This window comes from Zootoca vivipara, chromosome 6 (genome assembly GCF_965207765.1).
Source record: "Zootoca vivipara chromosome 6, rZooViv2.hap1.1, whole genome shotgun sequence".
In the NCBI taxonomy this organism is placed as follows: domain Eukaryota; kingdom Metazoa; phylum Chordata; class Lepidosauria; order Squamata; family Lacertidae; genus Zootoca; species Zootoca vivipara.
Window position 1 is genome coordinate 2,531,395 of NC_142589.1, and position 63,962 is coordinate 2,595,356.

Below are 63,962 nucleotides of genomic sequence, written 5' to 3' on the forward strand. Positions count from 1 at the left end.
ACACATTGTTGGAGTGTCAGAATGCATAGACAGAAGGCAAAAAAGCGTTCTATAGGTTTATTTCCCTTAGTTGCTTACTCTTGAGTAGAACAGCATGTTCACTCCAGAAATAAGCACCTTTGTGAAATGAGCCAAATTGAAGCAGAAAACATTGTTGGAGTGTCAGAATGCATAGATAGAAGGCAAATAAGCGTTCTATGGCTTTATTTCGCTTAGTTGCTTACTCTTGAGTAGAAATGCATGTTCACTCCAGGAATAAGCATCTCTGTAAAATGAGCCAAAATGAAGCAGAACAAATTGTTGAAGTGTCAGAATCTATAGATAGAAGGTAAATAAGCGTTCTATGGCTTTATTTCGCTTAGTTGCTTACTCTTGAATAGAACTGCATGTTCACTCCAGAAATAAGCATCTTTGTAAAATGAGCCAAATTGAAGCAGAACACATTGTTGGAGTGTCAGAATGCATAGATAGAAAGCAAAAAAGCGTTCTATGGCTTTATTTCGCTTAGTTGCTTACTCTTGAGTAGAACTGCATGTTCACCCCAGAAATAAGCATCTTTGTAAAATGAGCCAAATTGAAGCAGAACACATTGTTGGAGTTTCAGAATGCATAGACAGAAGGCAATAAAGCGTTCTATAGGTTTATTTCGCTTAGTTGCTTACTCTTGAGTCGAACTGCATGTTCACTCCAGGAATAAGCATCTTTGTAAAATGAGCCAAATTGAAGCAGAACAAATTGTTGGATTGTCAGAATGCATATGTAGAAGTCAAATAAGCGTTCTATGGCTTTATTTCGCTTTGTTGCTTACTCTTGAGTAGAACTGCATGTTCACTCCAGAAATAAGCATCTTTGTAAAATGAGCCAAATTGAAGTAGAACACATTGTTGGAGTGTCAGAATGCATAGATAGAAAGCAAAAAAGCGTTCTATGGCTTTATTTCGCTTAGTTGCTTACTCTTGAGTAGAAATGCATGTTCAATCCAGGAATAAGCACCTTTGTAAAATGAGCCAAATTGAAGCAGAACACATTGTTGGAGTCTCAGAATGCATAGACAGAAGGCAAAAAAGCGTTCTATGGCTTTATTTCGCTTAGTTGCTTACTCTTGAGTAGATCTGCATGTTCACTCCAGAAATAAGCATCTTTGTAAAATGAGCCAAACTGAAGCAGAACACATTGTTGGAGTGTCATAATGCATAGATAGAAAGCAAAAAAGCGTTCTATGGCTTTATTTCACTTAGTTGCTTACTCTTGAGTAGAACTGCATGTTCACCCCAGAAATAAGCATCTTTGTAAAATGAGCCAAACTGAAGCAGAACAAATTGTTGGAGTGTCAGAATGCATAGAAAGAAAGCAAAAAAGCGTTCTATGGCTTTATTTCGCTTAGTTGCTTACTCTTGAGTAGAACTGCATTTTCACCCCAGAAATAAGCATCTTCGTAAAATGAGCCAAATTGAAGCAGAACACATTGTTGGAGTGTCAGAAAGCATAGATAGAACGCAAAAAAGCGTTCTATGGCTTTATTTCGCTTAGTTGCTTACTCTTGAGTAGAACTGCATGTTCATTCCAGGAATAAGCACCTTTGTAAAATGAGCCAAATTGAAGCAGAACACATTGTTGGAGTGTCAGAATGCATAGACAGAAGGCAAAAAAGCGTTCTATAGGTTTATTTCCCTTAGTTGCTTACTCTTGAGTAGAACAGCATGTTCACTCCAGAAATAAGCATCTTTGTAAAATGAGCCAAATTGAAGCAGAACAAATTGTTGGAGTGTCAGAATGCATAGATAGAAAGCAAATAAGCGTTCTATGGCTTTATTTCGCTTAGTTGCTTACTCTTTAGTAGAACTGCATGTTCACTCCAGGAATAAGCACCTTTGTAAAATGAGCCAAATTGAAGCATAATACATTGTTGGAGTGTCAGAATGCATAGATAGAAAGCAAAAAAGCGTTCTATGGCTTTATTTCGCTTAGTTGCTTACTCTTGAGTAGAAATGCATGTTCAATCCAGGAATAAGCACCTTTGTAAAAATAAGCCAAATTGAAGCAGAACACATTTTTGGAGTGTCAGAATGCATAGATAGAAAGCAAAAAAACGTTCTATGGCTTTATTTCGCTTAGTTGCTTACTCTTGAGTAGAACTGCATGTTCACCCCAGAAATAAGCATCTTTGTAAAATGAGCCAAATTGAAGCAGAACACATTGTTGGAGTTTCAGAATGCATAGACAGAAGGCAAAAAAGCGTTCTATAGGTTTATTTCGCTTAGTTGCTTACTCTTGAGTAGAACTGCATGTTCACTCCAGAAATAAGCATCTTTGTAAAATGAGCCAAATTGAAGTAGAACACATTGTTGGAGTGTCAGAATGCATAGATAGAAAGCAAAAAAGCGTTCTATGGCTTTATTTCGCTTAGTTGCTTACTCTTGAGTAGAAATGCATGTTCAATCCAGGAATAAGCACCTTTGTAAAATGAGCCAAATTGAAGCAGAACACATTGTTGGAGTCTCAGAATGCATAGACAGCAGGCAAAAAAGCGTTCTATGGCTTTATTTCGCTTAGTTGCTTACTCTTGAGTAGATCTGCATGTGCACTCCAGAAATAAGCATCTTTGTAAAATGAGCCAAACTGAAGCAGAACACATTGTTGGAGTGTCATAATGCATAGATAGAAAGCAAAAAAGCGTTCTATGGCTTTATTTCGCTTAGTTGCTTACTCTTGAGTAGAACTGCATGGTCACCCCAGAAATAAGCATCTTTGTAAAATGAGCCAAATTGAAGCAGAACCATTGTTGGAGTGTCAGAATGCATACATAGAAAGCAAAAAAGCGTTCTATGGCTTTATTTCGCTTAGTTGATTACTCTTGAGTAGAACTGCATGTTCAGGAATAAGCATCTTTGTAAAATGAGCCAAATTGAAGCAGAACAAATTGTTGGAGTGTCAGAATGCATATGTAGAAGTCAAATAAGCGTTCTATGGCTTTATTTCGCTTTGTTGTTTACTCTTGAGTAGAACTGCATGTTCACTCCAGGAATAAGCACCTTTGTAAAATGAGCCAAATTGAAGCAGAATACATTGTTGGAGTGTCAGAATGCATAGATAGAAAGCAAAAAAGCGTTCTATGGCTTTATTTCGCTTAGTTGCTTACTCTTGAGTAGAAATGCATGTTCAATCCAGGAATAAGCACCTTTGTAAAATAAGCCAAACTGAAGCAGAATACATTGTTGGAGTGTCAGAATGCATAGATAGAATGCAAAAAAGCGTTCTATAGGTTTATTTCGCTTAGTTGCTTACTCTTGAGTAGATCGGCATGTTCACTCCAGAAATAAGCATCTTTGTAAAATGAGCCAAATTGAAGCAGAACACATTGTTGGAGTGTCAGAATGCATAGATAGAAAGCAAAAAAACGTTCTATGGCTTTATTTCGCTTAGTTGCTTACTCTTGAGTAGAACTGCATGTTCACCCCAGAAATAAGCATCTTTGTAAAATGAGCCAAATTGAAGCAGAACACATTGTTGGAGTTTCAGAATGCATAGACAGAAGGCAAAAAAGCGTTCTATAGGTTTATTTCGCTTAGTTGCTTACTCTTGAGTAGAACTGCATGTTCACTCCAGGAATAAGCATCTTTGTAAAATGAGCCAAATTGAAGCAGAACAAATTGTTGGAGTGTCAGAATGCATATGTAGAAGTCAAATAAGCGTTCTATGGCTTTATTTCGCTTTGTTGCTTACTCTTGAGTAGAACTGCATGTTCACTCCAGAAATAAGCATCTTTGTAAAATGAGCCAAATTGAAGTAGAACACATTGTTGGAGTGTCAGAATGCATAGATAGAAAGCAAAAAAGCGTTCTATGGCTTTATTTTGCTTAGTTGCTTACTCTTGAGTAGAAATGCATGTTCAATCCAGGAATAAGCACCTTTGTAAAATGAGCCAAATTGAAGCAGAACACATTGTAGGAGTCTCAGAATGCATAGACAGAAGGCAAAAAAGCGTTCTATGGCTTTATTTCGCTTAGTTGCTTACTCTTGAGTAGATCTGCATGTGCACTCCAGAAATAAGCATCTTTGTAAAATGAGCCAAACTGAAGCAGAACACATTGTTGGAGTGTCATAATGCATAGATAGAAAGCAAAAAAGCGTTCTATGGCTTTATTTCGCTTAGTTGCTTACTCTTGAGTAGAACTGCATGTTCACCCCAGAAATAAGCATCTTTGTAAAATGAGCCAAACTGAAGCAGAACACATTGTTGGAGTGTCATAATGCATAGATAGAAAGCAAAAAAGCGTTCTATGGCTTTATTTCGCTTAGTTGCTTACTCTTGAGTAGAACTGCATGTTCACTCCAGGAATAAGCATCTTTGTAAAATGAGCCAAATTGAAGCAGAACAAATTGTGGGAGTGTCAGAATGCATAGAAAGAAAGCAAAAAAGCGTTCTATGGCTTTATTTCGCTTAGTTGCTTACTCTTGAGTAGAACTGCATTTTCACCCCAGAAATAAGCATCTTCGTAAAATGAGCCAAATTGAAGCAGAACACATTGTTGGAGTGTCAGAAAGCATAGATAGAAAGCAAAAAAGCGTTCTATGGCTTTATTTCGCTTAGTTGCTTACTCTTGAGTAGAACTGCATGTTCACTCCAGGAATAAGCACCTTTGTAAAATGAGCCAAATTAAAGCACAACACATTGTTGGAGTGTCAGAATGCATAGACAGAAGGCAAAAAAGCGTTCTATAGGTTTATTTCCCTTAGTTGCTTACTCTTGAGTAGAACAGCATGTTCACTCCAGAAATAAGCATCTTTGTAAAATGAGCCAAATTGAAGCAGAACAAATTGTTGGAGTGTCAGAATGCATAGATAGAAAGCAAAAAAGCGTTCGATGGCTTTATTTCGCTTAGTTGCTTACTCTTGAGTAGAACTGCATGTTCACTCCAGGAATAAGCACCTTTGTAAAATGAGCCAAATTGAAGCAGAACAAATTGTTGGAGTGTCAGAATGCATAGATAGAAACCAAAAAAGTGTTCTTTGGCTTTATTTCGCTTAGTTGCTTACTCTTGAGTAGAACTGCATGTTCACTCCAGAAATAAGCATCTTTGTAAAATGAGCCAAATTGAAGCAGAACAAATTGTTGGAGTGTCAGAATGCATAGATAGAAGGCAAATAAGCGTTCTATGGCTTTATTTCACTTAGTTGCTTACTCTTGAGTAGAACTGCATGTTCACTCCAGGAATAAGCATCTCTGTAAAATGAGCTAAATTGAAGCAGAACAAATTGTTGGAGTGTCAGAATCTATAGATAGAAGGTAAAAAAGCGTTCTATGGCTTTATTTCGCTTAGTTGCTTACTCCTGAGTAGAACTGCATGTTCACTCCAGAAATAAGCATCTTTGTAAAATGAGCCAAATTGAAGCAGAACACATTGTTGGAGTGTAAGAATGCATAGATAGAAAGCAAAAAAGCGTTCTATGGCTTTATTTCGCTTAGTTGCTTACTCTTGAGTAGAACTGCATGTTCACTCCAGAAATAAGCATCTTTGTAAAATGAGCCAAATTGAAGCAGAACATATTGTTGGTATGTCAGAATGCATAGACAGAAGGCAAAAAAGCGTCCTATAGGTTTATTTCGCTTAGTTGCTTACTCTTGAGTAGAACTGCATGTTCACCCCAGAAATAAGCATCTTTGTAAAATGAGCCAAATTGAAGCAGAACACATTGTTGGAGTGTCAGAATGCATAGATAGAAAGCAAAAAAGCGTTCTATGGCCTCACCCTATAATTGGGGGGGGGGTGTCTCCTTTTATTGGATGTGCATCTTAGGCATTTTTTGTTCTGCATTGTTTTAAATTTTCTAGGTGTTAACTGCTTTTGTTATCTTTTTAAGCCACTTTGCGACTTTTTTGTATAAAGCATCTAGCAAATAATAATAATAATAATAATAATAATAATAATAATAATAATAATAATAAGGGACATGGGTGGTGCTGTAGTCTAAACCAGTGTTTCTCAACCGCTGTTCCGCGGCACAGTACTGTGCCGCCCGACGCTGGCTGGTGTGCCGCGACGCTTGGCGGCCGCCAATCTTTCACGGGGCATTCCTCCCTGCAGGGAAAGAAATAGAGTGTGAGTGGAGCCGGCTCTGGGCTGCGCTCCCTCCCCTTCTCCCTCTCTCCACCTCTCCTCCCCTCCCTCCGAATGCAATCTACCTTTGCATGCCTGCAAGTAAGTGCATTTAAACATCTGTGCATTTAAGCACTGTTGTCTCTCTTTTGGCTTCATTTACTGGTATTTAAAAAGCGGGGAGAGGAAGAGATACAGAATAAATTGCAGTCATAATTATATAGTCAATATAGGGCGGCACAGAGTTAAAATTGTTTAACTTTTTTAATGGTGGTGTGCCTCGTGATTTTTTTCATGGAACAAGTGTGCCGTGGCCCAAAAAAGGTTGAGAAACACTGGTCTAAACCACTGAGCCTAGGGCTTGCTGATCAGAAGGTCAGCGGTTCGAATCCCCGTGACGGGGTGAGTTCCTATTGCTCTGTCCCAGCTCCTGCCAACCCAGCAGTTCAAAAGCACATCAAAGTGCAAGTAGATAAATAGGGACCGCTCCGGCGGGAAAGTAAACAGTGTTTCCATGCGCTGCTCTGGTTCACCAGATGCAGCTCAGTCATGCTGGCCACATGACCCGAAAGCTGTACGCCGGCTCCCCTCGGCCAGTAAAGCGAGATGAGCGCTGCAATCCCAGAGTCATCTGTGACTGGACCTAATGGTCAGGGGTCCCTTTACCTTGAATAATAATAGACTACAACAGGTAGGTCTATGGATCGCTTCTTGACTTGTGTGCCTAACAATGAACATCATCCTTCGATCCATGAAGGATCGCAAAAGGTGGTGCGATGCACGTGGTTTCCCAGCATTCTCTCTTCCAGGCAGCTTCACCCAAGCTGCTGCATTGCACACCTTCAGACCATGTTCCTGGCAGTTTGGGCCACTTTTCAGGGCCAGTCCTACCATTAGGCAGAGTGCTGGGAGGCAGTGGTGCCCCTCAGTGCTTCCTCCTGAGCATAGCTGCCAAGTTATCCCTTTTTTAAAGGGATTTTCCCTTATGCTGAATAGGCTTCCTCGCGAGAAAAGGGAAAACTTGGCAGCTATGCTCCTGAGCTCCCTGGCCAGGCCCTTCTTTTGGGGAAGAGAGCTGTATGTCCTGCACCTTACCCTCCTGCTGATCTAGAACCATCCTGCTGATCTCCCTCAGGGGCAGCACTAGTGGTGAACCAGGATTTGCTGGGCGGAGGGGTGCCATTTTGTTATTGGCCTCAGGGAGCAAAATGTGTTGGGCTGGCCTTGCCAGTTTGGCAGAATCTAGTGGTTCTTGAAAAGCTGGACCCAGCCCTGCTGGGTCAAAGCTAAGGTTGCTCTAATCCAGCACTGTCTTTCCAACAGCCAGGTGCTTCTGGGAAGCCCACAGCCAGTTATTCTATCCAACCACCATTGATAGTTTTGTTCTCCGTAAATTTGCCCAGTCCTCTTCAAAGGCATCTGAGTTAGCAACTATGACAGGCTTCCTCAACCTTGGCCCTCCAAATGTTTTGGCCTACAACTCCCATGATCCCTAGCTGGCAGGACTAGTGGTCAGGGATTGCTGGGAATTGTAGTCTTAAAACATCTGGAGGGCCGAGGTTGAGGAAGCCTGAACTATGAATTCCTACTTTGGGTTTTCTTTGTACAGAAGAAACTTCGTACATTGCAACTTTACACCTGTTTTTCCAGATTGCGGTAATTTTCAAATACCCCTACTGGTTCTGGGGCCAAGATGGAATTTCTCACTCAAATCTATTTTGAGCAAAATTGGGGAAAATCCAGACAGAACAAAAATTACCCAAGTTGTCATATCCAGCTTACCTTCTCTCACTGGCACAGCTGCCTGCTACCCCAGCTTAGTGGGAAAGATTTTCCCCACGGCTGTCTGAGGATGTGTAACTGGGAAATTGGAAGGGGGGGTGAAAGACCACCACCTCCACCCTCCCGCCTTGCCTCTCCACACAAGGCAAAGCCAAAAGTCTCTGCTGCACATCACCTAACCATTCACGGACACACGGACCTCATAGAGGGATTTCCCTGCCTTTTACCCCTCAAACCAAATCCTCCAGGGTCAAGAGAAAACAGCAGCAGCGTATCTGCAAAGGCATTGCATCTGCAAGGGGAGCTCAACTCAGGATCCTGCAACTCCCTGCTGAGCCCCAGGCCTCCAACAAAGGAAAACAGGGAAAGTGTCAATACCAAATGTAGCAGACATTTTCAGTGATAAATGTACTGGCTCTATAGGGAAACTTTAGAAATTCATAAGAAATGATGTACCAATGGTACTTAACTCTGGTAAAATTGGGAAAAATTTATAAATCTAAATCAAATACAGTACCTGTTGGAGATGCAAGAAAGAAATAGGAACATTGTTCCAACTCTGGGGTTGTGGCACTCATCTGGCGAACCAGAGCAGCACACAGAAACACTGTTTACCTTCCCACTGTACCTATTTACCGTGTTTCCCCCTTTTTAAGACACCGTCTTATAACTTTTTTTCCTCAAAAAAACACAAGGTGTCTTATTTTCAGGGGATGTCTTAATTTTTTTATTAGGTTTTTATTTTATTTTATTACGGTACCTTCTGTTGCTCGTTGGTCTTATAAGGCAGACAGGAAAGGTGAAATTTGCAGAGACTGGCTCTCGGAATACAGGAAGGGAGGAAAGTATAGTCGGTACCTTATGACAGGCCGCTGGCTCGGGGCGCTGCTTGGCGCTGCAGCAGCCGCCGGTTCTGGGCGCCGAGGCCATGCGGCCCACAACATTCCGGCGGGGCAGAAGGGGGCCAGCAGCGCTCCCATCACCGTCCATTCGGTGCCGAAGCCGCGGCCTGAACCTGCGCACGCGGGAACCGGGCAGGTCCCTCGCCGGGGTAGCTTGGTGCTTGGGGCGCGCCGTGAGCGGGTGTGTGAAGCGATGGTGCGAGGCTCCCCCAGCTCCAGCCTAGGCAGGGATTTTGCTAAGGCGAAGCCTTCAAGGAGCCAGGCTTGGGCGGCTGGCTGGCGGGGGCTAGGTCGCACAGCGGCTGAGGAGGCAGGGCAGGAGTGGGGTGGAATCTGAAATGGCCCAGTCGTGGGTGGCAAGGCGGATTGGGAGCGGGGCGAGACGTTGCCGGCTAAGCTGCTGGGCTGCTCCGGCACAACATGGCTTTGAGGGAGGGGCGTGATGGATTCCGCGGGGGTCAGCGGGGCCCTCGGCAGCTGCGCTTCTCACGCTTCCTCTGTGTGGGAGGTGGTGCTGCAGAGCCCAAGGCGGGAGCTGGGAGAGCCTCTCCGAAGAACTGTTCTCCCGCGCTTAAACAGAAAGAGCCCAGGCGGACCAAACCAAAGGTGCCTCCAGTCCAGCGCCTTGTTTTTAAAAGCAGCTAGAAAAAAAGCCGTCCGTTGCCCCGGCGGCGTGAAAGGGCCCGCACGCCTCCCATTGCCGCTCAGCCTTGGGCCATGCAGCCCACGACGCTCCAGAGGCGCGGAAGGGGCAAGCAGCGCTCCCGCCGCCACCCATTGCCCCGGCGGCACGGAAGGGCCCGCAGGCCTCCCGTTGCCGCTCAGCCTTGGGCCATGCAGCCCACGACGCTCTAGAGGAGTGGAAGGGGCCAGCAGCGCTCCCGCCGCCGTCCGTTGCTCTGGCGGCATGGAAGGGCCAGCGGGCCTCCCGTCACCGCTCAGCCTTGGGCCATGCAGCCCACAATGCTCCAGAGGCGCGGAAGGGGCCAGCAGCGCTCCCGGCGCCGGGGGGTTTCCCTGTCCGGGCGCTCGGCCCGAGTGGAAAAAAGTCCTGGGAAGAGCGGGGAGGCTCCCAGCGCGGCTCGCCTGGCAACGCGCTCAATTCATGCACCCCCTCCCACATGGTCTCAAACCTCTCCAAGGTATGTCTTATTTTCGGGGTATGTCTTACGTTTCGCACATGCCTAGAAATCCTGCCATGGCTTACTTAATGACTACGTATTAAAAAAGGGGAAACACGGTATCTACTTGCACTTTGATGTGCTTTCAAACTGCTGGGTTGGCAGGACTTTATGGGGGTATATTGTATTTAATTATGGGATATCAGTCGGGGGGGCTAATCAGGATGGGATAGCAGGCTTGTTGGTTTTGAATGTCTGATGTAGAGGTTTTTTTCAACTTCGTTGTTCTGTATGTGACAATGACAATAAAGAAGAGTTTGGATTTGATATCCCACTTTATCACTACCCGAAGGAGTCTCAAAGCAGCTAACAATCTCCTTTCCCTTCCTCCCCCCACAACAAACACTCTGTGAGGTGAGTGGGGCTGAGAGTGGGGCTGAGAGAAGTGTGACTAGCCCAAGGTCACCTAGCAGCTGCATGTGGAGGAGCGGAGATGCAAACCCGGTTCCCCAGATTACGAGTCTACCACTCTTAACCACACCACCACACTGGCTCTATCTAATCTTATCTATGTATCTATCTATCTATGGGAGCCAAGGTTAGGCGCTTGTGGGGTGCTCCAAGGACTCTCTGTTGCAGGATACCCTTCTGCTGTGAGAAAGGAATTACTTTCACTTGCTTACAGAAGAGTAGTTGCACCAGACTGCTGTACAATTTTAAATAAAACTCTCTATATCAGGGCAATCAAACTTTCATAATTTTTTTTTAAAAAATAATTTTTTATTTCAACTTTCACAAGGTAATGATAGAGCAGTCTATCTGATCTTTGCAGACCTTAGTGGTCCACAACTATTTTAAGTTTGTGCTTGTGTCGGCTCTTGGGGAAAGGGAGAGGGAGAAAATGGCAGTCTGTCACTGGTTGACTGCCACTGCCACCATGTAGAATCATAGAATTGTAGAGTTGGAAGGGACCCCAAGGTTCAAACTCTGCAATGGAGAAATCTCATCTAGGTCCTACATGACAGGCGCCCATCCAACCTCTCACTTAGAAACCTCCAGTGAAGGAGCGTCCACCTCCCAAGGGAGTCCATTCCACCGTCAAACAGCTCTTACCATCAAAGATCTTCCCAGTGTCAGAATCTCCTTTCTTGTAACCTGAAGCCACTGGTTCTGGAGCAGGAGAAAACCAGCTTGCTTCATCTTCCATGTGACATGTGGATATTTGAAAGTGGCTCTCATAATTCCTCTGTCTCCTCTTATCCAGGCTAAACACACCCATCTGACAGGACCCATTGCAAATTAAGTACATAGGCTTGCATCTTCAGAGCGCTTGCAAGTATTTTTAAAATTCTGCCAATTTCTCTTAGCAGAGGACTGAATGGGCTTCCAGTTTTAATCTCAAAACACTCCCTTCTCCAGAAGTTGCTGCACCTCCAGGAGTTAGCAGACACCCCTTTCAAGAAGCTTTGTCAGTCACAAATGAGTCAGCCAATCATAGCCAGCACAACACAAAAAGCTCTCTTAGCTGCCCTGGCTGGAGGACACCTGCTGCAACTCTGTAAGAATTACCACTCAGGGCTTTCAATCAATCACCACTGTGGACCTTTAATTCTGATGCATAGGGCACAACTGGAACCTTCAGCTACTGTCAATGGGGAGAATGATCTGAAGTGGGAGGCTGGCTGTTCTTTTTCTAGGAGTCATCCTGAAAATGCTCCCCCCATTCAAAATCCAGAGAGGCAGAACCACAGCTGCAATTCACTCAAGACACACGAGGACAAAGACTTGTTTGCATTTACACACCCAGAATGTAAACCTTTTTACCGAGGGCCTTCTCGGTAGTGGCACCCGCCCTGTGGAATGCCCTCCCACCAGAGGTCAAAGAGAACAACAATTACCAGACCTTTAGAAGGCATCTCAAGGCAGCCCTGTTTAGGGAAGCTTTTAATGCTTGATTTAATGTTTTGTTGGAAGCCGCCCAGAGTGGCTGGGGGAACCCGGCCAGATGGGCGGGGTATAAATAATAAATTATTATTATTATTATTATTATTATTATTATTATTATTATTATTATTATTATTATTATATTATTATTATTATTATTTTGGATGACAGGTGAAAGGTGCCTTCAGTTTATTTATTTCCACGTTGGGCTGTGAGGAGAAAAATGTATTTAGGGAATAGTGTACCTGTCTCACATCAACACCCCCACCCCCACCCCATGATTTCCCATTCCTGGCGATGGAAATGGAAGGGTGGGGTAAGCCCCATTGAATGGATATAGGACAGCCTTTCTCTTTGGCAGGTGCTGCAGAACTAACCTGAGCGAGGAGACTAGAAGCACTTAGGGGATGAAAAGGAGTCTTGAAAGAGGAGACGTTTTACAGGTTGCAGCGCTGAGAGCTGCAACCAACCCTGGCATTCCCCAGAAAAGGGGGGGCACAGATGCACCCCAGAGCCTCTCTTCCCCCCTCAACTCCCAGGGCCCATGGTGCAGTGCACTTAACTGGACATGGATCCCATTGATTGGCCGGGATTCTTTTCTTCCCACGCCTGCAGAGAGGATTCTGTTCACGCACAGAGTGCTGCTTGCTGGCCAGTAAGCTCCCCTCCCCTCTGAGCAGGATCAGGGCACCTCTCTGCACAAAGGGAGCCACCCTCAGCCCCTCCCCCACAGCCAAGCTCAAACAGAGACCTTGAGGACTAGGCACTTGTGTTTATAATGTATGAAAGAATCAGAATGGAATTGCGCCCAGCACTACCACAGATATAAATCTATCTTTATAGGAGCTTTGTTCCCTAATGGTGGTGGTTGTTCTTTTGCGCACATTATTTGCATATCATACCAGATACAAATACATTTCAAAGTTCAAGGGTTTTGTGGGTGAGTGGGAGTGTTTGGTTCTTGTTTAAAAATGAAAATTACACGGTCCTGACAGTTGCATCCCTGCTGCTTTTCCAAGGAAGAGCCTTCAAAGACTGGCAGTCTCAAATACTGGCAATGCAGCGCAGCTGCGGATTGCAACTTGTGGTGTGCCTGGTCCAAAAACTCTGCAACCCCCGAGGGGTTCCGGGCTGGTGGCTACAGCTTGGTGTTCCGGTGGAAGGCTGACACATGGGGGGATGCGTAAGCTGGCTGGCTGTGCCACGTTGAAACTGGGTAGAGACGGTGGCGGAGCACACTGTCGTAAGAGGTGGGGTAGTGGGCCAGCGGCTGGCACAGGTCAGACGGCTGAACGGAAGCAGTTAATAACGGGGTGGGGAAGGCCGGGATAATGAATGGACTGATGGACAGGGAAGGAATCAGTGAGGCCGACTGCCCTTTTAAGTGCTCCCCCGGGGTGCTAAAGTTCACAGGGAGCCTCAACATCGTCCCTTTGTACATATCCTGAACCTGAGGCACGGGAGCAACTGGAAAACCTGAACTCGGCACAGCAACCTTGGGCTTTGCCACCGCCTGCTGGCTGCTTGGGGAACTGCCACGCTCCAGCCCATTGCTGGACTGCGCCTCCTTGACGAAAGGGGTGACGGCCTTCAGCCTCTTGCCATGCAGGAACACCTCCTCTTCCATGGCTCGTTTCCTCTGAGCCAAACTGCTGGCCTGTGCTTGAGAAACTGAATGGCCTCCATTCTTAAGGACTTGCGGGCTGACCTTGGCCAGGTTGGCCCCTGGGGGCACCCACGAGGGCTTGGCGTGGGGAAAGGGGGAGGAGCTTCTCTTGCCCCCGGGGCTGCTCACCTGGAAGGGGGAGGTTTGCTGCTGACCATCCCCTCTCCAGGAGGGCAGAGGCTGACTTGGCTTCCGGCGGAGATCTTCTGGCTGGTCCTCGGGGCCTTCCTGCTTTTTCTGAGGCAGGCGACTCAACGGCACGTCGCTGCCAGGCTGCTGATAGGCAGAAGCTGCTGCCACCTCCGGGAAATTCTTAAAGCCACCATAATACTCCACTGGTCCTCGAAGAGGATGGCAACTTATGGGTTTCATGACCTCACCTCGGGATGCATGGAAGTAGCCCCTGACGAGAGGTAGACCAGGCGATGCGTGGCCCCCACAGCAAGCATCATCTGCTTTCTGAGGCAGGTGGCCCTCCGTGAGGCTCGGGGATGCTTTCAACTCCCCTTCGCTGGCTTTCGAGGGCTGAGAGGAACCAGCTGAGCCAATGGACCTGTCCACCTCCCGCACTGGAGTTTGCCCCTCTTTTGGGTGGAGGTTGGTGGCCAGCGGGTTCTTGGGACCAGCCTCTGTGTCCAAGCCAGGGATCTTGTACACTGCCTTCTTGTACTCTGGGCAGTGGCTGAGGTGCTTCTGGTGACAATACAGGGACTCATCCTTGCTAACCTGAGCCAGGAGCTTCTTCTTGGCCAAGGGAGACATGATGCCATGGTTCCCTTTGAAGTAGAAGCTAGAGAAGAGCCGCTTGTAGGCCTCGGAGCAGCCATAGGCACAGCAGTTGCCACGGCAGGCATCAGGAGCCTGGCTCTCAGAGGCCTCGCAGCCTGGAAGAGAGAGGCACCCCTCGGGCTGCTCTTCCAGTGGGCTCTGCTCAGGGTCGCTGGCAGGCTTGGCGGCAGAGGCAGCATCCAGGGTCGGCTTCTCTGGCAAGATCTGCAACCAAAAGAGACATTTACGGTACAGGTGGAGATTGGGACCTGTCAGGAATGGGGAAGGCAACTTGGGCTACAGGAAATGTTTCCATCCATTGGTTGGCGAATGGAGCGCATAGTGGTGCAGCCCCAGGTGTACTGTTAATTGGTCGCTGCAGCTGTTTCGCTTCCAAGGAATCCTTGTCTGTTCCTTCCGCACTTGCCAGTTCAGAACTGCACTTCATGCCCTTAATAACATGGACTGTGGTCCATGGAAAGTTAAGCCAGTGAACTGAGTTCCCTCCGGCTGCCTTGGACTGCAACTTGCCTCAGCCCCAGCCAGCATGCCAACCCCCCCCCCACCCTGCTGATGTTTTCACCCCACAAGAGGGTGCAGAGCATATTCCTTACTACTACTCTCTTTACAGCTCAGAAACTCAGGGCTGTGTGTTCTCTGCACATGAAGCAAGAAAATGAACTAAATCAACCTATTGCAGCCTGAATTAAATGATGCAAATAAAAATGCTTTTGCACACTATTTTCTACATGGTGCCTCAAAACCCTGCCTTTTGGCAGATGGGAATTGTCACAGTGGCCGGAGCGGGATACTTCAGAGTAACGACTCTACACAGCTCTGCATTTTATTCTTTTATTGGTGCTGCGTATTTACAGTGCTGAAGTCATTGCTATATACACGGAGCTATGTGTTCAGTCGGGTTCAGAACCTCCGAATGGCTTTTGGCGCGTCTTTCTCCAACACAAAAGCTTTGGTAGACCCATCCTCTTTCCTCTCCTCTTTCTGCGCAATTCCGGAGTTGGGGGGATGGGTCTCCCCCCCCTTATTTGCCCCTTCCTGTTCCACCTGAGACCCTGGCTCCGCTACCTTGCCTGAGCCTCGGACACGACTTCCTGCTTCCCCACTGGAATCGGAACTCTCTCTGCTTTCCCCTGTGCTCGGGGATGGGCTTGAACTCAGGAGGGGAGGGACTTCGCGATATCCCCTGTCCCTCACAGGAATCTTCAGACTTCCAAGATTTCAGCAGGTTCCCCTCCGGGTTAAGAAAGGCTTGAAACTTACATTTTACAGACCATTACAGTGGTACCTCTGGATGCGAACGAGATCCGTTCCGGAGTGCCCGTACGCAACCAGAGCAGTACTCAACCTGAAGCGCTGAATCTACGCATGCTCGCTGCGCGATTCAGTGCTTCTGCGCATGACGTCATTCGGTGCGTCTGCGCATGTGCAAATTGCCAAACCGGAAGTAACCCGTTCTGTTACTTCTGGGTTCAGCGCGTTCGTCACCCGTGTTGTATGCAACCTGCAGCATTCGTATCCAGAAGTATGACTGTATTAGGAACCAGAGTTCTGATCCAATGCCAAACACTGCAGAATACACAGCAACCCAGATAAACCAGGTATGGGGAAACTTCAGCCCTCTGGATGGTGCTGAACCACAACTCCCATCATTCCTGACCACCACCACTCCTTGCAGGGGTTTATGGGAGCTGTAGTTCAGCAACATCGGGAGGCCACAAGGTTCCAGACAACTGTGCTACACGCTTCTAAGATTTACCAGTTTCCAAGCCAAAGGCCATTGCTGCCTGCCTGCCCTGCCAATCCTGCTCCTCCACCCCCACATTTGCGGATCTTCCTGCTCAGCCTCCTAGACCAGTGACAGCACCTCTGACCCACAAGGCCATTACCTCCAAACCACCCCTGAAGTCCTATGAGATATCAAGTGCTGGACAGGTACACACGCCAATTTACCCTAGCCTTTGACACCTGAGGAGAATTAACAGGCAAAGCAAATCAGATGAAGGTGTTGTTCCTGAGTGACCACTAGAGGGCAGTCAAGCTCCAAAAATATTCCAAGCCAAAGGGATTGGTGCTATTTATTAGCCCAGAAACAGACCAGGGAACGGGAGGCATAAGGTCCCCCAAAATTACACTGCCCCAGTGTTTTAGCACCTGAACTCCACAAGCTGTGAGAGAGCCCTGCTTTACCTGGTCCCTCAGCTTCTCCTTCTTGGCCCTCTTCTTCTCCACAGGTCCATTCCCTTTGGCCCCCTTTGGCTCTCTGGACACCTTGTACTGCTTTCGGGGCTTGGCAGGCGGCAGGGGTTTGTCGTCTTCGCCTTTCAGGTGCCGGACATACGGGAGGACCAGCCTGAGAAGCAGATGCAAGCTAATGAAAAGAACATCATGACATTGGGAGGGGCCATCGGCCAGCCAGCCACACCCCGCTATTGAAAATCCTCAGCCTCACAGCCAATCCACACATGCAGAATTTCCCACAGATTCTGCCAAACGCAGCAGATTTTTGAATCCGAAGAATCCCAGCTGTCATTTTAAAACTTTAAAGAAAGCGTCTAGTCTAGTCCTCATGGTTGTGTGTTTGAAATACACAGGCAGTATCTCCAGCCCAAAGTTGCCAGTGAAAGCTCAGTTTTAGAATAATTACCTGCCCTTTCTCCATTGAACTAAAAGGTAAAGGACCCCGGGCAGTTAAGTCCAGTTGCGAACGACTCTGGGATTGCAGCGCTCATCTCGCTCTACTGGCCGAGGGAGCCGACGTTTGTCCATAGTCAGTTTTTCCAGGTCATGTGACCAGCATGACTAAGCCGCTTCTGGCGAACCGGAGCAACGCACGGAAAAGCCATTCACCTTCCCGCCAGAGCAGTACCTATTTTTCTACTTGCACTTTGACGTGCTTTCGAACTGCTAGGTTGGCAGGAGCTGGGACAGAGCAACGGGAGCTCACCCCATCACGAGGATTCAAACCCCCGACCTTCCGATCGGCAAGCCCAAGAGGCTCAGTGGTTTAGACCACAGCTACTCCTTGCCAAAATTATACATGTTGTGTATTGAGTCAAAGGATTTTATATCTGTATTATTATTGTCTGTATTTGCATTAGGATAAAGTAACTGCCTTTTGGTTCCAGAGGGTACAGCTACTATTGGTTCATTTAAGCTGCTGTATTTGGATCCTCTGTCTTATTGGTTCCCTCCAAAAGGCAGCACGGTGATTGCCTGATATTGTTCCCTCCAAAATGTATCCCTTCCTAGCTAGTTCCCTGTCCCTATAAATGTAGCCTTCCTGCCCTCACAGTCAGTCTTGTTCACTTTAATAAAGAGCTGTTACTAGAGAACTGCCTCCAGCATATTATGTCAAGAGAGCTGAAATCACAAACCCCACGTCACAACAACTGGCGACGAGGATGGGATCCGGAATGCTGAGGAGCGGTTAAACACAGCCCTGCCTCAGAGTCCGGATTGCAGCGTAGAACAAGACTCACTGGCCAGCTGAGAAGACGACCCTGCCCGCTAGGACAATGGAGAGTCCAAGGGTATTGGAGTCCTTCCAGCCATCAGAGCCCCACACGTGGGAAGACTACGTTGAACGCTTTGAGTTCTTTGCAGTGGCTCAAGGGATCACCGATGCCAGCAAAAGAAGGGCCACATTCCTGAGCTACTGTGGGCCCGAGACCTTCAAGCTGGCCAAGGCATTGCTTGCTCCAGCGAAGCTGAGTGAGACATCTCTCAAAGATATTCTTGCCTGCCTAACAAGCCACTTGGCGCCTACTGAGACCAAGATGGCCCGGCGGATGGAGTTCCATAAGAGGCAGCAGCGTGCTGGGGAGTCTGTATCCGCATTTCTGGCTGAACTCCGGAAGCTCGCTCAGCACTGCGGCTTTCAAAATCTGGAAGAGACTCTCCTGGATCGGTTTATTGGTGGTCTGAGCAGCAAGAAAGCCAGAAGACGCATCGTGGCTAAAGAAGAGGTTACCCTTGCTTCAGCCTTGAAGGAGGCCACCGCCACGGAGAATTATGAAAGAGAGGAGCTTGATGCCAGTCGCAAGGCCACTAAGCCACAGATAGAAGTTGCGCATGCCATGGACGAGCTAGAGGCTACTCCGAGCCAGAGCCCAGTCCTTGGGGTCGAGTTGGTGCGTCAGGCCTGCACAGTGCACAAAGATCGCCGAGGCAGTTGCCCAGGTTGTGGCGGAAACCATGAGCGAAAGAGTTGTCGTTTCAGGGATGCTATGTGCCGGACGTGCGGAAAGACGGGTCACATCGCCAGGGTCTGTAGATCGGCGGTGTCGGGAGCGACAGGAGCACCTAGACTGGAGCATCGCAGACTGCCCACAGCACCTCATTTTCTAAAGGACTGCCACTACGTAACGGAGATCAACGGGAGGGCCGTGCAGTTTCCAGCGCAAGGCAAGGCACACGTCAAGGTGAAGATTGAGGGTCAGCAGTGCGACATGGAGGTGGACTCCGGATCTGCATTCACCATCATGTCGGACCAGACCGCGAAGACATTCTTCCCCAGGGGTAAGTTGCCCCCTCTGGAGCCCTTCCCGGCAACCTTGCAGTCGTACTCAGCAGGCCGCATCCATGTTATGGGAATGTGTGCCGTGAGAGTACAGTTCCGGGACAAACAGGCTGTACTCAAACTGGTGATTGCGAAGGGCAGTCGCCCCAGTCTCCTGAGCACTGACTGGTTCCCAGCCCTGGGACTGAGTATCTCAGGGCTAAATTCAATCCAAACCTGCCCTGAGATGAGCGAGGCATTATGCAAGGAATTTGCTGGTCTCTTTAATGGAAAACTGGGTTGTTATAAAGGGCCCCCAGTTGACTTCGAGTTGGATCCCGGGGTGGCCCCAATCCGACTCAAACCAAGGCGAGTGCCATTTGCACTGCAACCCAAGATCGAGGCAGAGCTGGATAAATTGGTCAAGCAGGGAGTTCTCTCACCCGTGGACTCTGCTAAGTGGGAGACTCCAATCGTCACGCCCCTTAAAGCAAATGGGGAAGTCAGGATATGTGCAGATTACAAATGTACTATCAATAAGGCACTCAGGGGAAACTCATACCCCATTCCAGTCATATCACATCTGTTGGCTAAACTGGCTGGGGGCAAGGTGTTCGCCAAAATTGACCTGGCACAAGCTTACCAACAGCTGCCAGTAACCCCACAATCAGCGGAAGCACAGACTATTGTCACACATAAAGGGGCGTTCAGAGTTAACAGATTACAGTTCGGAGTTTGTGTGGCCCCAGGGATTTTTCAAGGGCTCATGGAACGCCTGTTAAGAGGTCTGCCGGGGGTCTTGCCATTTTTTGATGACGTTTTGATTGCTGGAAAAGACCCACAGGAACTGGTTGCACGTGTCCGTGCAGTGTTGCTCAAGTTCAAGGAGGTGGGGTTGCAACTGAAAAAAGAAAAATGCAGTTTTGGGGTGCCAACTGTGGATTTCTTGGGGTTTAAAATTGATGCATCAGGCATCCACCCCACAGATGCTAAGATTAAGGCCATCATCGAGGCACCACGACCACAGAACAAGACGGAGTTGCAGTCATTCCTGGGACTTATTAACTTTTATCATTCGTTCTTACCCCAGAAAGCTTCGGTAGCTGAACCATTATATAGACTTTTGCAGAAAAAGAATGTGTGGCGCTGGGGGCGGGAGCAGCAGAAGGCTTTTGACTCCTTGCGAGAAATGCTGAGTAGCAGGAGCGTCCTTGCTCATTATGATGAGTCGAAGCCGCTGGTCCTGGCATGTGATGCCTCTCAATACGGCCTGGGGGCTGTGCTGAGTCATAGGGAACCGGATGGGTCGGAAAAGCCCATCTCTTTCTATTCCCGTACGTTGTCACCCACGGAGCGCAACTATGCTCAAATTGATAAAGAGGCACTAGCAATTGTGTCAGGAATCAAAAGGTTCTATGATTATTTGTACGGTCGCCATTTCTCCATTGAAACGGACCACAAACCACTGTTAGGGTTGTTCAACCCAAACAAACAAACGCCACAAATTCTCTCCCCCAGAATGTTGTGTTGGTCAATATTCCTGAATGGGTTCCAGTACACCTTGACCCATGTGCCGGGGAAACAGTTGTGCCACGCTGATGCGCTGAGTCGATTGCCCCTTCCTGGCGGGAGCAATGAGGATCCTGCTCCAGCGGAGCACATTATGATGCTAGAAACACTTCCGGGGGCTCCTGTAACAGCTACTGACATAGCTGAGAAAACGAGGAAAGATGCTGTTCTCTCCCGTGTGCTCACTTGGGTGGGGAGGGGGTGGCCAGGTGGTCCGCATGAAGAAAAATTCAGGCCTTATGCGACAAGGCAGCACGAATTGTCCATGCATAAGGGTTGTCTCCTATGGGGAGATAGGGTGATCATCCCAGCACCACTGAGAAACAGGGTTCTTGAGACGCTTCACATGGGACACCCGGGAATGGTCAGGATGAAGTCGCTAGCCCGATGTTATGTGTGGTGGCCTGGAATGGACCAGAACATAGAACAATGGGTACGAACATGCAAGGCATGCCAAGAGGTGCGGCCAGAAGTGGCCAGAGCACCAGTCCACTGGTGGGAGCAGTCCAGGACTCCCTGGAGCCGGCTGCACATAGATTTTGCGGGGCCATTCCAAGGGAAGGTCTTTTTGGTTATCGTTGATGCATATTCCAAATGGTTAGAAGTGGCGATGGTCCCTAGCATGGCATCAGCTGCCGTAATCAAGGTGTTGAGGCAGCTGTTTGCAACCCACGGGTTACCTGAGACCATTGTATCAGATAATGGGGCAGCTTTTGTATCCCAAGAATTCAGGGCATTCTTGGCTGATAACTTCATAAGAGGGGTCACATCCGCGCCCTTTCACCCATCCTCCAATGGGCAGGCTGAGCGCATGGTAAGAACAGCCAAAGAATCCATTGCGCGCTTAATGGAGGGTAACTGGTCGGCTCGCATTGCGCGAATGTTATTTTTGCAGCATGCGACGCCGTGTACTGCGACGGGCAAGTCGCCAGCCGAGCTGCTCTTAGGTAGAAGACTGGTAACGGTGCTGGATTATGTCCACCCAGATAAAATGCCAAACCGTAATTCAAGAGCAACCCCCCAGGCTGAGACTGACACAACAAGGTATCTCGCCCCTGAAGATCTGGTCTGGGTGAGGAACTATTCACGAGGTCCGCGGTGGGTGGCCGGTGTGATCACCCGGGCTAGTGGACCTGTGTCCTATTATGTGACCTTGGAAAATGGGCAAGTTTGGAAGAGACATATAGATCAGCTGAGGCGCCGGGCGCTCAGCAGGGAGGAGTCAGATAATTCATCCCTGGCTAATGACGCACAGCTGCAAGACCAGAGTGAAGATGGTCCAGAGGTGCAGTCACCAGGGGCTTCAGCAAATGAACCAGGGTCTGCTAGTCCTCAGGATGACGAGGTACAGGTAGGGGACCCTGAGATGTCTGGGACTCCATCTGTTCCTGACGAAACCCCTATAGCAGCCCCTCCACCACAGGTAACACCCAATCCAGAACCTGCAACACCCGTTGGCAGGAGATCAAGTAGAAGTTGTAGGACCCCACAGTACCTGAGGGATTACGTCTGCTGTGCTCACTAGGGGGGGAGGGGTGTTGTGTATTGAGTCAAAGGATTTTATATCTGTATTATTATTGTCTGTATTTGCATTAGGATAAAGTTACTGCCTTTTGGTTCCAGAGGGTACAGCTACTATTGGTTCATTTAAGCTGCTGTATTTGGATCCTCTGTCTTATTGGTTCCCTCCAAAAGGCAGCACAGTGATTGCCTGATATTGTTCCCTCCAAAATGTATCCCTTCCTAGCTAGTCCCCTGTCCCTATAAATGTAGCCTTCCTGCCCTCACAGTCAGTCTTGTTCACTTTAATAAAGAGCTGTTACTAGAGAACTGTCTCCAGCATGTTTTGTCAAGAGAGCTGAAATCACAAACCCCACGTCACAACAATACATATGGAGCAAAACATGCTAAAGCATTGATAAGCCCAAGTTATGAGCTTTGACTAGGTATACTTTACTGCAGAGCCATGAATGGCTTTAAACTCAGCAGATCATGATCACACACCCCACCCACCCACCCCAGGGAGGAAGTATGCACCCTCGCCAGGGGGCAGCGAGCGGAGGGCAAAGGAGCCCCCTGCGCCTGGACAGCCCCTGCCACCAAAGTGAGACACCGGTGCAGGGCTGGCTCGGGGAGGGCAGTGTGAACAGCACACACACACACACCCAATGTGCCCGGGGCGGTCGCCCCAGAAGCCCCCCCATGCTATTCCCCTGGTGAGTTACATTTAAATAAAAGCAAGCACATCACCATGAGGTGCCTTTTGAAGATACCGAAGGAAGTGCAAAATAGTTCTGTTTATTAAACCAGAGGTTTTTGATTCTTAGAAGGAACTGGCATAGATACTTAGAAAGGAAGAGAAAGTGACCTTTTCCTCCCCTATTACTGAAACACACCAGAAGCAAAATAGTCCAAAAAATTAAAAGAGCACGAAACTAAGGTTCAAAACAAAATAAAATAAATCCTTCCAGTAGCACCTTAGAGACCAACTAAGTTTGTTATTGGTATGAGCTTTCATGTGCATGCACACTTCCTCAGACTACGGCAGACCAACCCGGCTACCTACCTGTAACTGAAATTAAAGTTGTGGATGATTGATCTGTTGACTTACTAATGTATTTTACTAAAGGCTTTGCTTATTTGCTGTTCAAGTGGGTGCAGCATTTAGATCCACTGTCTTGCCCGGGGAGCTGAAGTGGGGTCCTCCAAATGTCATGGCTGGACTACAACTCCCATCAGACCCAGCCAGCACAGTCCAGCAACATCTGGAGGGGTCCAGGGTGGCAAAGGCGAAAAGAGAAAAGAGAAGCAGCAGCAGCAGCAGCAGCAGTCCCATACCTCTCGTAATGCCTCCGTGTGCAAGTAGCAGCGCTGGTGCTCCCTGGGCTGCCCCCCAATATGTCATACACGTTCTTCCAAAGACGCCTGCCTGTGACCTACAATGGGAAGCAATCGAGTGAAGCCCCGAGGTGCCAAGAGGGGGTGAAGGGCAAGTTGGTACAGTATTACGAACACACAAACATTCACAATTCACAAGAAAAGATAAACCATCCCTTTGCGGGATGGGGGTAAGAAGAATGCCAGTTGCTGGGGAACACCATTTTGAGAGTGCTCCTGCCCTCCAGTCCTGCCATTGTGACCACAGGCTACAGGATGCTGGACTAAATGAGCATTTGATCTGATCCAGCGGGCAGCTTCTTCTTAGCCTCTCTCAGCTTCAAGATTCAAAAGGTAGTTTGCAATAATGAGGTTGCCCTAAAGAAGTTGCCCTAAATTACAGCAACAATAACAGGAATGGCATCTCACTAGCGCCCTATCTGCACTATGCACTTAAAGCAGTAAAAGAGGACCCCTGACCATTAGGTCCAGTCGTGACCGACTCTGGGGTTGCAACGCTCATCTCACATTATTGGCCGAGGGAGCTGGCTTAGCTGCTTCTGGCGAACCAGAGCAGCACACGGAAACGCTGTTTACCTTCCCGCCAGAGCAGTACCTATTTATCTGCTTGCACTTTGATGTGCTTTTGAACTGCTAGGTTGGCAGGAGCTGGGACCGAGCAACGGGAGCTCACCCCGTTGCGGGGATTCGAACCACCGACCTTCTGATCGGCAAGCCCTAGGCTCAGTGGTTTAACCCACAGCGCCACCTGGTACTATACCACTTTAAACAGTCATGGCTTCCCAGGAAGTGCAGTTTGCTAAGGGTGCTGCAGGGAGACCACAATCCCCCTCTCAGAGATGCCGTTCCCAGAATGGTTGAACAATCCATCCCTCTTCCCAGGGAACTCTGGGAATCTTAGCACCCTTAGCAAGCGACATTTCCCATGATTCTTTGGGGGGATTCTATGACTCTTTGAAGTGGTATGATAGTGTGTTAAATGTGTGCTGCAGCTGTTGCCTTGCTTGAGGTAAGGGTTTGTTTCGCAAACAATGTTTTTATTTGTGTTTGCAGAACTCCTCTGATTCCCCCCACCTCACACCCAACTCCTATGCTGGGCTTAAGAGTCCCCTTTTGCCCACCAGAGCTGGCTGGCCTCTCTCTCCCTCACCTACCCCCCCCCCTTGCTCTTCATACAGCTGTGAGCATCACTTTGCTGTGGAAAGGTAGTGTATAAACAAACTAAATCATTCAATCAATCAATCCACTGGAGATTTGGTTCAAACTTACAAGGTATCCCAAGCAAACAGGCTGTCAGTTATGTCCCCATCTCACCAAAAACTGGAATAATATTTTCATGGCAACAGTGTTAGTTGTAGTATGTATGTCCTTTCTTACTACTTACAGAAACTGGTAGCTGTTATATTTGTATGGTATATTGTATGGTGATAATACAGTGGTACCTCGGTTTACAAACTTAATCCGTTCCAAAAGTCCATTCTTAAACCAAAGCCGTTCTTAAACCGAGGCGCGCTTTCCCTAATGAGGCCTCCCGCTGCCGGTGCCCTTCCACTGTTCAGATTCCGTTCATGGGGCGAGGTAAAGTTCGCAAACCGAAACACTACTTCCGGTTTTGCGGAGTTCGTATACCAAATAGTTCATAAACAGGGCTGTTCTTAAACCGAGGTACCACTGTAAACCAATATGAAAATAGTGTTTTTTAGCTTTATGTTCTGTTGCTTGCTGCTATGGGCATGTTTAGTACAACCATGGGACACAAATAAGGCACCCAAGGCACTGTATAGATAGAGCAGCCTTAGCTAATCTGCTACGACTTGCCTCAATAATAATTATAAATTTATTTATACCACGGGCTTTTTCCTTGTCAGAATCAAGGCAGCTTACAGATAAAAACAACTGCTAAAAACATTTTAGAAACCAATCATTAAAAGCATTGATAGAATTAAAATGATAGATAGATGATGGATAGATTCGTAATTTCTTCTTACCAGTTCGTAGGCTCCCAGCTTTTCCACAACTTTGTAGATCTTAAACAGGTTAACTAGAAACAAACATATCCGGGAATCAGCATAGCGAGAGATAACAACAGACTGCAGTTCCTTAGAAGTGCAGAAAACCTCCTTCCTGAAGATCAAAGGTTTCATTTAAGCAAGCCTCTAGTCCTCATGGCTGCAAAGTTGTGCTTGAAAGGTTGAGCCTAATGAAATTAAAGGGTCTGATCACTTATTACATGGGCTTTTAAACAAATGAACCAAGGCACAGGGAGGGGAGGTTAAAAAATGAAACACACCACACAGAGAGCAATTAGCACTCGAACCAATATGAGGTGGTTTTGGGTTTTTTTAAAAAAATAATCATTGACACATGGGGTGGTGGGGGTTACCAAGACCAAGGGCTGGAGTGGAAAGGCTTAAACCTCCCCCATGCCTGGTTTTTTAGTTTATTTTTTAGAACCGCTACATTATGTTAGCATTTGCCCCTCCTCCAGCTTCAGAGGGACCATGTTCAAATTCCAGTGGCTGAGGGTTCCTTGGACCTTCCTAAGGCACCAGAAGAATCGGAATAATACATGCCTTTTTTTTTAAGGCAAGATAAAATTATGGAAATATCTGCAGAAGTGTGGAGAACTGAATTTGACACCGGAAAATGGGGAACGGAGGGAAACAGAAATGGACGGCAAGGGACGTACTCTGTTTGAAGCCGAGGTGAGGCACCCTCTCGATGGGCGTGTGGCGGTCCTTCATGAACTTGTAGAGGCTGACAAGGAAAGCTTGCTCCTCTTCCTTCTCGCTGCTGGGCACCTGCTCATCTCCAGAGTCCTCTGCTGGGCTCTTCTCACCCGTTTCCAAAGCCTCATCTGCCTTGGTTTCAGGAGACCCCTGAGGTGTGAAGACAACATACAAATCTAAGCATTCACCAACTGCAATGGAGAAATCAAGGAGGAAGAGGAGGAGGAGGAGGAGCACAAGACCAGCAAAGACCCAGAGAGCTGATTGTGATTCTTTTTGTTGTATTTTTATCCTTTATTACATTTATGCTCCACCGTTTCTCCAAGGACCTCAAGGTGGTGTACATGCTGTGCAGAAGAAATATTTCATGTTCCGCTCCCCCTCCAAAAAACAATTTGCCATCCATTCATGAGAAAAGGAATTGATCTTGGAAATTACCAATGGGGGAAGAATATTGATGACCTTTTTATGACTTGGGTGCAAGGCTTTCACCATGTTTAGTTTACTTCTGAGGCGGCATGAGGGTCCTTTCTTCATTCCACAAATCACCTCATAAGTGGTCTATACAGTGGTGCCTCGCTAGACGAATTTAATTCATTCCCCGAGTCGCTTCGTATAGCGAAAAATTCATTTTGTGAAGCGGCTCCCATAGGAATGCATTGAAGTGCGGTTTCCCATAGGGTGCCTCGCAAGACAAGGAAAAAATTCGTCTTGCGAGGCACCCTATGGGATGAAAAAAAATCCGTCTTGCGAAGCGTGCCATAGGAAACTTCGTCTTGCAAGTCTCCATTGAAATCGCAAAACGCATTCGTCTTGCGAAAAATTTGTCTTGCAGGGCATTTGTTTTGCGAGGTTCCACTGTACTCTGAAGCCTTCCCAGGTGCCCATGTGGGGAAGCATCATGACGGAACCCCTCTCACGTGGCTTGTTCAGATCAGGAAGTATGAGCAGCTGGGGAGGCCGCAGGTATCTAGAGAATTGTTCACTGGAAAGATAACACGCCAACCCTTTTCCATACATTGAAAGCACTATGGACTGGCCTGCCCATTGAGGCAGAGGGAAGCAGGTGGCAGAATCCTTCGGGGAAGTGTCCCCACAGGCACTCCACCCACCACCACCATGTCAGCCCAGAAAGTAAGGCTGTGGGGCAGGGGGGGTCAGCACCCTCCCAATTTCGCCTCAGGCAGAAAAACAGGATGGGCCACCCCTGACTATGACACCACTGTAAACAGTTATAACCCACAGAATTCTGGGAGCTGAAGTTTGTTAAGGGTGCTGAGAGTTGTTAGGAGAGCATGATTCCCCACACAGAGTGACAATTCCCAGAGTTCCCTGGGAAGAGCGACAGATTGTTAAGCCAGTCTGGGAATGGTATCTCGTTCAGAGTGGCATCGCAGTGCTATAGCTGCATGGTGTGAATCTGGTCTATGACAGAGTAAGAGCAAAACCCCGTGCCCAACAGAATTCTACCGAGCCCTGAGAACGAAATAGGAAAATGGAAGTTTATTTTCACAGGGGAAATAAACTTCTGCACAGCACTGACTGGCAGCACCTCTGCAGGGTTTCAGGGGCCTACCTGGAGACAGAAGCTCTTAGAAATCCTCAAAGATCATCATGCAAAAATAATACTATATGCTGCCCTTTAGTTGTGCGGAATTTCATCTGCTGAGTGACTCTGTCTTGGCCCGGCCTGCCTCTAAGTCAGCCTTTGCCAACCTGATGCCCTCTAAGCATATTGGAGTACAACTCCCATCAGCCCCAGCCGGCACAGGCAGATGGGAGCTGTAGTCTAAAACATCTGGAAGGCCCCAGATTGGGGAAAAAACTGCTTTAACTGTTGGGCAGCACGACCCTTGGCTCCCAGATGAGAACTCAAAATGCAGCCACAAGGTTGCCTGGATTTCCATTCCCAGCCTATTGTGATTTTGCTGTCTATACTTTAAACCAGCTTCTAATTTAAAAAAGCAGGCGGGGGGGGGTGTCTTCTTATGGGGCCAAAATCATTAGTTCTTGAAGAAACAGAAAACAGATGGGACTCTGTTTTGGTTTTGAACAGCTGCATAAGCCAGAGCTCTGGAACTCGTGACCTGCAACCCCGGACTCACTTAGCAGGGGAAGGGAATAACAAGGAGCCTGTTTTCCCGAGAGACAGCAGAAAGGGCTGCAGCAGAAGCTGAACCAAGTCCACAAGCAGCGCTCCCTTCTCGCTCCACCTCCAGGGCATGCAGACTATCTTGCCTCCTGGTGAAGGGCCAGGGGCAACTTGCTTTGCACGCAGAAGGCCCCCAGCCTCTCCAGGTAGGGCTGCTGGGGAAAGACCCTTGCCTTGCATGAAACCCCAGAGAGCTGCTGCCAGTCAGGTCAATACTGAGCTAAATGGAACAGTAGAAGGCAGCATCCTATGTTCCACGATCACAGACTTCAGAGCTGGGGAAAAATAAGAGTTAGTGGCTGCGCAAATTGCAGGAAGCACCTCCGTGGCCCAAAACATGGTGCCACAAATAAGTAAAGCTGCAAGGTGGCTTGGGGGAGAGAGAAAGAGGAAGCCTGCTAAATCCCAATTCTCCGCTGAAACAACGTCTTTACTTGACACCTAACCCTATCTTTCGGGGCATAAACCCTCTCAAGGTAGCTTACAAAGAGAGGGGAAACAATAAAACATAGGAAGATTTAGAATGCACTTAAAACCACCCCGACTAAATAAACACCTGTATATAAAAAGGACCCAGCTGTGCTCCCTTACTAGCTTGCATAAAAAGCCAATTAAATGCAGAGTGAAATGAAAACAGCTTTCCAGGTCTGCTTGAGGGCAGCTTACTAAAGAGGTCAGGTGTACTGTCAAGCTCAGCCTTAGCGCTGATGTTATTTCGATATTGTTTTCATTGTTGGGTTTCTGGGACACCTCCAGGGTTTTAAAACAAAGGGGGTGGGTGAGAAATAGCCACATAATCTTTCTTCAAACAAACCTTCTGCTTGCAAGGCAGAGCTACGGCGTGTGCCATGGAAATGCCAGAATGCTTACACAGATTGGAGCGGGCTCATTCCCCCCGCCCCACTTTCCGCACACAAAGCGCGGCTGTTCAATCCCATCAAGAGCTGTTTTTGTGGTCGGAGGCAATTTATTAGCTCCGAAGAGTCACCAGCTTGTTCAGCTGAGAGAGAGAGAGAGAGAGAGAGAGAGAGAGAGAGAGAGAGAGAGAGAGAGATGCCGAGTGTATTATATGCCTGGGATTGGGCAGGCTGCCAACTTGGTCAGAGTGCTGGGATGTGTGAGAACACAAGGGACTGTTTCCAGGAAAACAGAACGGCACAAATTCTCACTCCCACACACCCTCCCGCCCTCGGCTCAAAAAGCATTTCTTGCATTTTGTTTTCTTGGTTTTTTTGTTCTAAATTTTCCGGAGTTATAAAACTTGTTGCTATTTTTGGTCAAGGCAGCTGCTCGGCACTCAACACTTCTGCTCCTTTCTATTCTTTTCCCCGCTCACGATAGACATGTTATTTTAGCTGTGGGGCTATTTATGGGGCTGCTTCTTTTTTCAAATGAATCTAATTTTGAACTGGACAGAGAGCCAAGCTGACGGTGTTTGCAAAATGTTCTCCCCCCCATACACACACAAAGTGGTGGGTGCAGGGCTACCTAGATCCTGTCTAAAGGAAATTTAGAGTCTACAAGTCGGCAGAGATTGTGACATTTAGGAAGGGTTGCCTGCATTCAAGCTGAAGATAGAGCACTGTATCTTTGCATGGGCCACTCCCCACCCCCACCCTCAATATTGCAGGTAACATGATACAAGCATGCTTTTCCCTACAGTGTGCACATTCATTCCACCATCATATCCAGTCAAACAGGTGTTCCGGGCATTCATATAGTTTCCAAAACCTGTTGGATTGGCGATTATGCAGGACAAAAGAAACGTGTTCGTGTTTGTGTGCGGCAAATATCCCTGCACCATGCTTACTTTACACTCTTGTAAAATTATTGTCCGTCTCTAGCCTTACTTTACCTGGCATTATGCACCATGCTAATCAATTGCACTCCAGGTCAGTCACACAGAGGACAAAAGTGTTGAACTGGACCCAACTGCTGCTCATGGATGAAATTCACTGGGTAGCCCTAAGTCAGTCTGTCTGTCTGTCTGTCTGTCTGTCTGTCTCTCTCTCTCTCTCACACACACACACACACACATGTATGGAAGGCAATACAGTGGTACCTCGGTTTATGAACACAATTGATTCCGGAAGTCTGTTCATAAACTGAAGCGTTCATAAACTGAAGCGAACTTTCCCATTGAAAGTAATGGAAAGTGGATTAATCTGTTCCAGACAGTCCGTGGAGTACTTGAACTGAAGCGTTCATAAACTGAAGCGAACTTTCCCATTGAAAGTAATGGAAAGTGGATTAATCCGTTCCAGACGGGTCCGCAGAGTACTCAACCTGAAGCGTACTTAACCCGAAGCATGGGTGTAATTGGTTCCAGAAGTCTGTTCATAAACTGAAGCGTTCATAAACTGAAGCGAACTTTCCCATTGAAAGTAATGGAAAGTGAATTAATCTGTTCCAGATAGGTCCGCGGCGTTCGTAAACCGAAAATTCATAAACCGAGGTGTTCATAAACCGAGGTTCCACTGTATGCAAGTGTGATGAGACAGATGGACCTATATTCTGAGCTATAAAAAAGGTCAGCCCTCATCTGCCCCATTCCAAAGTGGTCCAAATTCTGCACAATGTATTTCGTGCAAAAATTATTTTCAGAGATTGAAGGGGAAGAAAAGGCTACCCCACCACCACTCAACTACTTCTTAGCAACAGAGAGCTCATTTCAGAAGTTCACACAGGTTTCTTCTCCCCAACATTTACGACACTTGCATTTTCAGTTTCTCTCTTTTGACGCTAAACCTTCTGGTTTCGAAATTCTGACGTTCTCCTCCATTTCTTGTTTAAACCCCGCCCACAACACTAGGCAAAAGTGAGCTACTCAACTGCCAACACTGAAGAGTGGGGGGGGGGGTGGAGAGAAAGAGGTAGATGAACCCCCAAACTTACTAGGGGTTGCAGACTCCAAGTTGCTTTGAACTATTATGTTTTGGGTTGACAGGCCAAGATATTAGCATGCATTTGCTGCCTTCCACCCTTTGCATGAGCCATAATTTTAACCAGGAAGTTGCTAATGAACTATAGTTTCCTATTTCATCCAAACTAGGAAACAAAGGGCTACCCGTCCTTGGTTTAAGATCCTGCCTTGTTCCAAAGCTAGCAACCCATCATTTGCTTGTTTCTATGAAACAGTAAACTATGGTCAATAAAATATTTCCTGCTTTAAATACAACTTGCATGAAGGGCAAAGTGTGTGTTCATTTCTTGGCTTGTGAAACCAAAATAATGGTAACCCAAACCAACTCAGTGAGTCAGCAACCTATAGTACGACTGGGGGCGTATTAAGCCAAGATATGATCCTCTAAACCAGCTCTCCATCAACTCAATTCAACTTCCAAGTCACTCCATAAAGAGGTCAAAAAAATCAAAAGGGAGTTCAGTAGAAGACCCAAGACAAGCGATCAGAGACACACTTCCAAAATGAAGCTGCCAGTTTGCTTGTTGGGGTGTGTGTGTGTGTGTGGAATAAACCCCAAAATACATGTAACACCTCTGTGGAGACATTGACAACCATGATCTGCTAACTGGGAGTTGGCTTCAACATATGCATTGCTCTCCCTTCCCTTTCAAGCCTAAACTATAGTTCACTGATACATCTGCACCAATGCTAACTGTGGGTGATGCTAATCAGGATTCCTATCTTACCTGAGGTTTACAAACCCTGGTCAAGATAGCAGCTTTGGTGGGAATCAACAACAGTTTGCAGATCTACAGTGGTACCTCGGTTTATGAACACAATTGGTTCCGGAAGTCTGTTCATAAACTGAAGCATTCATAAACTGAAGCGAACTTTCCCATTGAAAGTAATGGAAAGTGGATTAATCTGTTCCAGACGGTCCGCAGAGTACTTAAACTGAAGCGTTCATAAACTGAAGCGAACTTTCCCATTGAAAGTAATGGAAAGTGGATTAATCCGTTCCAGACGGGTCCGCGGAGTACTCAACCTGAAGCGTACTTAACCCGAAGCATGGGTGTAATTGGTTCCGGAAGTCTGTTCATAAACTGAAGCGTTCATAAACTGAAGCGAACTTTCCCATTGAAAGTAATGGAAAGTGAATTAATCTGTTCCATATGGGTCCGCAGCGTTCGTAAACCGAAAATTCATAAACCGAGGTGTTCATAAACAGAGGTTCCACTGTATTGCAAAACTGGTCCATGCAAACATGGGAAGAAATTGGGGGGGGGGTGGCTCCCCATTTTTGCATATTGATTTGAAGGAAGCCAGCATTTCTGGGCCAATCGTAACTTTTTGCCAATTCAGGAGGTCAGTGTTCTGAATGGGTCACATCCTGACTTCAGGTAGATGGCACTAGTGGTGCTGCCATCATTTTTATATCTTCACACAAACACCCCAGCAGCCTTTCTGAGCTTCTGTCAAAGACACGACATAAGAATTGTAGGGGCAGAAATAGAAAAGGCATCATTGGCAAGTCAGCACCAGGCACTCCAAGAATCCAAATTCCAATCATGCTTGGAAGGATTGTCTTGAGGTGCAGATTTTTAATCAGAGCTCCTGGGTCCTAACACCCATCATTTTTATATGATTCTACAGAACCTTTCATTTTGCACCCCTTGTAACAAAACTTTTCCATTTTTAAGTGATAAGCAATCTACCTGTTTCACTGAGCCTATAAGAGGAGGGGTCAACCTGAAGCACCCCAAGAAGGAAAGATTTTGTTCTCTATCTTATTCAAAGCTGAAACAAAATATAGACAAGATTCTAAGGAATATCTCAGATTTAAGCTGGCATGTGCAAGTTGGGAATTTTGGAAAGTCCCTTTCTTTTTTTCTTTGCTCCAATTCCACTTTTATTGCTTAAATTACAAGTACTACAGTTACACACCATTCCATTTAAAGCCCAGGGAAGCGGGTGGCGCTGTGGTCTAAACCACTGAGACTCTTGGGCTTGCCAATCAGAAGGTCGGCAGTTCGACTCCCCACAATGGAGTGAGCTCCTGTTGCTCTGTCCCAGCTCCTGCCAACCTAGCAGTTCGAAAGCACGCCAGTGCAAGTACAGTGGTACCTTGGGTTAAGAACTTAATTCATTCTGGAGGTCCGTTCTTAACCTGAAACTGTTCTTAACCCAAGGTACCACTTTAGCTAATGGGGCCTTCTGTTGCTGCCGCACCACTGCCATGCGATTTCTGTTCTCATCCTGAAATAAAGTTCTTAACCCGAGGTACTACTTCTGGGTTAGCGGAGTCTGTAACCTGCGGAGTCTGTAACCTGGAGCGTCTGTAACCCGAGGTACCACTGTAGATAAATAGGTACTGCTGTGGCAGGAAGGTAAACAGTGTTTCCATGCACTCTGGTTTCTGTCACGGTGTTCTATTGTGCCAGAAGCAGTTTAGTCATGCTGCCCACATGACCCGGAAAGCTGTCTGTGGACAAACACTGGCTCCCTCGGCCTGAAAGCGAGATGAGCGCTGCAACCCCATAGTCGCCCTTGACTGGACTTAACCATCCAGGGGTCCTTTACCTTTACCTTTTATTCCATTTAAAGAAGAAAGCCTCTGGGTGATATTACATAAAACCATGGATTGCTTTGATGTTGGAACCTGAGCCTGTTTGTTTAGGACTGACAAACTAGCACTTGAAACCAGAGTTTGAACTTGATTTTCAAACCAAATTCAGCTAACTGGGGTTCGCAGCTATGTCTGAATTTACAGACCACTGACAAACCACATTCTGGGCCACTGCTCCAGTTCAAGATGTGAGTGCAGAACACATGGAAAAAACGAAACAGACAAGCAGGTCTAATCCGCTGTATGCTTGTACATCTGGGAGATCAAAGTATGGTTAACCCAAACCATGGTTTCACAAAATCCAGCCTCTATATTGTGTCTCCTCACTCAATTCTTTCAAAGCCCACAGAGTCTTTGCTTACTATTTTAGTCCTTGTCCCAAAACAAAATGAAGCCTAAACACCTGAATCATGGCCACTGGTCCCATCACCTCCTGGCAAATAGAAGGGGAAGAAATGGAGGCAGTGAGAGATTTTACTTTCTTGGGCTCCTTGATCACTGCAGATGGTGACAGCAGTCACGAAATTAAAAGACGCCTGCTTCTTGGGAGAAAAGCAATGACAAACCTAGACAGCATCTTAAAAAGCAGAGACACCACCTTGCCGACAAAGGTCCGTATAGTTAAAGCTATGGTTTTCCCAGTAGTGATGTATGGAAGTGAGAGCTGGACCATAAAGAAGGCTGATAGCCAAGGAATTGATGCTTTTGAATTATGGTGCTGGAGGAGACTCTTGAGAGTCCCATGGACTGCAAGAAGATCAAACCTATCCATTCTTAAGGAAATCAGCCCTGAGTGCTCACTGGAAGGACAGATCCTGAAGCTGCGGCTCCAATACTTTGGCCACCTCATGAGAAGAGAAGACTCCCTGGAAAAGACCCTGATGTTGGGAAAGATGGAGGGCACTAGGAGAAGGGGACGACAGAGGACGAGATGGTTGGACAGTGTTCTCGAAGCTACGAACATGAGTCTGGCCAAACTGTGGGAGGCAGTGCAAGACAGGAGTGCCTGGCGTGCTATGGTCCATGGGGTCACGAAGAGTCGGACACGACTAAACGACTAAACAACAACAACAAACAAACACCTGAAATTTAGAGCAAGTGTGACAGAGTTAAGCTGCATCTAGTACCGGTATTATGAAGATAAGCCTAAACAAGTCTTCTATGCCTTCCTGCAGTTTGTTATAATATCCAACACTGGACAAACTGTGGTTAATCCAACCTATGATTTGTTGAAACAAGCCAACTTCAAATGGTAGGTTATGAAACTAGCTTGTTTCAACAAACCATAGGTAAGAGTTTATGTTTTGGCTGGAACACTAAACAATGGTTAATCTAGAATGGAAGCAGAGGCTTTCTACCTCCCATTTACAGCCAAGCCGGAGGTGTGTAAGCGTAAGGCTTGCTGAGGCTTTTCCTTGTGTGAGTGCTGCCTAAGAGTGTTCGATCTAGACCAGGAAAAGGCAGATTCAAAGCCCCAACCAACCACTAAGCTCATTGGGTGATGCTGGACCAATCACTAATCTTTCTCCCAGAACTTGTCATGTCTCTGTCATGTCTGCTGTTGAAAATTTAGGTTGCAGGCTAAATTTAGGTTGTATGTTTAGTATATCATGGCCATTCATGGCACCCGTTAAATAATTAAACACATCCAAATCTAGAGTTATGCCCATGCCAGCAAGTTGTCTTCCAGGTGTTTTGGACTACCACTCCCATCAGCCCCAGCTCTGGAGGGCTACAGGTTGGCAAAAGGTTGGTCTAGCTGTGATTTGCAAAGGCCAAGATCTAAAGGTTTTGAAAGAATATCACCACAGATGTGTTAGGATTCAATTCTTGGCTTTTGTGATGCGATTATTATTACAATTTTCACTCACCACTTCTTCCAGCTTCTCTGGAGAGTTTTGATGCTGCTCTTCAGCACCAGGACTGCCCACTGCGGTCTCTTCTGCCAGGCACAGCACCAGAGCATTCTGGGATTCACCCTCAGCCATGGGACTGGTCTTCTTTTTCCGCTTGCCTTTAAGGCTGGGTGCTGCAACAAGGGAGAAGAGTTGAGAAGCCATTCAGAACCCAAGACCCAAGTCCCATTCCCCTCAAATCAAGAGAGCTTGAGTGACAGGGACCCCTGCCCTAAATCCCAGCAATATCCAAACCCACCTCAGGAAGACCAAGGAGGAAACACTCCCTGGAGACATTTGAGGCAGAGGAGACGGGGCTGGGATCTTTTAGCCACAGGCCTACTGCCTACAGCCACCTGCTCCTATGGAGTAGGGGCAAAGTTCAGAGGCGCTTCATATGAAGGCAAAATCAGATTTGATACTGGAATCTCGGATCAGTCAGCAGACGTGAATCTCGGATCAGTCAGCAGACGTGAAACAGCACTGCCCAAAATGTAGAGGAGCAACCTCCAGTCAGCATTTGGCCACCTGCTGCCTTTTCTCCTCCGCCACCAACTTAGCCAGTCACCATAAGGCCACATTCACTCCATACATTTAAGTGCTATGCTACCAATTTACACCGCCATGGCCTCCTCAGAAGCATCCTGGAAAGTGCCATCTGCTCAGGGCGCTGAGAGTTGCTAGGAGGCCCCTATTTTCCTCACAGAGGTACAATTCCCAGAGTCTCCAAGAAAGAGGGATGAAGCCACTTTGAGAACTATTGCTCTGTGAGGGGAAACCCTCATCACCCTTAACAAACTGCAGCTCCCATAACCCCTTGGGGAAACCATGGCTATTTAAAGTGGAATTGTACTGCTTAAAACGTATGGTACAAATGTGGTCTAAATCTCAACCTATGTGGCCCATGGATTAGCTCTCTCCAGCTCCAGCTCTGCCTCAACAGCACCCAGAATTTATGACTCCTCCATGGCCTGCCTTCTGACAAGAAATTCTGGGCAGGAGACAGCGATGCTTGGCTCTAAGGAGGGGCCCCAGCTGAGACTCCGCTGCCCTGGCAACGGGAGTGGTTTTCTTAGAAGAGATGTCTTCTTTGACGCATGCAACTCAATGGTTTCCTGCTTGGAGGTGCAACTGCACAGGAGAGCAAGTGTGAATACGGCAGACAGGCAAGACTACAGAGTTTCCACTTTCGCTTTCAAGGTGGTTTCCTGAATGGTTGTGAGCCTTGCCCCCACCAGCCACATCCTTCCCTCCTAGACGCTAGTCAACCAACTGCCACAAGCAAGCCCTCCAAAGTCCACTCTCAATGCAAAAACCGCCTCCTTTTTGCATGTGGAGATGCAGGGAGCCTCTCGCGCAGTCAGGGGTTTACTGAATATGCCCATCATTTCCAACTGACAGTGCAGCTGAGGGAGGGTGAAGCCAAGATGGGCTACTGGCAGCAAAACAACTCACCTGATACTTGGGAAAGTGAAAAAGCCTCACTCTTGAAGCTTTCATCCAAGTCAGGGAATACTGTGTCACCTTTTTGGCCGCATGCTCTAACCATTTTATGTTAATCTGTGCCTCTCCTGCCAAAATGATTAAAATGGAGCAAGAGTAAAATGAGTGTCCACAAATATTTGAACCTTTTATGACTCACTTTACACCAAAGCGATTTACAGGATAAAAGATTTGCAAAAATTTACATAATTAAAGAACTATCAAAAACTACATACCGTAATTAAAAGTGACGATTCAGAAATACTAGTTAAGAAAGCATTTTTAGGAAGGCACCTTATACAGAGTAAGACCAGCAACCCCTCCAGCTCCACATTGTCTACAATGACTGGCAGTGGCTCTCCAGGTTTCAGACAGTGGACAGTGGAGATGCCAAAGATTGAACCTTCTGCATGCAAAGCAGATGATGCTCTAAGCACTGAGTTACAATCCTTCCCTTATCCATTTACCAAAGCCTTATTACCACAAAGTCAACAGAATGCTCTCAAAAATTCACCTGTCTTCACTTTCACCATTCAACATGAAGTTCAGAAACAGAGAGAATTTTTACCTCAAAATTCAAGGGTTTTCAGACTTTTTGGTATCTTGTCTGGTTTCTGGCAAGTGCCAACTGTCAACTGCTAAATCACACTGAACGTTATCAGTCAAATATTACCGCCTGCCAACACTCAAAACCACTGTTTCATTACTGCCAAATGCCAAGCAAGAAACAGTGAAATCAAAATATTGCCACATGTCAAAACAACTATTGAATACTCAGTGAATATTAAACATCCAGGGAGTATCTGGAGAACATTCGGTACCTAAAAATCACAGAGGACAGAATCTGGTTCAGATCTCATCAGAACCACTCTCTCTCTCTGTGGCCTGAGGTGACCCACACTCCGTGATCCTGAGCTTTCCATCTGCAATACAGTGGCAATTCTGACAGACTTATTGTAAGATTTCCTGCGGTAATATTTCTGAGGGACTCTGGACACTCAAAGCTTGTCCATCATTCTCTCTCACTAGCCAAAACAAAGCAGCACTTGGCAATATTTTGGGAAGTCTTCTGCATCCTTGGCCAGCCTTAACTTTACTTGAATCCTGTCCAAGAAAACCAAACTGGTGTTTCTTTCAGAGAGCATCCCAGGGAGAATGGAGGTTATGGTGGCTTCCCAGGAACAAGCAACTTCCAGCTGATGATGGCAAACGTCATCATTTGGTAGAGCTGCATCAGGGCTTTTTGTGGAAGGTTTTGACGTAGAAACATATACTACATATATACTACTTGCATACAGTCATCAGGAATGGTAACTCACAGAGATGATGATGATGATACTTATATGCCACCCATCTGAGTTGTCCCAGCCACTCCAGGTGGCTCCCAACAAAAGAATAAAAACACAGTAAGATAACAATTAGAAACTTCCCTGTCCAGGGCTGCCTTCACATCTCTTCTAAAAGTCCTACAGCTCTTTATCGGCTTGACATCTGATGGGAGGGCGTTGCACACAGTGGGCACATAAGCAAGGCCCTGCACCCACATATTTACAATCTTCCCAGGTGGAGAAAAGGCCCATTTCTAAAAAGAGGCAAAGCAGACAGGGGCGGGGGTGGAAAGAGGCTGGGGGTGACAAATGTTTTATCCACCTCACTCCACCACCCATATTTCTGGCCACTTTTGTCCCTTTGACAAACATTTCACCTTTCTATGCAAGCCAACTGCACACTATTCACCACATGTCAATGGGGGGGGGGCAAGGGGGAGACTACAATGGGGTGCAGAAGGCTTTAATCACTCCAAATGTGCCAAATTCAGATACACAAAGCTCTCTCCCCACACCAAATTGAGATTTGGCTTTTGTGACGAGTTTTGCTGTTTTATTTTTCTACATTCTTTGCTATCTATTTGGAAAATGTAACCTCTTTTTTATTCATTCCTATTTCATGTTTTATTTTTATGTATGTTGTCTCCACACCTGGGAAGCCATTTCTCCTTTGCCTCTGTTGACCTACCTGTGGTCATCTATGTAAAAACCTTCTCAGTTTTGGAAAACTTTAATCCGCATCAGTGACTGGGCTCCTAGCACATGACACTGCAATAGCTGTTTAAGAAATCAACAAAAAGTACTTTGGACACACAAAACTCCAAACCCAGGAGCAAGAGGAAGAGGCAGGCTGCTCTCTCTCTCTCTCTCTCTCTCTCTCTCTCTCTCTCTCTCTCTCTCTCTCTCGCCCTCTCCCTCTCTCTCTCTCTCTCTCTCTCTCTCTCCCTCTCCCTCTCTCTCTCTGGAGGAAAACAGAAGGCTAAGAGTTTTGAGCCCTTTCCAGTCCTCTGCCCCCTCATCCATTTCCAGCTCATGTTTGCTAACACAGTTTGTATGTTACCCTCCCTCTCATACCCCCTGCAGGAGTCAGTGAGCTCACCCCAAACACTCACATACTGTACAATTGGGGGGGGGGAGCGAGAAAGAAGAAGAAAATTATAAAAAGGAGGGGGGAAGCTTTCCAGTTTAATGTTCTCTGGAAATGAGATCATAGCCCATGGCAGCCAAAACAAGTCCAGCTTCTGAGAGGATTACTGGACATGATGACAACTTTGGGAAACAAAAAAAGAAAAAGGAAAAAAGGAAAGGGTGGGGAGAGAGAAACCAGCTTAGCCCCCTTTAAGCTTTCATGAGGAATTAAAGGAGGCATGGGGAGGTGGGACTGGTAACACACACACCCCCTAACTCAGTGCCATAGCTGCCAAGTTATCCCTTATTTTAAGGGATTTTCCCTTATGCTGAATAGGCTTCCTCGCGAGAAAAGGGAAAACTTGGCAGCTATGCTCAGTGCCAAGGTGAACATCTTTTATGAAAAATGTGGACGGGGGCAGGGCAGGGGGAGTAAAATACCCATGAAACCCAAACAAGTTAAATTGGAAGCAGAGTTGAAGGCTTAGACAGGAGGAAGGAAACAACACAGGATGGTCCCATTTCTCTCCTCTGCACCCCCCCCCCACAAATGCCCATCATTCACTTCAGAAAACATAGTCTGGTTTGGAGTGGGGCTTTTTGGGGGGGGGTGCTATCTAATAATGTTTGGTTGGTATTGGGAACGAAAGCCAAAACCAGCTGATTTTCTTCCACCTGCTACCTCCAATATGATTTATCTAGAAAAGTCACCTGAACCCCCTTGCCACCATTTAAGGGTTTTTTGGGGGGGGGGGCAAGTGGTGAATTGGCTGCTTCTGCTGCAAAATCATGTGCCGTCCCTGAACACGCCAGGCTCCTGTTCATGAGACAGCCCACTCCCAAGCTCTTGCAAACCCAAGAGAGCAACGTCCATGCAAGTGGGAATAGCAAAGCACTTGCTGCAGAAAGCCAGCCCTCCACTTCATATGGTTTATGACCTCGTGTGAATTGGAAGAGAAGGAGAGGGAACTGATCTTTCTGCCCAAATCCCCCCACCTAAAATGGTTTTAAATCTAAACCCGCAGCTCTGCATTTCAGTTTCCTTTGACAGTCGTAAAAACACCTGTTTCTTCAATTCCCTCCCGGCCCCCACCATACAAAACAGCTGCTTGTGGGACCCTGTGTGGCTTAAATAAAAACAATTGTTTTCCATCCACAGTTGTGGAATTGACGCATGGATGGTAGAGGGGTGCACACCAGCTCCACAGTCTGTAACCTCAGCAGAGAGAGAGACAAAGAGAGGGAGAGGAATGCGCTGACCTCAACCCAATTATTTGTCCTTCCATCTGGGGCAGATTTAAGGCTTTTGAAGTGAGGTGCTTCATCCCAGTGCATGCCCCAAGTGGGGTAGTAGCAATCAAGCCCATTTTAGAGATGAGGAAACAGAATAAGGAAGTAAAATAATGTCATGCGGGAGGGGGGGGTCAGGATGGTGTCCTCCCTTCCAGAAATACTGAAGGGGAATTAATTACTTTGTCAAACAATGGCAGGTTAATTTATGGAACTCTCTGCCACAAGTCATAAGACTTGCTCACATAGGTCACACACACACACACACACAATATGGAATAGACTTCGGGTTGTAACCAATGGTAGTCCTGCTCAGAGCAGACCCTCTGAAGTTGATAAGACATGTCTAACTTGGGTTTGTTCCTTTCAATTGGTGTACTTTGAGTAGAACTTAGTTGGATACAATCCATGGGGGCCACGTCAATGGCTCATAACAACAAAGACCAATGGAACCTCCATCTTCAGGGCCACTCTACCTTTGGCTACCAGATGCCAGAGACCAACAACATGGGGAGGCCAGTCTCTTGAGGCCCTGCTGATGGGCCTCCCAGAGGCATCAGGTTGGCTGAGTAAGAAACAGAATGATGGGTTCAATCAGGCATAGGCAACCTTGGCTCTCCAGATGTTTTGGAACTACACCTCCCATGATCCCTAGCTAACAGGGCCAGTGGTCAGGGATCATGGGAGTTGTAGTTCCAAAACATCTGGAGAGCCAAGGTTGCCTACGCTTGAATGGACCTTTGGCCTGATCCAGCCATGGCAAATCTTATAAAGGAAGTTGCCCAAGGAGAGATCTCAGAACAGCCATTTCAGAGCTGCTATTTGCAGCCTCTTTCCAGAGAAAGCAACTTAAAAAAACAACAATCCAGCAATACAAACCTCAAACACAATGACAAAACATCAGGGAATGAATGGGGAAATAAGATTGTCAGTGCCAGTAAGTTAAAAAAAAACACAGTTAAAGAGAAGAACCACAGATCAGTTTCAAAACTTCAGGGTGAATCATAGAAATCAGACGCAGCTTAAAGGCTGTGAGCTCATCATGTTTGTTGTTCTCAGAGTTGGAGGAGCAAGAAGGAGGAGTGGTCTCTGTAGAGCAGGGGTGGGGAAACTGTAGCCCTCCACAGAATCACAGAATTGTAGAGCTGGAAGGGACTCTGAGGATCATCTAGTCCAACCCCCGGCAACACAGGAATCCATGACAGATGGCATCCAACTCTGCTTGAAACCTCCAATGATGGAGAGCCCACGACCTCCCAAGGGAGACCGTTCCACTGTCAGAAAGTTCTTTCTGATGTTTCGTCGGAATCTCCAGAGCAGGAGAAAACAAGCTTGCTCCATCTTCCATGTGACAGCCCTTGAGATATTTTGTTTAACTCCAGTTCACCACTGACCAGGCTAACTGGGGCTGATGAGACCAGAAATGTGTGGAAGGCCATGGGTTCCCCAGCACTGCTCCAGAATATAGACCCCTGTCCCACCCTAGAAACACATGAAGCGGACTTGGACTGAATTGGACAACTGGTCCATCCAGCTCAGTGTTGTCCACACTGACCAGCAGCTGCTCTCCAGGGCGTCAGGCACAGCAAGGGTATTCCCCCCCCCCAGCCCTACCTGGAGATGCTTTGGGGGACAACCTGGGAGCTTCTGCATCTCCACCACTGAACAACGTCCCTTTCACAATGTTATCTGGCCTCCTACCAAAATTTAATCAAAGTATAGCTTTTAAGAGAGCAGCATTAATCACTGTTTCGCTCGTAAGGAAGTGAAGCAACGAGACCGTCAGTCTGCATTTCATCTCAACGGCATTGTGACACGCAGCCTGAGAAGGCAGAAGACCAGCAGGCCACACCATCTCCAGAGGGAATATCCCGCGAAGCACATTGATCTCTCAGCATCACCAACCAATGACCTCATTCTATGTGTGGGATTTTCCATATAGCATGTGGAAGATCAGGGAACTTTGGAATAACCAGCTGTGGATCTCTTGCATAACATGTAGGTTGGCCCCAAGCATCCACACCTGTGTGGCCCATAATATGCCCAGCGCCAGGAGAGAGATGTGATTCCACAGGAGCACAGAAAAACCAAAGAAAGTGGTAGTGGGTCCAGAAACCAGCAGCACACTCCCTTTTAGAAGAATAAATAAATGTGCCCACGCCAGCTCCCAAGGCTGCAGCAATATCCTTGAAAGCATGCGGACCACTGCTTCCGACTTCTCACGAGGAATATTTTCAGTGGTTGGAGGTGGGACTTCAGAGCATTTGTCCCTCCCAAGAAGAACAGATTATGCCAATGAGAAACAAAAAGTTAGAATAAAATTATGCAAAAGTAAGAGAGAAGATCCGCGAACGCGCTCCGCTTGTGGGATTTTATACAGGCTGCAGAATTCAGTTATTCTCAGTGCAGGATTTGGAATGGATGAATGTAACAGTTGAAAATGGGGGTGGGGAAACTGCTGGCCTTCCAGATGTTTTGCCAGACCCCACACTTCCAATTGCCTCTGACCACTGGACAAGCCGGCTGGGACTGATGGGAGTGAAAAGTTCAACAGCATCTGGCCTAAAGGAAGTGGAGCGCATGTGAACAAGGGTGATTTCTTAAAGAATACACAACTGCAACATCATTCTGAACTGGAAGAGCTGAGGCGGCGCTGGCATTTCAGAATTCCCTGGCTCCTGGTCAGCACTTGCTTTGCCAATGATGCCAGTATGCGGTTTTATTTTGCGGTGATTTATATCTCTCTTTCTCACAGGGTCAACGAGTTCTTCCACTCCTGGGTATGGCAAGCAGCCAATGAAAGAAAGGAGGCTCAGTCCTTCCACAAGCAGATGCACTATTCATTCAATAAAAAAAAATGTTCTTGGGAAAATGAGAAAGGTCAACAACCTAGAAAAACATCTCTGGGCTGATGCGGAAGCAGCAGCCGAAAGCCGTTAGCATCTTCAAAGAATGTAGATCAAGCCACTTTCAGGAAATGACAGAGTACAATACACCCAGGACTGCGTGCACACACTTCATTCAATATATCACATATTCTTTTAACTCTTTAGGGACCGTGAGATTGGCAGGGCAGGAGTGTGGCGGGACAGGGAGGCCTCTTCTGGGAATACGGGGGAGGGGGGGGTGGCTTTTGCTCACAGCTGACACAATAAATTAGCTGAGAACAGCAAGAGATTTAAAACCACAACAGGAAAAGGAATGACCAAATATGAGACGGCAGTGCTGAAATTGACTAAATTTGAAGGGGGGGGAGGGTGAGAAGAGAACTGAAATCAAAATTACCAGAAAGTCCAGGAAGGACTTTAAAAAATCCGCGGAGGGGGGGTGGTAGGTGGAAATCTCCTTATAAGTACTGGGAAAACACACAAGAAAACTTCAGACAAAGTTTATGCTGGGTTTCTTTTTTTAAGGATCCAATCACGTGGACGTCGTTGGCACGCACCATGTTCCGAATACCAAGTGTGTGGCTGTGGCGGAGCGGGGGGAGCTTGTTTTGTTTTAACAGCAAACTAAGACGATTTCCAACAAGAAAACTGGCTGGCTCGGCAGAACGCCTTCCCCCGGCCTCCCGCAACGCGCCCTCTGTTCTTTCCTCCACCTGCTCAGAAATGCAAACTCAGTGACTTTTGCAACTTAATCGCCGCCAATTATTATATGCTGAGCCGCGCAAAACGGGGAAGAGGATTTGCATAGAGACCGGTCCGATAGTTCTCCTGAGCAGAAAAATAACAGTCGCACATCGCTTAGACCCCCCCGCCCCGCCCCAAAGCGGAAACAACAGAAAACAACCCGTCCCTAAGAATAAGGCAAGCTCCGCCCGCTACCCCTTCCTCACTTTCCCTAGGGGTAAAAGTCGGGTCTTCGCGGATAAACGGGATTCAGGAGAATTTTCCCATGCGGGTCAAAGAAAGGAAGCCTCTGACGGGAAGCGGCTTCGTTTTATTGCAACCTATACTCGCTAGAAACAACTATCCGGAAACAACTAATTGTTATAATTGATCTCCGAGGAGGGAAAATGCGTGTTCCCCCCACTACAAACACCCAAAGTTTTCCCACCTCCACACTGATCAGAAGTCTCCACTCCAGCGTAGGTTCTTAAATGCAAACAAGACTTTAAATAAGAGCAGGGGGTCAAAACGTACCCTCCCCTATTGCCCCCCATCCCTCACTTCCCCGGCGATCGCTTCTCCGCCAGCGAAAAGGAAGCGCCTCCGAACAAGTTGCTAGTCCTCAGCGCGCCCCAGCCGCCCGCGTCCCAACGCAGCGCCCGGCTCCGACCTCGATCCCGCCCGGCATCGCTCGCCCGCTCACCCATCGCCCGGAGCGCAGATCCTCCCCGGCTCCGCACCCGCCGCAGCTACCATGTGATGCTGAGTCCGCACCACAACTGATCCAGCAGCGCTTTCCCTCCGCGATACGGTACTCGCCGGGCGCCTCATCCTGCGCGCTGATAGGGCGGCGCCGAGCGCCCGCCTCAGGCGATTAGGGAGAAGGGCCGTCACTCAGGAGAAAGAGACCCGCCTGCTCGGTCCTAGTGGATTCTGGGAAGTGTGGTTCTGAGAGAAGAAAACTTATGCACCATTAATTTAAAAAAGGCGCTTATTGTGGTGTCTTTCAATCATTCCCAGTGGGATAGCCATCCTTGTTTGCTATGTTGAAAGTAACAACCTTCCCTCGGATCCAGGTGTGCTCTGGATGCTTCAGTTGACATCTTGGGACTGCTGGGAGTTGTCCGAATCATCTGGAGGGCATCTGGCTGGGAATGGCTGCTTAGGGGTACTGAGTATCCAGGTCGAGAAAAGCCACAATAGAGATGGCAGAAGAATCCCTCACAGAGTCATTGGGGATGAGGGTAGTCCAGCACCTCTGGCGAGCACCAGGGTTTGCCCCACCCACCCTGTTTTAAAGGCAGGCCCCTCTGACATTGGCACAGCATCCTTGCCTCCAGAAGTCCAGGGCTGGCTCAGATCATGGCAGATCAGCACTTGCTGCCTTCACTGGCGGGAGACTTGTGGCCTCAAATGAGTGGTCAGCGATCAAATAAAGATTCTTATTAATATTATTATTGCAGATTTGTTTCCCTGCCCATCCTTCACTATATGCTCTCAAGGTGGGTTACAGCAATGTAAAAATACAATATTAGAATCCATTGAAACAACTGGCAAAAGAATAATAAATGCAACTGCAAGCGCATTCTGAACACCTTCAGAAATAGTATCTTGCTCATCCTTACAACAGCCCTATAAGGTAGGCAGTAAGTAACTTGCACATTTTATTCTGTCAATCTGTCAGTTTATAACCCTGTCCTTTGTCAAACAGCTCCAGGACTGGTTACATGCAAATAGGAAATAGTACATACAAAATACCAGTTAGGTGAAAATTTATAAAAGCAAGAATAAACAGCAACTGATCGCAACATAGAACCACTGCATTCTAGCTCTGGGCAATCAGGTGCATCATCGCCAAGGTAAACAGTGTTGGCACCAGATGCACCTCAGAGGAGAGAGCATTGCTATCCTGTAAGAAGGACCTCATCCCTTGTTGATTTTCACACACAAGCAAGTCAACACAGTTGAAAGCATCCCCTTGGGAGACCAAAAATGTTCTGGATTTTACAATGATGAACTTCTAAAATCAATTGCAGAACCAGCTTGCTTGAGAAAGAAGGGGGATCAATTTATGTTTTCGTGTAAGAATGCAGCTAGATCAATCAGATATATGTGCTGAGCTTAGTCTTTTCTCACCACGATGCCCTCCATATGTTTTGGTCTACAACTCCAACAGCCATGGCAGCTGGGGCTGATGGGAACCATAGCCCATCTGGAAAACACCAGGTTGACAATGGTTGTAGCTGCTGATAAGGAGGTGTGGCTGGCAAGGAAAGGTTTAGTGGTTGGGCAGTTCCTTGCCATGACATAAACTCAGAGAGAACTTTCGTATCTCTTCCAAAGCAAAATAAATTTTCAGCTGAGCCAGTTCATAGATTTGTTGTACAGAGAGATTATTTGCATGTTGGGAAGCACATACAAACAACAACCACGTTTTCTTCAGTCTCAAAAAGGCACGTATTGTGAGGTTTTAGTAATATGTAAATATGTAAATCAATTCACAGATAGTGAATAGCAAGCAGCAAGCAGCTGATCACCTAAACATTATTTATCTGGAAACAATGCCTTATGAGGAACGGCTTAGGGAACTGGGTATGTTTAGTCTGGAGAAGAGAAGGTTAAGGGGTGTTATGATAGTAATGTTCAAATATATAAAAGGATGTCATATAGAGGAGGGTGAAAGGTTGTTTTCTGCTGCTCCAGAGAAGCGGACACGGAGCAATGGATTCAAGCTACAAGAAAGAAGATTCCACCTAAACATTAGGAAGAACTTCCTGACAGTAAGAACTGTTCGACAGTGGAATTTGCTGCCAAGGAGTGTGGTGGAGTCTCCTTCTTTGGAGGTCTTTAAGCAGAGGCTTGACAGCCATTTGTCAGGAATGCTTTGATGGTGTTTCCTGCTTGGCAGGGGGTTGGACTGGATGGCCCTTGTGGTCTCTTCCAACTCTGATTCTATGATTCTATTTAACCAGTTGACAGCACCACTTGCTACCTTTCCACTGCCATACAGAAGGTTGGCAACAAGCATGGAGGGATGATGATATTTTTTATTATTTATGCCATGCCCATCTGGCTGGGACAGTATGGTGCAGTGATTGGAATAAGACTTACTGGGTGACCTTGGGCCAGTCACCGTCTCCCAGCCTAGCCTACTTCACAGTGTTGTGATGAGGATAGAATGGGGGTGGGAAGAACCATGTGCACCACCTTGAGCTCCTTGAAGTAATAATAATAATAATAATAATAATAATAATAATAATAATAATAATAATAATAATTTATTCTTTATACACCGCCCATCTGGCTGGGTCTCCCCCCCCCCCCCGCCACTCTGGGCGGCTTCCAACACACATTAAAATACATTAAAATATCACAGATTAAAAACTTCCCTAAATAGGGCTGCCTTTAGGTATTTTCTAAATGTCAGGTAGTTGTTTATCTCTCTGACCTCTGATGGGAGGGCGTTCCACAGGGTGGGTGCCACTACCGAGAAGGCCCTCTGCCTGGTTCCCTGTAACTTTGCTTCTCGCAGTGAGGGAACCGCCAGAAGGCCCTCGGCACTGGAGCTCAGTGTCCGAGCTGAATGATGGGGGTGGAGACGCTCCTTCAGGTATACAGGACCGAGGCCGTTTAGGGCTTTAAAGGTCAGCACCAACACTTTGAATTGTGCTGGGAGCCAATGTAGATCTCTCAGAACGGGTGTTATGTGGTCCCGGCGGCCGCTCCCAGTCACTAGTCTGGCTGCCGCATTCTGGATTAATTGCAGTTTTCGGGTCACCTTCAAGGGTAGCCCCACATAGAGTGCATTGCAGTAGCCCAAGCAGGAGATAACCAGAGCATGCACTACTCTGGTGAGACAGTCTGTGGACAGGTAGGGTCTCAGCCTGCGTACCAGATGGAGCTGGTAGACAGCCGCCCTGGACACAGAATTAACCTGTGGCTCCATGGACAGCTGTGAGTCCAAAATGACTCCCAGGCTGCACACCTGGTCCCTCAGGGGCACACTTATCCCATTTAGGACCAGGGAGTCCCCCACACCCGCCCGCCCCCTGTCCCCCAGAAACAGTACTTCAGTCTTGTCAGGATTCAACCTCAATCTGTTAGCTGCCATCCATCCTCCAACCGCCTCCAGGCACTCACACAGGACATTCACCGCCTTCATTGATTTAAAAGAGAGGTAGAGCTGGGTATCATCCGCATACTGATGAATACCTAGCCCAAACCCCCTGATGATCTCTCCCAGCGGCTGCATGTAGATATTAAAAAGCATGGGGGAGAGGACAGAACCCTGAGGCACCCCACAAGTGAGAGCTCAGGGGTCTGAACACTCATCCCCCAACACCACTTTCTGGACATGACCCTGGAGAAAGGAGCGGAACCACTGTAAGACAGTGCCCCCAGTTCCCAGCCCCTCTAGACGGTCCAGAAGGATGTTATGGTCGATGGTGTCAAAAGCCACTGAGAGATCCAGCAGAACTAGGAAGCAGCTCTCACCTTTGTCTCTAGCCCGCCGGAGATCATCGACCAGTGCGACCAAGGCAGTTTCAGTCGCACGATGAGGCCTGAATCCCGACTGGAAGGGATCCAAATGGAAGGGTGGAATATACATATATTTAAACAAATTGCAAGTGGGGAGAGAAAGAGATAGACCTTAGTGCTAAAACATCTACTTTGCATGCAGAAGGTCCAGGTTCAATCCCAGGCAGCTCCAAATAGAGCTGGAAAGACATAATTTCAAACACTGCAGACATAGCTGCCAAGTTTTCCCTTTTCTCGCGAGGAAGCCTATTCAGCATAAGGGAAAATCCCTTAAAAAAAGGGATAACTTGGCAGCTATGACTGCAGAGCTGCTGCCAATAACTGTGCAGGCAATTCTTACTGAGCTAAATAGTCCCGTAATTTTGGCTTTGTCTTGTTGCCATTAAGGCCCACCTTTCCCCTTCCTTGTAATTCAGTCACTGCTGCCATGCTGGTGTCTTCACTTGACAGACCTGTAGTCGACTGCAACTTACAGACTCACTGTTAAGACCGTGTTCATGAAAGACAATCTTGCTCAGCTATGAGTGATCGCCAAAGAAGAGTCCTCTTCTCTAGCCCGCATTCCTGATGGTGCAGAGAGAGGAGTACCAGTGCCCATCCTTTAAGCCCCACCAGAGCTGAGAATGAGCAGAGGGTGCACCAATGCAGCTAACAATAAACAACTAAATCGTAGTGGAAAGGTTAACGTAAGGTTACCAGATTTTTTTTTCAATGAATCCAGGAACACTTTTCAACTTCAATGGATTTTGTATGGGGACTGATTTGTAAATCCAGGGACTGTCCCCGGGAAACAGGGACGTCTGGTAACCTTAGGTTAATGCCCTCTGCAGAGACACCCCATGCTGAACTTCTGGTGTTTGTCATTGCAATGCCGCAAATACACTATAACATTGGACTGAAAGGAACCTGATTTTTTATATACTGTATATGCAAGGGATAAAGTTGTGTCTTGCTCCTTTTGCAGGACAGTTGACCAGGCAAAATATGTGCCTCAGGCCTGAGCAACATCTATATTGGGTGACTTTCTTCCTTTCCAAGAACATTTCTGAATCACCTTTTGACAAGAAAAGTTCCCAAGGCTTAGTGAGCATTTGGCTTCCGTTGTAAAGAAATAGGAAGTCCACTTCTTAGAAACACTGCTGTCTTATCAGCAGGGACGCCTCTGTCCTGCCATACCAGTTTCTACATCGGTTTTGACCACCAGCTTTTCCCGCCCTTTGGCTTTTCTGCCTCAGAAATCTCTGCCTTGAATGCAAACAGAACTACGTCTCCCAGAATGCAATGCCACATGACAGGGAGGGTTGAGGCTTTGAAAAACACATGGGCGTAAATTTCTCAGATTAAAAAAACAAAAAAAGCAACAACCCAAAGAGGCGGGAGAGGAATCAAAGCCTCGAGCGTCATGTCTAGGAATAGAAATGGGAGTGCTGCCAAGTTATTACAGAAGATGAGTAATCCACTTAAGTCATTCCTCTAAACACCATTCCTTGTAAGAGAATTAAAATATCAACTTACATCACCAAATGCAGCTCAGAGGCTGGACAAAATCTGTGCAGGCATTACGCTTGGATTGCAAGCATGAGTAAGATCTGGAGGGCAAATGAACACACTGTTCAGGACTCAGATTCCAGGGGAGGAGGAGGAGGAGGAAAGTGATGCGTGCAAGATTTTAGTCCTTTCCAAGCATGAAGCGGTCGTAAAAACGCTGTCAGGAGATCTCGGTGAGAAATTAAAAGTAGAATTATAAGGAGACCAGGGAGGAGAAAAAACCACTGTATATTTTCAGCCCTGTCCCATCAACATCTCTAGAGCAGAGCATCTCAAGCGTCTGACACCAGGGCACCTTTAAATAACCCCCACAAGAGCTTGGCTGCAAACAGGCAGCTCATTGAATTGATAAAGCCTGAAAATGTTTACTTTTAGAGCTGAAACTGTAACGTCACTTTGGAGACTGGAGGATGTTATATCGCAACTTTTTTCTTAAAACTTTAAAGAAACTGTGTATATTCCAGGCATCCCCAAACTTCGGCCCTCCATATGTTTTGGACTACAATTCCCATCTTCCCCGACCACTGGTCCTGTTAGCTAGGGATCATGGGAGTTGTAGGCCAAAACATCTGGAGTGCCGCAGTTTGGGGATGCCTGGTATATTCCCTGATCTAAATTGCCCTCCAGATATTGCTCTTATCACCCTCCAGGGCATGGGTAGGCAAACTAAGGCCCGGGGGCCGGATCCAGCCCAATCTCTTTCTAAATCCGGCCCAAGGATGATCCGGGAATCAGCGTGTTTTTACATGAGTAGAATGTGTCATTTTATTTAAAATGAATCTCCGGGTTATTTGTGGGGCATAGGAATTCGTTATTTTTCCCCCCCATCAAAATATAGTCCAGCCCCCCACAAGGTCTGAGGGACAGTGGACCGGCCCCCTGCTGGAAAAGTTTGCTGACCCCTGCTCCAGGGTGTAGCGGAAGAGATGGGTACAATATGGAAGCCTGGCTTCCCCCCAACAGGTTCAATAGCAGGTTCCAGAGGGCAATACTGGTCAGGGAGATTATGTGAGCAGGGGAAATAGATCCTCCCCTTTCCCCAGTACTCTAAAGTAAATAAAAAGTCAGGAGATTTGTGTGTCCTTTCACTGTTAGGGGCCACAATCTATTTATTTAATTTAACATAATTGATATGCCTCTTAATCATGGGGGGTGGGGTGGGGTGGAACACTTTACACAATCTAGCCAAAGTGATGCAATTTTTTATCATCATTGTCGTCATCATTGTTGTTAAATTTATCTCTCTACTGCTCTTCCTCCCAAGCAGCAGCCCACAATTAAGTGCAGCACCATTAAATTACAGTGAGGCTAGAAAATGAAACCAGTAAAAACAAACTCCCAACAGCAGAGCCAAACTTAAACATGCTGGTGCACACTACACATGCTAGGACCCTGAGGCATTTACCTTCCAAAAGCCCAGTTGAACACGTATATCTTCAGGTTGATGCCTGAAGACTACAAGCAGATTTCCATAGAGAGAGAGTTATATAATTGGGGGGCTGCTACCAAAAAGGTCCTGCCTCATGGAATCCCATGCATGCACTGGGCAAGAAGAAAAGAAGGTCTTCCTCGCCAGGGCAAGGGCCAAAAGGAACTGAGAGAGATGTATGTACTTGGGCCCCAAGGCGTTTATGCCTTTGTATGTCAATAGGGGTGGGCAACTCTATCCATTTCAGGTCCTCGCAGTTTCCCATTTATCAGATCTTAAGTTCAGTTCTCCACATTTCCGCATCAGTTTGAGAATTATTTTATATATGAAAAAAAAATCCTCATGAAAATTCATAAGCATTTTAGTAAAATTTTCTCCTAATATACACATTTTGGTATGCAATTTGGCCCAATATATGCATTTTTGCAAACCGTTTCCCCCCTAATATTTTCACAAATACATGCATATTTACACATACTTTACCCCAGCATATGCATTTTTGTACTCACTACTTGACGGGTGAACTGCATTGCAAACTTGAGAGGAGTGCAAATTTCACAGGATGGCTGTGCTTCAATTAGCATATTGTTTCAGCAAGTATGAATTAGGTGCAAACTGAATCAAATGTCACCTTGAATGTCACCTGGTAGTTCACAGGCAGTCAGTGCAGTGCACTACGAATTAGTGACATGCAATCCCAGCATGTTCCCCCAGGTAAAAGCCCTGGTGCAAATTGTGCAAATTGTGCACCAACACACACACCATGGACCTCCTGCTTCCTGTGTTATTTAAAGTAGTCATAATCAACTCCTTGCCCTAGAAATGCGCAAAGATTCCTGAATAGTTTTTTTAAAAAAATATTTTATTAGTTGAATATAAGAACAACATATAATCAAATACAATCAATCAAATACAATTTTCCCCTACCCCCCCAAAAAACACCCCCAACTATGTCCAGATAATTACATTAGTAATATAGCCAAATAAAAAAATATTTATACAGTTGCTGGTTTTAAAAATATCATTCCACATGCTCCTATGTGTCTTAGGTGGTTTAAATGCATGTTCTTTCTTTGATGCATATGTAATAAAGGATGTTATGTAAAGTTATGCAGTTTCTCACATTGTTTTCTTTCACATACCCTTTCTGTTAACTTTTCCATCAAAACTAATTTCCAGACATAAGCATACCAAACTTCATATAGGTTCACGTTTAATGTCCTCCAGTGTCTAGCAACAGCAAGACGTACTGCAGTTATAAGATGCAGAATTAAGTCTTTGTCTCTAAGATTTTGTGCTTCATCTGCAAATATAGAAAGCAATGCTATTTTGGGATCTAAACTGATAGATTGAGATGTAATTTGTTCCACTTCCTGACATATTTTTAGCCAGAAGTTTTTAATCAATGGGCATTTTCACCACATGTGTATAAATGTTCCTTCATTCCCATCCCTGAGACATGACCATTCTACTTATGAATGGGAGGAAGTCATCTTGGAGCAAAAACTCATGTGAGCGACTCCCCTGAGGGTGGGCAGTTGTACTGAGTCCATGCAGCCCTGAGGAAATGATCCAATCAGGATAATTTGGAATTGTTGCATGGAAAGAGGCAGTGCCAATGAGGCAGACCTTGCTGAGATGCAGTAGACAACAATTTCTGTTATTTAGTTAATAATTAGTATACTGTAGTTCTGAACACGCACGAGCTGTTTTCTCATGGAGGGCCCACCACCAAATGATCATGACGATCCACTATCTCTTCTTCTGACACTGCAGTGACAACATCACCCCCACTTGCTGCCAGCCCCCAAGTGGCATTTTAGCAGTGAATGTTAAATTGGCTTCCATTTGTGAAAGCTGCCTGCCATTTTAATTTACCCAAAATGCAACACTTCAGCACTGACCTATAGCATTGACCCACACTACCAGTCTGTTGGGCTTTATGAATTTTACAGATCTATGGACCAGGACATTGCATTTTTTGGGGGGGGGAAATTAAGGTGATGGGTGACCAATGTGGTGGGAGCCAATTCAAAGGAAGGACCACAACTAGAACAGCCATCTATAGACCCTTCTGAGCTGACCAATTACTGACTTGCTATCAAGCCAAAATGGCACCCTAATGAGCTCTGATGCACAGTTTTAGGATTCCTGTTCTACTGTGGTCATCTATAAACCAACTCCTGATACTGGCATCCATCCATAAGTCTTCAAAATGCTTGCCATCTTGTTTTCTACTCCTGCGCCTTTGACTCAGAGCTGTTAAGCTGCCCCGTCCCTATTAACCCTGGGACAGGCAAAAGTTCACCTACAGAATTTATGTAAGCTTCTGTTACCAGCTCAGGCACTGGCTTATGTTATTTTAAAAAGTTGGCAACTTTCGACTGCTGACGGTTACTCCGAAACTTGTCTTCCCTGGAGGCTCTACCAAGCCTGAGCATCTTCTGTTGAGTATTCTGCACTTGGGGGGGGGGGAATCCAAATTCCTTTTCTGAATATCGGTTAGACTTCATCTCAGTTGTTCAGATATTTCAGTCTGTTATAGTGAAATGGGACAGGTTGCTATTTCAGCCACAAAAGCATCTGTTAGACACCCACCAAGCTGGCCTCTGCTGCATCTCTCCCCAATCCCCTCCCTGCCACTTCCCTCCAGGTGTGCTGCTGGCCAACTGTTCAAATTCTTTCTTCCACTCCCTGCTAATTAACATGGCCATGTGCAAACCAATTGGCCAGATGTACTGGGGACAGCCCCAAATTTTCTGTTCTCTCCTTTGGCCAACCACCAGTTTCTCTTTTGCCTTTGAAGGAGATTTGCAGGGACTGTGCCTTTGTCTTACTGTGAGAGTGTGCACAAATTTCAGCTCCATCTCTGGGGCCTCTCACCAAGCAAGGAAACAGAGTCATCATCTTGACTCCTATGTGGGCTAATTTATCACCGCCACCTGCCCAGAAAGTAAGGGTTGTCACCAATGACCTACTCAAAGTAGACCCATTGAAACTAATGGACCCAAATTAGTTGTGCCTATTAATTTCAATAAAGGGATGCGGGTGGCGCTGTGGTTTAAACCACAGAGCCTAGGGCTTGCCGATCAGAAGGTCGGCGGTTTGAATCCCCGCGATGAGGTGAGCTCCCATTGCTCGGTCCCTGCTCCTGCCAACCTAGCAGTTCGAAAGCACGTCAAGTACAAGTAGATAAATAGGTACTGCTCCAGTGGGAAGGTAAATGGTGTTTCTGTGCACTACTCTGGGAGTGGCCTCCAGGACCATGTAACACTGGTCCTAAAGGATCCATACCCTCCAACATTTCTCCAATGAAAATAGGGATGTCCTATTCCATCTTACTGGGTTGCCCCAGTCACTCTGGGCAGCTTCTAACATATACGAAAACATAATAAAACTATACAGGGCTGCCTTCAGATGTCTTCTTAAGGTTGCATAGTTACTTTTCTCCTTGGCTCAGGGGTCGGATGACTCCATACCTTCCAACATTTCTCCGATGAAAATAGGGATGTCCGTGGGACATTCCAGGATCAAATCAGAAACTGGGACAGCTTCTGTAAATCTGGGACTGCCCCTGGAAAATAGGGACACTTAGAGGGTCTGAAAGATCTTCACTGGCTCCCAGGACATTTCCAAGCACAATTCAAAGTGTGGGTGCTGAGATTCACAGCCCTACAGACATAGAAAATGCCTGTGTTGTTTTTCTCCATAACCACTCAGGTTAAAAGGCAGGGTTACCAACTGACCAAGGAATTTTGCTCTGGGGTGCTCCCGTTCTTCGACAGCAGATGATATAACAAAAAATTCAGCAGCTGAGGCTTCTCCAGGCATGGAGACAGGCTTCCTTGCACACTAATACCTGCATATCAGGCTCCTGTTGAAAGCACTGAAGGATCAGGGGCCAGTTGGCGACCCTATGAAAATGGTGTTCAGTTAAAGAGGCTGTGATCAGTGCAAATTAAAGCTGCCCAAACTGTAACGAGATATCCTGAAGGGTTGGTTTAGTTTAACAGTTAGGGTCTACAAATTTCAGTAGAAGCAACCCGTGGTTTGGTTGCATTCTTTCTAACCAGGGTCAAAAGGGTTGGGATATGACTCATTTTACTTGTTCGTTTTCAGAACGGCTTGGGCTTTCCGGAGCTTGTATTAATTGCGGTTTTGAGGTGTCTGACCAAATGAGTGAGTCTACAGGGACTTTCCAATATCAGAATGAAAGGCCCAGCTTTGCAAGCGGCAGCAGAGCTCACTTGCAAGGATATCAGGGCGGCTCCATGAGAGCAGGAGTCAAAGAGTCAAAGAGCCATTTGCACAAGGGCACCTGAACATGTAAGGTTGCCACTTTTTTCACCAGTCTTTTTCACCTGCGCCTTTAACAGCAACCTGTGTGGCCAAAATTAAGCTCCCTCCTCCACCACGCCCATCACTTTAACGCCAAACTGGGGAAAGCTTTGGTTTGTTGAATTTCTGCATGGAAGGCACAGAAGCAGGGCTAGATCCATTTTGATCAAATTGGAGGGAAATACCGGTAGTGGGGAGGCTGGAGTTTAACAGCCTCAAACATCTCACAGATGAAAATCAGGAAGTTTCTAGCACACACACACACACACACACACACACACACACACACACAGTGTGCCCTTGTCAGCACCAGCACAACCACAATTCTTCCATATTATTGCACTTCCTTTTTGTGTTGTTGGGTTCTGTTTTGCAACAATCTGTCCTTCCTTGATTTAAAAGCCAAGACATAGCTGCTAAGTTCTCCCTTTTTTAAAGGGAAATTAGCTTATGCTGAATAGGCTTCCTCGCGAGAAAAGGGAAAACTTGGCAGCTATGAGCCAAGAGAGTGTTTGTTCTTTCGACTCAATATATCCTATCCTATTCTGTCCAAAAATATTACCCACACAGTAGGGCAAGACTCTGGAGAGTCTCTGCCAGTTCGTGCAGACAACAATGATCAAATTAGAGCAACAGTTTGACTCAGTACAAGAGATTTTCGTAGTGTCGCCTAATGGTGAGCAATCTTTCAAATTCTCCAGAACTCTTCATCAGGCTGCATGTTAAGCCAAAGATAGTGGGGGGAGAAAAAGCTGCCTTGATGATGAAGCCACAACATCTTCAGATTGAAACAGTTATAAGAGCATCTGGTCCAGCATCCTGTTCTCCCAGTGATGGATAAGATGCCTACGGGAAGCCTCAGAGCAGGACCTGAGCACCATAGCACCCTCCCCTTTGGACAGTGGACAGGCAGCCTTATCCTCCAAAGGATGGCTTCCAGGAGCCATAATGCAGAGCAGACTGAATTGTTCAGATAACATCAAGGCTTGTTTCAGGTTGCACCTATCTCATCTGCACTGGCTGGCAATTTGTTTCTAAGTCCATGCTGGTTTTGACCTATGAGACCTATGAGAGAGCCAGTGTGGTGTAGTGGTTAAGAGCGGTAGACTCATAATCTGGTGAACCGGGTTCACGTCTCTGCTCCTCCACATGCAGCTGTTGGGTGACCTTGGGCTAGTCACACTTCTTTGAAGTCTCTCAGCCCCACTCACCTCAGAGTGTTTGTTGTGGGGGAGGAAGGGAAAGGAGAATGTTAGCCGCTTTGAGACTCCTTTGGGTAGTGATAAAGCAGGATATCAAATCCAAACTCCTCCTCCTCCTCCTCCTCCTCCTCCTCCTTTGAAGCTTTGTGGAAGCTGCTTGGACTCTGAGATCAGCATCTTGTTGGTGGCAAGGAATATATCTATACATATATAAGGAGAATTCCCCAGATGACAAGATCAAGATTTGGAACAAGTACTATTTGGTAAAAGAACCCCAGGAGAGATTTATAATTACAAAATATGCAGCCCAGCAAAGCAAAGCGTGGAAATATAGTGTTGAGTCATGGCTTAAGAAGTCCAGATACGCATCTTCAATAGAACAGTTCTTTATTCAGGGCAAAACAGGACTGACTGTGAGGGCAGGAAGGCTACATTTATAGGGACAGGGAACTAGCTAGAAAGGGATACATTTTGGAGGGAACAATATCAGGCAATCCCAGTGCTGCCTTTTGGAGGGAACCAATAAGACAGAGGATCCAAATACAGCAGCTTAAATGAACCAATAGTAGCTGTACCCCCTGGAACCAAAAGGCAGTTACTTTACCCTAAAGCACATACAGACAATAGTAATGCAGATATAAAATCCTTTGACTCAATACACAACACCCCCCCCCGCACCATGTTGACACTATGTACAAAATCTTTCAAGTGCTGCGGTGGTCTCAGAATCCTGCTGGATCGCCTGTAGCATCCCTAGGCCTATCTGTGGTCAGAAGTCCCTCTCCAGCAACTCCCGGTACTTCAGCGGGTACGGTTTCACTAGTCAATTCCCTAGACTCACTAGTTATCACTGGGTCCGGTCCACCTGTGGTGGTCTCAGCTTCCTGACTCTCTGTTTTGTTTTGTTTTTTAAAAAATAATTTTTATTGGTTTTATATAATAACACACAAAATACAAAAAAGACAGAACATAAAAGACATATCCATCCACCTTCCCTCCCTCCCCCCACAAGTCCACCTCTGCCACCAGTAGATCCTGCGGGTGTTGAGAGTCGAAGGTAGTCCATTTTAAAGCTGGGTTTGTCCTCCCCTCCCTCCTTAACCCCTGGACCCCCCCCCCCCCGCCACCAAGAGGCCCCTGGATAAAAGGAGCGATAAGGTTTGGATTCCCCCCCCCCCAGCTATTTATATATAATCCTCCAACATAACACACAAACAGACAATTAAAAATATCAATTTCTCACTTTGATAAACATTATATTTGTGACTTCCTCAGATCCCCTCTTCCTGGTTTTCATAATTTCTTAATATAGTTATAGCGGGTTTCTTATTCTTAATTTCAATTCTTATTCTTTAAAATCAACATTATTTCCCACCTTCTTCGTATCGCCTCCCCACAGGCCCCCTCCTGCCACAAGAGGAACCTATGAGGTGCGACCATCCAAAGGAGGTCCATTTTTGTAATTGGGTTTCCTTCCACCCCTCTCTCCCCCCCCCAAGCCCCCTCTGCCACCAGAGGCTTCAGGGTGATAGGGAGGAAGATAGGCAGATATCCACCCAACCACCTAGCTAAACATATCAAAGGTAAAGGGACCCCTGACCATTAGGTCCAGTCGTGACCGACTCTGGGGTTGCGGCGCTCATCTCGCATTATTGGCCGAGGGAGCCGGCGTATAGCTTCCAGGTCATGTGGCCAGCATGACAAAGCCGCTTCTGGCAAACCAGAGCAGCACATGGAAACGCCGTTTACCTTCCCGCTGTAGCGGTTCCTATTTATCTACTTGCATTTTGACGTGCTTTCGAACTGCTAGGTTGGCAGGAAAACATATCAATACTACTATACAAATCTAAAATTTCATTCCCCAGCCCTTCCTCCACCCCCCACAAGAAATATCAATTGTTACATATATTCATATCTCTAACCAAACCTCTTAACTTTGTTCTCTTAAACACCCTCTCCTCCCCCCCCCCCGGAATCTTTCCCCCATTTGGACCAGTATTTCCTTCATCCAGCCAAGATTTCAAAACCGTTTTTGGACCAGCCTGAATACCAATTTACCAATTTTTTCAACCCACACCAAATCTGTCCCAGTTCCAAATCCAAGTCTCTGCCCTCCCCTCCCTCTGCTTTTCCCACCCCTCAATCTCACTTCTCCCAATTATGTTTTCTCCAGTCTCCCCCTTTTCTTCAAAGTTCATTTCCCATTGTTGGTGATGCTTCTCCACAGTAGTTGCTTTCTCAGTTGTATTTAAGAAGCTGATGGTACTGGAGCTCTTGTCTTCATGTTTAACCCTTTCTTCTTCCTTTTCCACATTTTGTTGTGCATCATCCATTACACAGGGACAGCTGTGGGCAGGATTCCTGCACTGCAGGGGGTTGGACTAGATGACCCTCGGGATCCCTTCCAACTCCATAATTCTACAATTCTGATTCTAACCAAACCATTGGGGCAAAGAAACAAAAATAGCAATTTTTTTTTTAAATCCAGCCATAATTGGATTTCTCAGGTCCCTTGAGAGGCAGAGCGCAGAAGTGAAGAGAAACATGGCAGCGGCAGCAGCAGCAGCCGTTAAGAGGAGCAAAGTTGGGACTTTATTTTAAGAAGCCAAGAGGGATGAATGAATCTGCCAGTTTCTGTTTCTCTTCTCATTTTTTCCAATCTTACCTTCTGTTCTCCACATTTCTGCATCAGTTTGCATTTTCTTTTCTTTTTAAAAAAAGATTCATCATGAAAATTCATCAGCATTTAAATGCAAACTTCTCCTAAAGTACCTATTTATGTATGCATTTCCCCATCTTGCAAGAAATTTCCTGTAATATTATGCATTTGCGCCTGTTGTTTTTACTGGCATATCATTATGTACACACATTTTCCCAATGTACACATTCTTTTGTACATTTGCAAGAATTGCACTGCGCTACAAAATGTGGATAAGTGCAAATTTTAAAGGACATCTGCTCTTCAGTTTGCACATGGTTTTGGGAAGTGCGAATTAGGTGTGGCTTGCCAGTGTTGAATTCCTCCTTCATTCCTTAAGCAACAGTAGTGAGTTCTCCTCCTCCTCCCTCCTTCCACCCAAAGAGGTCCTTCTTCAGAGCAAGGCATTTGGGCCACAAGAGTCTCTGTACTGCTGCCGCCACCTCTGCTCTGCCACAGCAGCCCCCTGGCCCTTTCTCAGAGCAGAGGGGAGCAGGGAGGAAATCCATAGGTAAAGGGACCCCTGACCATTAGGTCCAGTCATGGACAACTCTGGGGTTGCGGCGCTCATCTCGCTTTACTGGCCAAGGGAGCCGGCGTACAGCATGACTAAGCCGCTTCTGGTGAACCAGAGCAGCACACAGAAACGCCATTTACCTTCCCGCTATAGCAGTACCTATTTATCTACTTGCACTTTGACGTGCTTTCGAACTGCTAGGTTGGCAGGAGCTGGGACCGAGCAACGGGAGCTCACCCCGTTGCGGGGATTCGAACCGCCGACCTTCTGATCGGCAAGCCCTAGGCTCTGTGGCTTAGACCACAGCGCCACCCGCGTCCCTGCAGAGGGCCTAAAGCAGGAGCAGTACTTGAAGCAACTCAAGCTGGAAGGGCTTCCCATTACATCTGTGTCCCTGCCAGGGGCCTGGTGCTTCGATGGCCACTTACGCATTGCCAAAAGGGAGGGCAAAAAAGGACACTGGTTTGCATACACTCATGGTTCTGTATAGGTACACAGTTAGAAATAAATTACTATTATTTAACTAGAAACCCAGTTCACCTTGGGATGGCTCTGGACAGTTGACGGCCATGCCCGCCTGCTCAGTCTGGTGTCCAGGTGCTGCTAGTGTGGAAGGGCAATGCCAAGCCGTCCCTGCCGTCCCTGCCCTTCCATCTGATGGAAGAGGACTTGGAATGGGCAGCCCTTCAGCCACCCTCACGAGGAGACTGATGGGAGACCCAGGAAAGAAGTGTGAGAGACTGTTATATGTTGTACATGTTAACCAACCAAAGCATGAGTTGATTAACCCATCAGAGGCCAGTTTTCATTTCTGTATTCTGAAACCCATTCCATTTAGCTGATCTGGTGGGAACCATGCTATTATATCAAGAGAACACTCTTCTCTTTATACTAAGAATCTCCTTTATAGTCTAACCACATTTAAAATGGTTTTTAAAAATCCCCACTTTGTGACTCAAACAAAGCCAGCAAAAACATCAAATGGGCTTGTTAAAAACAGTTTTATGAAAGGCACCGTAAACAGGTAAGAAATGACTGATCAAAGATGCCGGATTCTGAGCTGCAGCAATGGAAGCAAAATGGGGTGTGGAAGAACTTGGGTTAATGTTAGGTCACACGACTCCATCTGACACCCTTCCAAGTGTTACAAGCTGCTGATTCCCATCATGCAAAGACAGAGTTTAATCTCCATGGGAGAATTTCACATCTCACCAATCTCAGTCTTTATTCTGTCCAGGGCATATGCCAGATTTAAGGTTGCCAATACACCAGGAAAAGAATATCCCACTGGTTCTGTTCCTGTGCTTTTAATAACAGATTGACTTCCAGAATAATCAGGTGATATGTTTAGCTTGGAAAAGAGGAGACTGAGAGGAGATATGATAGCCATCTTCAATTCTCTCAAGGGCTGTCACATGGAAGATGGAGCAAGCTTGTTTTCTCCTGCTCTAGAGGGGAGGACCTGAACCAATGGCTTCAAGTGACAAGAAAGGAGATTCTGAGTAAACATCAGGAAGAACTTTCTGACAGTAAGAGCTGTTTGACCGCGGAGTGGTCTTCCTTGGGAGGTTGTGGACCAGGCATCCCCAAACTGCGGCCCTCCATATGTTTTGGCCTACAACTCCCATGATCCCTAGCTAACAGGACCAGTGATCGGGGAAGATGGGAATTGTAGTCCAAAACATCTGGAGGGCAGAAGTTTGGGGATGCCTGTTGTGGACTCTCCTTCCATGGAGGTTTTTAAGCAGAGGTTGGGTTGCCATGGATGCTTTAGCTGAGTTTCCTGCACTGCAGGGCGTTAGACTAGATGACCCTTGGGGGTCCCTTCCAACTCTACAATTCTATGATTCCATGAGCCTGGTTGCTGGTTCATGCCAACAGTCCTTGTAGCTCAGCATCCAGTTCTCACAAGGACCACCCAGATGCCTTCGGGAAGCCACAAGCCACACCTACCGTAAGTGTAACAGCAGCACTCTCCCCACTTGGGATCCCCAGCGACTGGGATTTAGAGGCACACTGTGGGCAGCCAGGATAAGGAGGTGGCACCAGGGGTGGAGGAAGCCGCTCTGGCACTCGGAGCGGCACCTGGGGGCGGGGCATTGCCACGTAGCGTGCATGTGCGATGTCACCATGCACAACGCATGCATGCTGCACAGCAGCGGCGCCGGCAAACCGCTCCAACGCCATGTGGGGACGGCACTGGGGCCTTTTGGTTGCGGCAGCAGCCACAAGCACAGGACCTCGGCACTATCCCCGCACGGCACTGGAGCGGCGTCGCATCGCCTCGCTTGCTACGCCTCTGGGCAGTAGTCCATTCTTGCTGAATTTTTGGGGAGACTGATTATGAAGCTGGAGGGTACCATTCAGCAGGCAGATGTGGAAATATTAATCAACTGGATACTTTTCCTGGTATGGAAATTAAGTTATTGGGCGAGAGGCCAGCTGCACCTGCTTAATGTTTTGACATTTCTGGTGGCAGTTAAAGGCCAGGAGCTGGCCCAAACAAGAAAAGGTGGCAACGCACGGCAGAGAATGTGCAATGCTCAAGACTTAGCAACCCATAGAAGGTCAGATTTATCATCACAAGCAATCCATGGGGACGTTCTCCTGCACAAGCCTAACTGAAATGAACAAGAACTAAATGGGAGCCTTCCCTGATTTTAATTTGCTTCCCTAAATTGCTACTGCCTGTTAAGTGAATGCAGCTTAAATTAGTGTTAAAGTAACAGAAGCAGGGGCCTTGTAAAAAAAGAGAAAGTTGGTAACCCGGTCCACATTTGCACCAAGAGTTGTTGCCTTTTTTATTGACTCTAGTCATCTTCTACTTCTGACACCCAGAAATTTAAGAGGTGAAACTTTCTGTTTTCTCATGATCTCCTAGCAAATTAAAGCTTACCAAACTACTGTATGAAAGGCACCAGAACAGGGATCATAGAATTGTAGTGTTGGAAGGAACCATGAGGGTCATCTAGCCCTGCCCCCAGAGTGCTGGGGCAACCCGATCAGATGGGTGGCATATAAGTACATCATCATCATTATTATTATTATTGGAATCTTTTGTCCAATGTGGGGCTTGAGATTGAGAGTCTCATACTCTACCAGCTGAGCAGAAGCCGTAAAAAAGGTTGGCAACCCAATATGAGTGGGTTTTAAAGTAAGCAAAGGCAAATTTGCACCACCTCCACACCTAGCTCCCTCCCAGTCTTGCCTTGGGCCTTTTGGGCCCATAACTGAAAGGAGAGCATCCATTTGACTCATCAGGAGTTTCAGAGGGGAAC

The 63,962-nt window shown here is 46.8% G+C and overlaps 1 protein-coding gene across 2 annotated transcripts; it reads right to left on the reverse strand.

The window, feature by feature from the left end:
• Positions 1–12,604: 12,604 nt before the first annotated feature.
• Positions 12,605–45,194, reverse strand: ARID5A (AT-rich interaction domain 5A). Of its 2 annotated transcripts, none has more exons than XM_035117546.3 (7): positions 45,117–45,194; positions 35,551–35,708; positions 25,957–26,146; positions 25,256–25,308; positions 23,208–23,305; positions 16,490–16,652; positions 12,605–14,506 (listed from the first exon to the last, which is right to left on the reverse strand). In XM_035117546.3, the coding sequence occupies exons 1-7, from the start codon at positions 45,118–45,120 to the stop codon at positions 12,986–12,988; spliced, it is 2,187 nt and encodes a 728-aa protein (XP_034973437.1). In that variant the 5' UTR covers positions 45,121–45,194; the 3' UTR covers positions 12,605–12,985. The 2 variants fall into 2 exon arrangements, with proteins under 2 accessions (XP_034973437.1, XP_088527550.1); XM_088671424.1 differs by lacking the exon at positions 45,117–45,194 and adding an exon at positions 37,030–37,231.
• Between the last annotated feature and the right edge of the window lie 18,768 nt (positions 45,195–63,962).

Coding starts and splice junctions, on each gene's coding strand:
- ARID5A (XM_088671424.1), bottom strand. CDS start 37,123: ATGGTTAGAGCATGCGGCCAAAAAGGTGACACAGTATTCCCTGACTTG. Junction 25,309..25,956: donor TCACCTCGGCTTCAAACAGA/GTACGTCCCTTG, acceptor GTTTGTTTCTAG/TTAACCTGTTTAAGATCTAC. Junction 14,507..16,489: donor AGGAGAAGCTGAGGGACCAG/GTAAAGCAGGGC, acceptor TTTTGGTTGCAG/ATCTTGCCAGAGAAGCCGAC.